At 46.4% G+C, this 50,508-nt stretch overlaps 8 non-coding genes across 8 annotated transcripts; 4 read left to right on the top strand and 4 right to left on the bottom strand.

Annotated features, from left to right (window-relative positions):
- Positions 1-26,283: 26,283 nt before the first annotated feature.
- On the top strand, positions 26,284-26,474 carry LOC142703544 (U2 spliceosomal RNA). Its single transcript, XR_012867580.1, has one exon. It is a non-coding gene; the product is annotated as a U2 spliceosomal RNA (small nuclear RNA).
- Positions 26,475-27,708: 1,234 nt separating this feature from the next.
- LOC142703549 (U2 spliceosomal RNA) lies at positions 27,709-27,899 on the top strand. Its single transcript, XR_012867585.1, has one exon. It is a non-coding gene; the product is annotated as a U2 spliceosomal RNA (small nuclear RNA).
- Positions 27,900-34,295: 6,396 nt separating this feature from the next.
- Positions 34,296-34,487, top strand: LOC142703545 (U2 spliceosomal RNA). The gene has a single exon (XR_012867581.1). It is a non-coding gene; the product is annotated as a U2 spliceosomal RNA (small nuclear RNA).
- A 6,556-nt stretch (positions 34,488-41,043) lies between these two features.
- LOC142703546 (U2 spliceosomal RNA) lies at positions 41,044-41,238 on the top strand. The gene has a single exon (XR_012867582.1). It is a non-coding gene; the product is annotated as a U2 spliceosomal RNA (small nuclear RNA).
- Positions 41,239-42,635: 1,397 nt separating this feature from the next.
- Positions 42,636-42,826, bottom strand: LOC142703547 (U2 spliceosomal RNA). Its single transcript, XR_012867583.1, has one exon. It is a non-coding gene; the product is annotated as a U2 spliceosomal RNA (small nuclear RNA).
- Positions 42,827-44,060: 1,234 nt separating this feature from the next.
- LOC142703542 (U2 spliceosomal RNA) lies at positions 44,061-44,251 on the bottom strand. Its single transcript, XR_012867579.1, has one exon. It is a non-coding gene; the product is annotated as a U2 spliceosomal RNA (small nuclear RNA).
- A 1,224-nt stretch (positions 44,252-45,475) lies between these two features.
- Positions 45,476-45,666, bottom strand: LOC142703550 (U2 spliceosomal RNA). Its single transcript, XR_012867586.1, has one exon. It is a non-coding gene; the product is annotated as a U2 spliceosomal RNA (small nuclear RNA).
- Positions 45,667-46,904: 1,238 nt separating this feature from the next.
- Positions 46,905-47,095, bottom strand: LOC142703548 (U2 spliceosomal RNA). The gene has a single exon (XR_012867584.1). It is a non-coding gene; the product is annotated as a U2 spliceosomal RNA (small nuclear RNA).
- Between the last annotated feature and the right edge of the window lie 3,413 nt (positions 47,096-50,508).

Here is a 50,508-nt window from a genome sequence, read left to right as displayed (position 1 = left end):
GACGCTCGATCTTGGTTACTTTCGCGGCTGGCAGCAAAGTTCAGAACCATGTTTCTGTGAATAACTCTTGAACCGTAAGTCACAGACGCTCGCTCTTGGCTGCATTCGTTTCAGCTCGTGGCAGCCAGTCTAAAAAACACTATCTTGGACTTCTCTGGATGTTTCCCAGGCGAGCTATTGGCAGCATGTTCAGAACCACTGTTTCTGAGGCTAATTCTTGAACCGTAAGTCATAGACGCTCGATCTTGGCGGCATTCGTCTCAGCGCCTGGCAATTAGTATAAAAGCACTGTTTCCCACTGTTTCTGAGGCTAATTCTTGAACCGTAAGTCATAGACGCTTGATCTTGGCGGCATTCGTCTCAGCGCCTGGCAATTAGTATAGAAACACTGTTTCCCACTGTTTCTGAGGCTAATTCTTGAACCGTAAGTCTTAGACGCTCGATCTTGGCGGCATTCGTCTCAGCGCCTGGCAATTAGTATAGAAGCACTGTCTTTGACTTCACTGGATGTTTCCCAGGCGAGCTATTGACAAGTAAATCCTAGACGCTCGATCTTGGTTATTTTCGCTTTCGCGGCTGGCAGCAAAGTTCAGAACCATGTTTCTGTGAATAACTCTTGAACCGTAAGTCACAGACGCTCGCTCTTGGCTGCATTCGTTTCAGCTCGTGGCAGCCAGTCTAAAAAACACTATCTTGGACTTCTCTGGATGTTTCGCAAGCGAGCTATTGGCAGCATGTTTAGAACCACTGTTTCTGAGGCTAATTCTTGAACCGTAAGTCATAGACGCTCGATCTTGGCGGCATTCGTCTCAGCGCCTGGCAATTAGTATAGAAGCACTGTTTCCCACTGTTTCTGAGGCTAATTCTTGAACCGTAAGTCTTAGACGCTTGATCTTGGCGGCATTCGTCTCAGCGCCTGGCAATTAGTATAGAAGCACTGTCTTTGACTTCTCTGGATGTTTCCCAGGCGAGCTATTGACAAGTAAATCCTAGACGCTCGATCTTGGTTACTTTCGCGGCTGGCAGCAAAGTTCAGAACCATGTTTCTGTGAATAACTCTTGAACCGTAAGTCACAGACGCTCGCTCTTGGCTGCATTCGTTTCAGCTCGTGGCAGCCAGTCTAAAAAACACTATCTTGGACTTCTCTGGATGTTTCCCAGGCGAGCTATTGGCAGCATGTTCAGAACCACTGTTTCTGAGGCTAATTCTTGAACCGTAAGTCATAGACGCTCGATCTTGGCGGCATTCGTCTCAGCGCCTGGCAATTAGTATAAAAGCACTGTTTCCCACTGTTTCTGAGGCTAATTCTTGAACCGTAAGTCATAGACGCTTGATCTTGGCGGCATTCGTCTCAGCGCCTGGCAATTAGTATAGAAACACTGTTTCCCACTGTTTCTGAGGCTAATTCTTGAACCGTAAGTCTTAGACGCTCGATCTTGGCGGCATTCGTCTCAGCGCCTGGCAATTAGTATAGAAGCACTGTCTTTGACTTCACTGGATGTTTCCCAGGCGAGCTATTGACAAGTAAATCCTAGACGCTCGATCTTGGTTATTTTCGCTTTCGCGGCTGGCAGCAAAGTTCAGAACCATGTTTCTGTGAATAACTCTTGAACCGTAAGTCACAGACGCTCGCTCTTGGCTGCATTCGTTTCAGCTCGTGGCAGCCAGTCTAAAAAACACTATCTTGGACTTCTCTGGATGTTTCGCAAGCGAGCTATTGGCAGCATGTTTAGAACCACTGTTTCTGAGGCTAATTCTTGAACCGTAAGTCATAGACGCTCGATCTTGGCGGCATTCGTCTCAGCGCCTGGCAATTAGTATAGAAGCACTGTTTCCCACTGTTTCTGAGGCTAATTCTTGAACCGTAAGTCTTAGACGCTTGATCTTGGCGGCATTCGTCTCAGCGCCTGGCAATTAGTATAGAAGCACTGTCTTTGACTTCTCTGGATGTTTCCCAGGCGAGCTATTCACAAGTAAATCCTAGACGCTCGATCTTGGTTACTTTCCCTTTCGCGGCTGGCAGCAAAGTTCAGAACCATGTTTCTGTGAATAACTCTTGAATCGTAAGTCACAGACGCTCGCTCTTGGTTGCATTCGTTTCAGCTCGTGGCAGCCAGTCTAAAAAACACTATATTGGACTTCTCTGGATGTTTCCCAGGCGAGCTATTAGCAGCATGTTCAGAACCACTGTTTCTGAGGCTAATTCTTGAACCGTAAGTCATAGACGCTCGATCTTGGCGGCATTCGTCTCAGCGCCTGGCAATTAGTATAGAAGCACTGTTTCCCAATGTTTCTGAGGCTAATTCTTGAACCGTAAGTCTTAGACGCTTGATCTTGGCGGCATTCGTCTCAGCGCCTGGCAATTAGTATAGCTGCACTGTCTTTGACTTCTCTGGATGTTTTCCAGGCGAGCTATTCACAAGTAAATCCTAGACGCTCGATCTTGGTTGCTTTCGCTTTCGCGGCTGGCAGCAAAGTTCAGAACCATGTTTCTGTGAATAACTCTTGAACCGTAAGTGACAGACGCTCGCTCTTGGCTGCATTCGTTTCAGCTCGTGGCAGCCAGTCTAAAAAACACTATCTTGGACTTCTCTGGATGTTTCCCAGGCGAGCTATTGGCAGCATGTTCAAAACCACTGTTTCTGAGGCTAATTCTTGAACCGTAAGTCATAAACGCTCGATCTTGGCGGCATTCGTCTCAGCGGCTGGCAATTAGTATAGAAGCACTGTTTCCCACTGTTTCTGAGGCTAATTCTTGAACCGTAAGTCTTAGACGCTTGATCTTGGCGGCATTCGTCTCAGCGCCTGGCAATTAGTATAGAAGCACTGTCTTTGACTTATCTGGATGTTTCCCAGGCGAGCTATTCACAAGTAAATCCTAGACGCTCGATCTTGGTTACTTTCGCTTTCGCGGCTGGCAGCAAAGTTCAGAACCATGTTTCTGTGAATAACTCTTGAACCGTAAGTCACAGACGCTCGCTCTTGGCTGCATTCGTTTCAGCTCGTGGCAGCCAGTCTAAAAAAACACTATCTTGGACTTCTCTGGATGTTTCCCAGGCGAGCTATTGGCAGCATGTTCAGAACCACTGTTTCTGAGGCTAAGAGGCTAATTCTTGAACCGTAAGTCTTAGACGCTTGATCTTGGCGGCATTCGTCTCAGCGCCTGGCAATTAGTATAGAAGCACTGTCTTTGACTTCTCTGGATGTTTCCCAGGCGAGCTATTGACAAGTAAATCCTAGACGCTCGATCTTGGTTACTTTCGCTTTCGCGGCTGGCAGCAAAGTTCAGAACCATGTTTCTGTGAATAACTCTTGAACCGTAAGTGACAGACGCTCGCTCTTGGCTGCATTCGTTTCAGCTCGTGGCAGCCAGTCTAAAAAACACTATCTTGGACTTCTCTGGATGTTTCCCAGGCGAGCTATTGGCAGCATGTTTAGAACCACTGTTTCTGAGGCTAATTCTTGAACCGTAAGTCATAGACGCTCGATCTTGGCGGCATTCGTCTCAGCGCCTGGCAATTAGTATAGAAGCACTGTTTCCCACTGTTTCTGAGGCTAATTCTTGAACCGTAAGTCATAGACGCTCGATCTTGGCGGCATTCGTCTCAGCGCCTGGCAATTAGTATAGAAGCACTGTCTTTGACTTCTCTGGATGTTTCCCAGGCGAGCTATTGACAAGTAAATCCTAGACGCTCGATCTTGGTTATTTTCGCTTTCGCGGCTGGCAGCAAAGTTCAGAACCATGTTTCTGTGAATAACTCTTGAACCGTAAGTGACAGACGCTCGCTCTTGGCTGCATTCGTTTCAGCTCGTGGCAGCCAGTCTAAAAAACACTATCTTGGACTTCTCTGGATGTTTCCCAGGCGAGCTATTGGCAGCATGTTTAGAACCACTGTTTCTGAGGCTAATTCTTGAACCGTAAGTCATAGACGCTCGATCTTGGCGGCATTCGTCTCAGCGCCTGGCAATTAGTATAGAAGCACTGTTTCCCACTGTTTCTGAGGCTAATTCTTGAACCGTAAGTCTTAGACGCTTGATCTTGGCGGCATTCGTCTCAGCGCCTGGCAATTAGTATAGAAGCACTGTCTTTGACTTCTCTGGATGTTTCCCAGGCGAGCTATTGACAAGTAAATCCTAGACGCTCGATCTTGGTTACTTTCCCTTTCGCGGCTGGCAGCAAAGTTCAGAACCATGTTTCTGTGAATAACTCTTGAACCGTAAGTGACAGACGCTCGCTCTTGGCTGCATTCGTTTCAGCTCGTGGCAGCCAGTCTAAAAAACACTATCTTGGACTTCTCTGGATGTTTCCCAGGCGAGCTATTGGCAGCATGTTCAGAACCACTGTTTCTGAGGCTAATTCTTGAACCGTAAGTCATAAACGCTCGATCTTGCGGCATTCGTCTCAGCGGCTGGCAATTAGTATAGAAGCACTGTTTTCCCACTGTTTCTGAGGCTAATTCTTGAACCGTAAGTCTTAGACGCTTGATCTTGGCGGCATTCGTCTCAGCGCCTGGCAATTAGTATAGAAGCACTGTCTTTGACTTATCTGGATGTTTCCCAGGCGAGCTATTCACAAGTAAATCCTAGACGCTCGATCTTGGTTACTTTCGCTTTCGCGGCTGGCAGCAAAGTTCAGAACCATGTTTCTGTGAATAACTCTTGAACCGTAAGTCACAGACGCTCGCTCTTGGCTGCATTCGTTTCAGCTCGTGGCAGCCAGTCTAAAAAAACACTATCTTGGACTTCTCTGGATGTTTCCCAGGCGAGCTATTGGCAGCATGTTCAGAACCACTGTTTCTGAGGCTAATTCTTGAACCGTAAGTCATAGACGCTCGATCTTGGCGGCATTCGTCTCAGCGCCTGGCAATTAGTATAGAAGCACTGTTTCCCACTGTTTCTGAGGCTAATTCTTGAACCGTAAGTCATAGACGCTCGATCTTGGCGGCATTCGTCTCAGCGCCTGGCAATTAGTATAGAAGCACTGTCTTTGACTTCTCTGGATGTTTCCCAGGCGAGCTATTGACAAGTAAATCCTAGACGCTCGATCTTGGTTATTTTCGCTTTCGCGGCTGGCAGCAAAGTTCAGAACCATGTTTTCTGTGAATAACTCTTGAACCGTAAGTGACAGACGCTCGCTCTTGGCTGCATTCGTTTCAGCTCGTGGCAGCCAGTCTAAAAAACACTATCTTGGACTTCTCTGGATGTTTCCCAGGCGAGCTATTGGCAGCATGTTTAGAACCACTGTTTCTGAGGCTAATTCTTGAACCGTAAGTCATAGACGCTCGATCTTGGCGGCATTCGTCTCAGCGCCTGGCAATTAGTATAGAAGCACTGTTTCCCACTGTTTCTGAGGCTAATTCTTGAACCGTAAGTCTTAGACGCTTGATCTTGGCGGCATTCGTCTCAGCGCCTGGCAATTAGTATAGAAGCACTGTCTTTGACTTCTCTGGATGTTTCCCAGGCGAGCTATTGACAAGTAAATCCTAGACGCTCGATCTTGGTTACTTTCCCTTTCGCGGCTGGCAGCAAAGTTCAGAACCATGTTTCTGTGAATAACTCTTGAACCGTAAGTGACAGACGCTCGCTCTTGGCTGCATTCGTTTCAGCTCGTGGCAGCCAGTCTAAAAAACACTATCTTGGACTTCTCTGGATGTTTCCCAGGCGAGCTATTGGCAGCATGTTCAAAACCACTGTTTCTGAGGCTAATTCTTGAACCGTAAGTCATAAACGCTCGATCTTGGCGGCATTCGTCTCAGCGGCTGGCAATTAGTATAGAAGCACTGTTTCCCACTGTTTCTGAGGCTAATTCTTGAACCGTAAGTCTTAGACGCTTGATCTTGGCGGCATTCGTCTCAGCGCCTGGCAATTAGTATAGAAGCACTGTCTTTGACTTATCTGGATGTTTCCCAGGCGAGCTATTCACAAGTAAATCCTAGACGCTCGATCTTGGTTACTTTCGCTTTCGCGGCTGGCAGCAAAGTTCAGAACCATGTTTCTGTGAATAACTCTTGAACCGTAAGTCACAGACGCTCGCTCTTGGCTGCATTCGTTTCAGCTCGTGGCAGCCAGTCTAAAAAAACACTATCTTGGACTTCTCTGGATGTTTCCCAGGCGAGCTATTGGCAGCATGTTCAGAACCACTGTTTCTGAGGCTAATTCTTGAACCGTAAGTCATAGACGCTCGATCTTGGCGGCATTCGTCTCAGCGCCTGGCAATTAGTATAGAAGCACTGTTTCCCACTGTTTCTGAGGCTAATTCTTGAACCGTAAGTCATAGACGCTCGATCTTGGCGGCATTCGTCTCAGCGCCTGGCAATTAGTATAGAAGCACTGTCTTTGACTTCTCTGGATGTTTCCCAGGCGAGCTATTGACAAGTAAATCCTAGACGCTCGATCTTGGTTACTTTCGCTTTCGCGGCTGGCAGCAAAGTTCAGAACCATGTTTCTGTGAATAACTCTTGAACCGTAAGTGACAGATGCTCGCTCTTGGCTGCATTCGTTTCAGCTCGTGGCAGCCAGTCTAAAAAACACTATCTTGGACTTCTCTGAATGTTTCCCAGACGAGCTATTGGCAGCATGTTTAGAACCACTGTTTCTGAGGCTAATTCTTGAACCGTAAGTCATAGACGCTCGATCTTGGCGGCATTCGTCTCAGCGCCTGGCAATTAGTATAGAAGCACTGTTTCTGAGGCTAATTCTTGAACCGTAAGTCATAGACGCTCGATCTTGGCGGCATTCGTCTCAGCGCCTGGCAATTAGTATAGAAGCACTGTTTCCCACTGTTTCTGAGGCTAATTCTTGAACCGTAAGTCTTAGACGCTTGATCTTGGCGGCATTCGTCTCAGCGCCTGGCAATTAGTATAGAAGCACTGTCTATGACTTATCTGGATGTTTCCCAGGCGAGCTATTCACAAGTAAATCCTAGACGCTCGATCTTGGTTACTTTCGCTTTCGCGGCTGGCAGCAAAGTTCAGAACCATGTTTCTGTAAATAACTCTAGAACCGTAAGTCACAGACGCTCGCTCTTGGCTGCATTCGTTTCAGCTCGTGGCAGCCAGTCTAAAAAACACTATCTTGGACTTCTCTGGATGTTTCCCAGGCGAGCTATTGGCAGCATGTTCAAAACCACTGTTTCTGAGGCTAATTCTTGAACCGTAAATCATAAACGCTCGATCTTGGCGGCATTCGTCTCAGCGCCTGGCAATTAGTATAGAAGCACTGTTTCCCACTGTTTCTGAGGTTAATTCTTGAACCGTAAGTCTTAGACGCTTGATCTTGGCGGCATTCGTCTCAGCGCCTGGCAATTAGTATAGAAGCACTGTCTTTGACTTATCTGGATGTTTCCCAGGCGAGCTATTCACAAGTAAATCCTAGACGCTCGATATTGGTTACTTTCGCTTTCGCGGCTGGCAGCAAAGTTCAGAACCATGTTTCTGTGAATAACTCTTGAACCGTAAGTCACAGACGCTCGCTCTTGGCTGCATTCGTTTCAGCTCGTGGCAGCCAGTCTAAAAAAACACTATCTTGGACTTCTCTGGATGTTTCCCAGGCGAGCTATTGGCAGCATGTTCAGAACCACTGTTTCTGAGGCTAATTCTTGAACCGTAAGTCATAGACGCTCGATCTTGGCGGCATTCGTCTCAGCGCCTGGCAATTAGTATAGAAGCACTGTTTCCCACTGTTTCTGAGGCTAATTCTTGAACCGTAAGTCATAAACGCTCGATCTTGGCGGCATTCGTCTCAGCGGCTGGCAATTAGTATAGAAGCATTGTTTCCCACTGTTTCTGAGGCTAATTCTTGAACCGTAAGTCTTAGACGCTTGATCTTGGCGGCATTCGTCTCAGCGCCTGGCAATTAGTATAGAAGCACTGTCTTTGACTTATCTGGATGTTTCCCAGGCGAGCTATTCACAAGTAAATCCTAGACGCTCGATCTTGGTTACTTTCGCTTTCGCGGCTGGCAGCAAAGTTCAGAACCATGTTTCTGTGAATAACTCTTGAACCGTAAGTGACAGACGCTCGCTCTTGGCTGCATTCGTTTCAGCTCGTGGCAGCCAGTCTAAAAAACACTATCTTGGACTTCTCTGGATGTTTCCCAGGCGAGCTATTGGCAGCATGTTTAGAACCACTGTTTCTGAGGCTAATTCTTGAACCGTAAGTCATAGACGCTCGATCTTGGCGGCATTCGTCTCAGCGCCTGGCAATTAGTATAGAAGCACTGTTTCCCACTGTTTCTGAGGCTAATTCTTGAACCGTAAGTCTTAGACGCTTGATCTTGGCGGCATTCGTCTCAGCGCCTGGCAATTAGTATAGAAGCACTGTCTTTGACTTATCTGGATGTTTCCCAGGCGAGCTATTCACAAGTAAATCCTAGACGCTCGATCTTGGTTACTTTCGCTTTCGCGGCTGGCAGCAAAGTTCAGAACCATGTTTCTGTAAATAACTCTAGAACCGTAAGTCACAGACGCTCGCTCTTGGCTGCATTCGTTTCAGCTCGTGGCAGCCAGTCTAAAAAACACTATATTGGACTTCTCTGGATGTTTCCCAGGCGAGCTATTGGCAGCATGTTCAGATCCACTGTTTCTGAGGCTAATTCTTGAACCGTAAGTCATAGACGCTCGATCTTGGCGGCATTCGTCTCAGCGCCTGGCAATTAGTATAGAAGCACTGTTTCCCACTGTTTCTGAGGCTAATTCTTGAACCGTAAGTCTTTGACGCTTGATCTTGGCGGCATTCGTCTCAGCGCCTGGCAATTAGTATAGAAGCACTGTTTCCCACTGTTTCTGAGGCTAATTCTTGAACCGTAAGTCATAGACGCTCGATCTTGGCGGCATTCGTCTCAGCGCCTGGCAATTAGTATAGAAGCACTGTCTTTGACTTCTCTGGATGTTTCCCAGGCGAGCTATTGACAAGTAAATCCTAGACGCTCGATCTTGGTTATTTTCGCTTTCGCGGCTGGCAGCAAAGTTCAGAACCATGTTTCTGTGAATAACTCTTGAACCGTAAGTGACAGACGCTCGCTCTTGGCTGCATTCGTTTCAGCTCGTGGCAGCCAGTCTAAAAAACACTATCTTGGACTTCTCTGGATGTTTCCCAGGCGAGCTATTGGCAGCATGTTCAAAACCACTGTTTCTGAGGCTAATTCTTGAACCGTAAGTCATAAACGCTCGATCTTGGCGGCATTCGTCTCAGCGGCTGGCAATTAGTATAGAAGCACTGTTTCCCACTGTTTCTGAGGCTAATTCTTGAACCGTAAGTCTTAGACGCTTGATCTTGGCGGCATTCGTCTCAGCGCCTGGCAATTAGTATAGGAGCACTGTCTTTGACTTATCTGGATGTTTCCCAGGCGAGCTATTCACAAGTAAATCCTAGACGCTCGATCTTGGTTACTTTCGCTTTCGCGGCTGGCAGCAAAGTTCAGAACCATGTTTCTGTGAATAACTCTTGAACCGTAAGTCACAGACGCTCGCTCTTGGCTGCATTCGTTTCAGCTCGTGGCAGCCAGTCTAAAAAAACACTATCTTGGACTTCTCTGGATGTTTCCCAGGCGAGCTATTGGCAGCATGTTCAGAACCACTGTTTCTGAGGCTAATTCTTGAACCGTAAGTCATAGACGCTCGATCTTGGCGGCATTCGTCTCAGCGCCTGGCAATTAGTATAGAAGCACTGTTTCCCACTGTTTCTGAGGCTAATTCTTGAACCGTAAGTCATAAACGCTCGATCTTGGCGGCATTCGTCTCAGCGGCTGGCAATTAGTATAGAAGCATTGTTTCCCACTGTTTCTGAGGCTAATTCTTGAACCGTAAGTCTTAGACGCTTGATCTTGGCGGCATTCGTCTCAGCGCCTGGCAATTAGTATAGAAGCACTGTCTTTGACTTATCTGGATGTTTCCCAGGCGAGCTATTCACAAGTAAATCCTAGACGCTCGATCTTGGTTACTTTCGCTTTCGCGGCTGGCAGTAAAGTTCAGAACCATGTTTCTGTGAATAACTCTTGAACCGTAAGTCACAGACGCTCGCTCTTGGCTGCATTCGTTTCAGCTCGTGGCAGCCAGTCTAAAAAAACACTATCTTGGACTTCTCTGGATGTTTCCCAGGCGAGCTATTGGCAGCATGTTCAGAACCACTGTTTCTGAGGCTAATTCTTGAACCGTAAGTCATAGACGCTCGATCTTGGCGGCATTCGTCTCAGCGCCTGGCAATTAGTATAGAAGCACTGTTTCCCACTGTTTCTGAGGCTAATTCTTGAACCGTAAGTCATAGACGCTCGATCTTGGCGGCATTCGTCTCAGCGCCTGGCAATTAGTATAGAAGCACTGTCTTTGACTTCTCTGGATGTTTCCCAGGCGAGCTATTGACAAGTAAATCCTAGACGCTCGATCTTGGTTATTTTCGCTTTCGCGGCTGGCAGCAAAGTTCAGAACCATGTTTCTGTGAATAACTCTTGAACCGTAAGTGACAGACGCTCGCTCTTGGCTGCATTCGTTTCAGCTCGTGGCAGCCAGTCTAAAAAACACTATCTTGGACTTCTCTGGATGTTTCCCAGGCGAGCTATTGGCAGCATGTTCAAAACCACTGTTTCTGAGGCTAATTCTTGAACCGTAAGTCATAAACGCTCGATCTTGGCGGCATTCGTCTCAGCTGCTGGCAATTAGTATAGAAGCACTGTTTCCCACTGTTTCTGAGGCTAATTCTTGAACCGTAAGTCTTAGACGCTTGATCTTGGCGGCATTCGTCTCAGCGCCTGGCAATTAGTATAGAAGCACTGTCTTTGACTTATCTGGATGTTTCCCAGGCGAGCTATTCACAAGTAAATCCTAGACGCTCGATCTTGGCTACTTTCGCTTTCGCGGCTGGCAGCAAAGTTCAGAACCATGTTTCTGTGAATAACTCTTGAACCGTAAGTCACAGACGCTCGCTCTTGGCTGCATTCGTTTCAGCTCGTGGCAGCCAGTCTAAAAAAACACTATCTTGGACTTCTCTGGATGTTTCCCAGGCGAGCTATTGGCAGCATGTTCAGAACCACTGTTTCTGAGGCTAATTCTTGAACCGTAAGTCATAGACGCTCGATCTTGGCGGCATTCGTCTCAGCGCCTGGCAATTAGTATAGAAGCACTGTTTCCCACTGTTTCTGAGGCTAATTCTTGAACCGTAAGTCATAGACGCTCGATCTTGGCGGCATTCGTCTCAGCGCCTGGCAATTAGTATAGAAGCACTGTCTTTGACTTCTCTGGATGTTTCCCAGGCGAGCTATTGACAAGTAAATCCTAGACGCTCGATCTTGGTTATTTTCGCTTTCGCGGCTGGCAGCAAAGTTCAGAACCATGTTTCTGTGAATAACTCTTGAACCGTAAGTGACAGACGCTCGCTCTTGGCTGCATTCGTTTCAGCTCGTGGCAGCCAGTCTAAAAAACACTATCTTGGACTTCTCTGGATGTTTCCCAGGCGAGCTATTGGCAGCATGTTTAGAACCACTGTTTCTGAGGCTAATTCTTGAACCGTAAGTCATAGACGCTCGATCTTGGCGGCATTCGTCTCAGCGCCTGGCAATTAGTATAGAAGCACTGTTTCCCACTGTTTCTGAGGCTAATTCTTGAACCGTAAGTCTTAGACGCTTGATCTTGGCGGCATTCGTCTCAGCGCCTGGCAATTAGTATAGAAGCACTGCCTTTGACTTCTCTGGATGTTTCCCAGGCGAGCTATTGACAAGTAAATCCTAGACGCTCGATCTTGGTTACTTTCGCTGTCGCGGCTGGCAGCAAAGTTCAGAACCATGTTTCTGTGAATAACTCTTGAACCGTAAGTGACAGACGCTCGCTCTTGGCTGCATTCGTTTCAGCTCGTGGCAGCCAGTCTAAAAAACACTATCTTGGACTTCTCTGAATGTTTCCCAGGCGAGCTATTGGCAGCATGTTTAGAACCACTGTTTCTGAGGCTAATTCTTGAACCGTAAGTCATAGACGCTCGATCTTGGCGGCATTCGTCTCAGCGCCTGGCAATTAGTATAGAAGCACTGTTTCCCACTGTTTCTGAGGCTAATTCTTGAACCGTAAGTCTTAGACGCTTGATCTTGGCGGCATTCGTCTCAGCGCCTGGCAATTAGTATTGAAGCACTGTCTTTGACTTCTCTGGATGTTTCCCAGGCGAGCTATTCACAAGTAAATCCTAGACGCTCGATCTTGGTTACTTTCGCTTTCGCGGCTGGCAGCAAAGTTCAGAACCATGTTTCTGTGAATAACTCTTGAATCGTAAGTCACAGACGCTCGCTCTTGGTTGCATTCGTTTCAGCTCGTGGCAGCCAGTCTAAAAAACACTATATTGGACTTCTCTGGATGTTTCCCAGGCGAGCTATTAGCAGCATGTTCAGAACCACTGTTTCTGAGGCTAATTCTTGAACCGTAAGTCATAGACGCTCGATCTTGGCGGCATTCGTCTCAGCGCCTGGCAATTAGTATAGAAGCACTGTTTCCCACTGTTTCTGAGGCAAATTCTTGAACCGTAAGTCTTAGACGCTTGATCTTGGCGGCATTCGTCTCAGCGCCTGGCAATTAGTATAGAAGCACTGTCTTTGACTTCTCTGGATTTTTCCCAGGCGAGCTATTCACAAGTAAATCCTAGACGCTCGATCTTGGTTACTTTCGCTTTCGCGGCTGGCAGCAAAGTTCAGAACCATGTTTCTGTGAATAACTCTTGAACCGTAAGTCACAGACGCTCGCTCTTGGCTGCATTCGTTTCAGCTCGTGGCAGCCAGTCTAAAAAAACACTATCTTGGACTTCTCTGGATGTTTCCCAGGCGAGCTATTGGCAGCATGTTCAAAACCACTGTTTCTGAGGCTAATTCTTGAACCGTAAGTCATAGACGCTCGATCTTGGCGGCATTCGTCTCAGCGCCTGGCAATTAGTATAGAAGCACTGTTTCCCACTGTTTCTGAGGCTAATTCTTGAACCGTAAGTCTTAGACGCTTGATCTTGGCGGCATTCGTCTCAGCGCCTGGCAATTAGTATAGGAGCACTGTCTTTGACTTATCTGAAAGTTTCCCAGGCGAGCTATTCACAAGTAAATCCTAGACGCTGGATCTTGGTTACTTTCGCTTTCGCGGCTGGCAGCAAAGTTCAGAACCATGTTTCTGTGAATAACTCTTGAACCGTAAGTCACAGACGCTCGCTCTTGGCTGCATTCGTTTCAGCTCGTGGCAGCCAGTCTAAAAAAACACTATCTTGGACTTCTCTGGATGTTTCCCAGGCGAGCTATTGGCAGCATGTTCAGAACCACTGTTTCTGAGGCTAATTCTTGAACTGTAAGTCATAGACGCTCGATCTTGGCGGCATTCGTCTCAGCGCCTGGCAATTAGTATAGAAGCACTGTTTCCCACTGTTTCTGAGGCTAATTCTTGAACCGTAAGTCATAGACGCTCGATCTTGGCGGCATTCGTCTCAGCGCCTGGCAATTAGTATAGAAGCACTGTTTCCCACTGTTTCTGAGGCTAATTCTTGAACCGTAAGTCATAGACGCTCGATCTTGGCGGCATTCGTCTCAGCGCCTGGCAATTAGTATAGAAGCACTGTCTTTGACTTCTCTGGATGTTTCCCAGGCGAGCTATTGACAAGTAAATCCTAGACGCTCGATCTTGGTTACTTTCGCGGCTAGCAGCAAAGTTCAGAACCATGTTTCTGTGAATAACTCTTGAACCGTAAGTCACAGACGCTCGCTCTTGGCTGCATTCGTTTCAGCTCGTGGCAGCCAGTCTAAAAAACACTATCTTGGACTTCTCTGGATGTTTCCCAGACGAGCTATTGGCAGCATGTTCAAAACCACTGTTTCTGAGGCTAATTCTTGAACCGTAAGTCATAAACGCTCGATCTTGGCGGCATTCGTCTCAGCTGCTGGCAATTAGTATAGAAGCACTGTTTCCCACTGTTTCTGAGGCTAATTCTTGAACCGTAAGTCTTAGACGCTTGATCTTGGCGGCATTCGTCTCAGCGCCTGGCAATTAGTATAGAAGCACTGTCTTTGACTTATCTGGATGTTTCCCAGGCGAGCTATTCACAAGTAAATCCTAGACGCTCGATCTTGGCTACTTTCGCTTTCGCGGCTGGCAGCAAAGTTCAGAACCATGTTTCTGTGAATAACTCTTGAACCGTAAGTCACAGACGCTCGCTCTTGGCTGCATTCGTTTCAGCTCGTGGCAGCCAGTCTAAAAAAACACTATCTTGGACTTCTCTGGATGTTTCCCAGGCGAGCTATTGGCAGCATGTTCAGAACCACTGTTTCTGAGGCTAATTCTTGAACCGTAAGTCATAGACGCTCGATCTTGGCGGCATTCGTCTCAGCGCCTGGCAATTAGTATAGAAGCACTGTTTCCCACTGTTTCTGAGGCTAATTCTTGAACCGTAAGTCATAGACGCTCGATCTTGGCGGCATTCGTCTCAGCGCCTGGCAATTAGTATAGAAGCACTGTCTTTGACTTCTCTGGATGTTTCCCAGGCGAGCTATTGACAAGTAAATCCTAGACGCTCGATCTTGGTTATTTTCGCTTTCGCGGCTGGCAGCAAAGTTCAGAACCATGTTTCTGTGAATAACTCTTGAACCGTAAGTGACAGACGCTCGCTCTTGGCTGCATTCGTTTCAGCTCGTGGCAGCCAGTCTAAAAAACACTATCTTGGACTTCTCTGGATGTTTCCCAGGCGAGCTATTGGCAGCATGTTTAGAACCACTGTTTCTGAGGCTAATTCTTGAACCGTAAGTCATAGACGCTCGATCTTGGCGGCATTCGTCTCAGCGCCTGGCAATTAGTATAGAAGCACTGTTTCCCACTGTTTCTGAGGCTAATTCTTGAACCGTAAGTCTTAGACGCTTGATCTTGGCGGCATTCGTCTCAGCGCCTGGCAATTAGTATAGAAGCACTGCCTTTGACTTCTCTGGATGTTTCCCAGGCGAGCTATTGACAAGTAAATCCTAGACGCTCGATCTTGGTTACTTTCGCTGTCGCGGCTGGCAGCAAAGTTCAGAACCATGTTTCTGTGAATAACTCTTGAACCGTAAGTGACAGACGCTCGCTCTTGGCTGCATTCGTTTCAGCTCGTGGCAGCCAGTCTAAAAAACACTATCTTGGACTTCTCTGAATGTTTCCCAGGCGAGCTATTGGCAGCATGTTTAGAACCACTGTTTCTGAGGCTAATTCTTGAACCGTAAGTCATAGACGCTCGATCTTGGCGGCATTCGTCTCAGCGCCTGGCAATTAGTATAGAAGCACTGTTTCCCACTGTTTCTGAGGCTAATTCTTGAACCGTAAGTCTTAGACGCTTGATCTTGGCGGCATTCGTCTCAGCGCCTGGCAATTAGTATTGAAGCACTGTCTTTGACTTCTCTGGATGTTTCCCAGGCGAGCTATTCACAAGTAAATCCTAGACGCTCGATCTTGGTTACTTTCGCTTTCGCGGCTGGCAGCAAAGTTCAGAACCATGTTTCTGTGAATAACTCTTGAATCGTAAGTCACAGACGCTCGCTCTTGGTTGCATTCGTTTCAGCTCGTGGCAGCCAGTCTAAAAAACACTATATTGGACTTCTCTGGATGTTTCCCAGGCGAGCTATTAGCAGCATGTTCAGAACCACTGTTTCTGAGGCTAATTCTTGAACCGTAAGTCATAGACGCTCGATCTTGGCGGCATTCGTCTCAGCGCCTGGCAATTAGTATAGAAGCACTGTTTCCCACTGTTTCTGAGGCAAATTCTTGAACCGTAAGTCTTAGACGCTTGATCTTGGCGGCATTCGTCTCAGCGCCTGGCAATTAGTATAGAAGCACTGTCTTTGACTTCTCTGGATTTTTCCCAGGCGAGCTATTCACAAGTAAATCCTAGACGCTCGATCTTGGTTACTTTCGCTTTCGCGGCTGGCAGCAAAGTTCAGAACCATGTTTCTGTGAATAACTCTTGAACCGTAAGTCACAGACGCTCGCTCTTGGCTGCATTCGTTTCAGCTCGTGGCAGCCAGTCTAAAAAAACACTATCTTGGACTTCTCTGGATGTTTCCCAGGCGAGCTATTGGCAGCATGTTCAAAACCACTGTTTCTGAGGCTAATTCTTGAACCGTAAGTCATAGACGCTCGATCTTGGCGGCATTCGTCTCAGCGCCTGGCAATTAGTATAGAAGCACTGTTTCCCACTGTTTCTGAGGCTAATTCTTGAACCGTAAGTCTTAGACGCTTGATCTTGGCGGCATTCGTCTCAGCGCCTGGCAATTAGTATAGGAGCACTGTCTTTGACTTATCTGAAAGTTTCCCAGGCGAGCTATTCACAAGTAAATCCTAGACGCTGGATCTTGGTTACTTTCGCTTTCGCGGCTGGCAGCAAAGTTCAGAACCATGTTTCTGTGAATAACTCTTGAACCGTAAGTCACAGACGCTCGCTCTTGGCTGCATTCGTTTCAGCTCGTGGCAGCCAGTCTAAAAAAACACTATCTTGGACTTCTCTGGATGTTTCCCAGGCGAGCTATTGGCAGCATGTTCAGAACCACTGTTTCTGAGGCTAATTCTTGAACTGTAAGTCATAGACGCTCGATCTTGGCGGCATTCGTCTCAGCGCCTGGCAATTAGTATAGAAGCACTGTTTCCCACTGTTTCTGAGGCTAATTCTTGAACCGTAAGTCATAGACGCTCGATCTTGGCGGCATTCGTCTCAGCGCCTGGCAATTAGTATAGAAGCACTGTCTTTGACTTCTCTGGATGTTTCCCAGGCGAGCTATTGACAAGTAAATCCTAGACGCTCGATCTTGGTTACTTTCGCGGCTAGCAGCAAAGTTCAGAACCATGTTTCTGTGAATAACTCTTGAACCGTAAGTCACAGACGCTCGCTCTTGGCTGCATTCGTTTCAGCTCGTGGCAGCCAGTCTAAAAAACACTATCTTGGACTTCTCTGGATGTTTCCCAGGCGAGCTATTGGCAGCATGTTTAGAACCACTGTTTCTGAGGCTAATTCTTGAACCGTAAGTCATAGACGCTCGATCTTGGCGGCATTCGTCTCAGCGCCTGGCAATTAGTATAGAAGCACTGTTTCCCACTGTTTCTGAGGCTAATTCTTGAACCGTAAGTCTTAGACGCTTGATCTTGGCGGCATTCGTCTCAGCGCCTGGCAATTAGTATAGAAGCACTGTCTTTGACTTCTCTGGATGTTTCCCAGGCGAGCTATTGACAAGTAAATCCTAGACGCTCGATCTTGGTTACTTTCGCTTTCGCGGCTGGCAGCAAAGTTCAGAACCATGTTCTGTGAATAACTCTTGAACCGTAAGTGACAGACGCTCGCTCTTGGCTGCATTCGTTTCAGCTCGTGGCAGCCAGTCTAAAAAACACTATCTTGGACTTCTCTGAATGTTTCCCAGGCGAGCTATTGGCAGCATGTTTAGAACCACTGTTTCTGAGGCTAATTCTTGAACCGTAAGTCATAGACGCTCGATCTTGGCGGCATTCGTCTCAGCGCCTGGCAATTAGTATAGAAGCACTGTTTCCCACTGTTTCTGAGGCTAATTCTTGAACCGTAAGTCTTAGACGCTTGATCTTGGCGGCATTCGTCTCAGCGCCTGGCAATTAGTATAGAAGCACTGTCTTTGACTTCTCTGGATGTTTCCCAGGCGAGCTATTCACAAGTAAATCCTAGACGCTCGATCTTGGTTACTTTCGCTTTCGCGGCTGGCAGCAAAGTTCAGAACCATGTTTCTGTGAATAACTCTTGAATCGTAAGTCACAGACGCTCGCTCTTGGTTGCATTCGTTTCAGCTCGTGGCAGCCAGTCTAAAAAACACTATATTGGACTTCTCTGGATGTTTCCCAGGCGAGCTATTAGCAGCATGTTCAGAACCACTGTTTCTGAGGCTAATTCTTGAACCGTAAGTCATAGACGCTCGATCTTGGCGGCATTCGTCTCAGCGCCTGGCAATTAGTATAGAAGCACTGTTTCCCACTGTTTCTGAGGCTAATTCTTGAACCGTAAGTCTTAGACGCTTGATCTTGGCGGCATTCGTCTCAGCGCCTGGCAATTAGTATAGAAGCACTGTCTTTGACTTCTCTGGATTTTTCCCAGGCGAGCTATTCACATGTAAATCCTAGACGCTCGATCTTGGTTACTTTCGCTTTCGCGGCTGGCAGCAAAGTTCAGAACCATGTTTCTGTGAATAACTCTTGAACCGTAAGTCACAGACGCTCGCTCTTGGCTGCATTCGTTTCAGCTCGTGGCAGCCAGTCTAAAAAACACTATCTTGGACTTCTCTGGATGTTTCCCAGGCGAGCTATTGGCAGCATGTTTTGAACCACTGTTTCTGAGGCTAATTCTTGAACCGTAAGTCATAGACGCTCGATCTTGGCGGCATTCGTCTCAGCGCCTGGCAATTAGTATAGAAGCACTGTTTCCCACTGTTTCTGAGGCTAATTCTTGAACCGTAAGTCTTAGACGCTTGATCTTGGCGGCATTCGTCTCAGCGCCTGGCAATTAGTATAGAAGCACTGTCTTTGACTTCTCTGGATGTTTCCCAGGCGAGCTATTCACAAGTAAATCCTAGACGCTCGATCTTGGTTACTTTCCCTTTCGCGGCTGGCAGCAAAGTTCAGAACCATGTTTCTGTGAATAACTCTTGAATCGTAAGTCACAGACGCTCGCTCTTGGTTGCATTCGTTTCAGCTCGTGGCAGCCAGTCTAAAAAACACTATATTGGACTTCTCTGGATGTTTCCCAGGCGAGCTATTGGCAGCATGTTCAAAACCACTGTTTCTGAGGCTAATTCTTGAACCGTAAGTCATAAACGCTCGATCTTGGCGGCATTCGTCTCAGCGGCTGGCAATTAGTATAGAAGCACTGTTTCCCACTGTTTCTGAGGCTAATTCTTGAACCGTAAGTCTTAGACGCTTGATCTTGGCGGCATTCGTCTCAGCGCCTGGCAATTAGTATAGAAGCACTGTCTTTGACTTATCTGGATGTTTCCCAGGCGAGCTATTCACAAGTAAATCCTAGACGCTCGATCTTGGTTACTTTCGCTTTCGCGGCTGGCAGCAAAGTTCAGAACCATGTTTCTGTGAATAACTCTTGAACCGTAAGTCACAGACGCTCGCTCTTGGCTGCATTCGTTTCAGCTCGTGGCAGCCAGTCTAAAAAAACACTATCTTGGACTTCTCTGGATGTTTCCCAGGCGAGCTATTGGCAGCATGTTCAGAACCACTGTTTCTGAGGCTAATTCTTGAACCGTAAGTCATAGACGCTCGATCTTGGCGGCATTCGTCTCAGCGCCTGGCAATTAGTATAGAAGCACTGTTTCCCACTGTTTCTGAGGCTAATTCTTGAACCGTAAGTCATAAACGCTCGATCTTGGCGGCATTCGTCTCAGCGGGCTGGCAATTAGTATAGAAGCATTGTTTCCCACTGTTTCTGAGGCTAATTTTTGAACCGTAAGTCTTAGACGCTTGATCTTGGCGGCATTCGTCTCAGCGCCTGGCAATTAGTATAGAAGCACTGTCTTTGACTTATCTGGATGTTTCCCAGGCGAGCTATTCACAAGTAAATCCTAGACGCTCGATCTTGGTTACTTTCGCTTTCGCGGCTGGCAGCAAAGTTCAGAACCATGTTTCTGTGAATAACTCTTGAACCGTAAGTCACAGACGCTCGCTCTTGGCTGCATTCGTTTCAGCTCGTGGCAGCCAGTATAAAAAACACTATCTTGGACTTCTCTGGATGTTTCCCAGGCGAGCTATTGGCAGCATGTTCAAAACCACTGTTTCTGAGGCTAATTCTTGAACCGTAAGTCATAAACGCTCGATCTTGGCGGCATTCGTCTCAGCGGCTGGCAATTAGTATAGAAGCACTGTTTCCCACTGTTTCTGAGGCTAATTCTTGAACCGTAAGTCTTAGACGCTTGATCTTGGCGGCATTCGTCTCAGCGCCTGGCAATTAGTATAGAAGCACTGTCTTTGACTTATCTGGATGTTTCCCAGGCGAGCTATTCACAAGTAATTCCTAGACGCTCGATCTTGGTTACTTTCGCTTTCGCGGCTGGCAGCAAAGTTCAGAACCATGTTTCTGTGAATAACTCTTGAACCGTAAGTCACAGACGCTCGCTCTTGGCTGCATTCGTTTCAGCTCGTGGCAGCCAGTCTAAAAAAACACTATCTTGGACTTCTCTGGATGTTTCCCAGGCGAGCTATTGGCAGCATGTTCAGAACCACTGTTTCTGAGGCTAATTCTTGAACCGTAAGTCATAGACGCTCGATCTTGGCGGCATTCGTCTCAGCGCCTGGCAATTAGTATAGAAGCACTGTTTCCCACTGTTTCTGAGGCTAATTCTTGAACCGTAAGTCATAGACGCTCGATCTTGGCGGCATTCGTCTCAGCGCCTGGCAATTAGTATAAAAGCACTGTTTCCCACTGTTTCTGAGGCTAATTCTTGAACCGTAAGTCTTTGACGCTTGATCTTGGCGGCATTCGTCTCAGCGCCTGGCAATTAGTATAGAAGCACTGTTTCCCACTGTTTCTGAGGCTAATTCTTGAACCGTAAGTCTTAGACGCTTGATCTTGGCGGCATTCGTCTCAGAGTCTGGCAATTAGTATAGAAGCACTGTCTTTGACTTATCTGGATGTTTCCCAGGCGAGCTATTCACAAGTAAATCCTAGACGCTCGATCTTGGTTATTTCGCTTTCGCGGCTGGCAGCAAAGTTCAGAACCATGTTTCTGTGAATAACTCTTGAACCGTAAGTCACAGACGCTCGCTCTTGGTTGCATTCGTTTCAGCTCGTGGCAGCCAGTCTAAAAAACACTATCTTGGACTTCTCTGGATGTTTCCCAGGCGAGCTATTGGCAGCATGTTCAGAACCACTGTTTCTGAGGCTAATTCTTGAACCGTAAGTCATAGACGCTCGATCTTGGCGGCATTCGTCTCAGCGCCTGGCAATTAGTATAGAAGCACTGTTTCCCACTGTTTCTGAGGCTAATTCTTGAACCGTAAGTCATAGACGCTCGATCTTGGCGGCATTCGTCTCAGCGCCTGGCAATTAGTATAGAAGCACTGTCTTTGACTTCTCTGGATGTTTCCCAGGCGAGCTATTGACAAGTAAATCCTAGACGCTCGATCTTGGTTATTTTCGCTTTCGCGGCTGGCAGCAAAGTTCAGAACCATGTTTCTGTGAATAACTCTTGAACCGTAAGTGACAGACGCTCGCTCTTGGCTGCATTCGTTTCAGCTCGTGGCAGCCAGTCTAAAAAACACTATCTTGGACTTCTCTGGATGTTTCCCAGGCGAGCTATTGGCAGCATGTTCAAAACCACTGTTTCTGAGGCTAATTCTTGAACCGTAAGTCATAAACGCTCGATCTTGGCGGCATTCGTCTCAGCGGCTGGCAATTAGTATAGAAGCACTGTTTCCCACTGTTTCTGAGGCTAATTCTTGAACCGTAAGTCTTAGACGCTTGATCTTGGCGGCATTCGTCTCAGCGCCTGGCAATTAGTATAGAAGCACTGTCTTTGACTTATCTGGATGTTTCCCAGGCGAGCTATTCACAAGTAAATCCTAGACGCTCGATCTTGGTTACTTTCGCTTTCGCGGCTGGCAGCAAAGTTCAGAACCATGTTTCTGTAAATAACTCTAGAACCGTAAGTCACAGACGCTCGCTCTTGGCTGCATTCGTTTCAGCTCGTGGCAGCCAGTCTAAAAAACACTATCTTGGACTTCTCTGGATGTTTCCCAGCCGAGCTATTGGCAGCATGTTCAAAACCACTGTTTCTGAGGCTAATTCTTGAACCGTAAATCATAAACGCTCGATCTTGGCGGCATTCGTCTCAGCGCCTGGCAACTAGTATAGAAGCACTGTTTCCCACTGTTTCTGAGGCTAATTCTTGAACCGTAAGTCTTAGACGCTTGATCTTGGCGGCATTCGTCTCAGCGCCTGGCAATTAGTATAGAAGCACTGTCTTTGACTTATCTGGATGTTTCCCAGGCGAGCTATTCACAAGTAAATCCTAGACGCTCGATCTTGGTTACTTTCGCTTTCGCGGCTGGCAGCAAAGTTCAGAACCATGTTTCTGTGAATAACTCTTGAACCGTAAGTCACAGACGCTCGCTCTTGGCTGCATTCGTTTCAGCTCGTGGCAGCCAGTCTAAAAAAACACTATCTTGGACTTCTCTGGATGTTTCCCAGGCGAGCTATTGGCAGCATGTTCAGAACCACTGTTTCTGAGGCTAATTCTTGAACCGTAAGTCATAGACGCTCGATCTTGGCGGCATTCGTCTCAGCGCCTGGCAATTAGTATAGAAGCACTGTTTCCCACTGTTTCTGAGGCTAATTCTTGAACCGTAAGTCATAGACGCTCGATCTTGGCGGCATTCGTCTCAGCGCCTGGCAATTAGTATAAAAGCACTGTTTCCCACTGTTTCTGAGGCTAATTCTTGAACCGTAAGTCTTTGACGCTTGATCTTGGCGGCATTCGTCTCAGCGCCTGGCAATTAGTACAGAAGCACTGTTTCCCACTGTTTCTGAGGCTAATTCTTGAACCGTAAGTCTTAGACGCTTGATCTTGGCGGCATTCGTCTCAGAGTCTGGCAATTAGTATAGAAGCACTGTCTTTGACTTATCTGGATGTTTCCCAGGCGAGCTATTCACAAGTAAATCCTAGACGCTCGATCTTGGTTACTTTCGCTTTCGCGGCTGGCAGCAAAGTTCAGAACCATGTTTCTGTGAATAACTCTTGAACCGTAAGTCACAGACGCTCGCTCTTGGTTGCATTCGTTTCAGCTCGTGGCAGCCAGTCTAAAAAACACTATCTTGGACTTCTCTGGATGTTTCCCAGGCGAGCTATTGGCAGCATGTTCAGAACCACTGTTTCTGAGGCTAATTCTTGAACCGTAAGTCATAGACGCTCGATCTTGGCGGCATTCGTCTCAGCGCCTGGCAATTAGTATAGAAGCACTGTTTCCCACTGTTTCTGAGGCTAATTCTTGAACCGTAAGTCATAGACGCTCGATCTTGGCGGCATTCGTCTCAGCGCCTGGCAATTAGTATAGAAGCACTGTCTTTGACTTCTCTGGATGTTTCCCAGGCGAGCTATTGACAAGTAAATCCTAGACGCTCGATCTTGGTTATTTTCGCTTTCGCGGCTGGCAGCAAAGTTCAGAACCATGTTTCTGTGAATAACTCTTGAACCGTAAGTGACAGACGCTCGCTCTTGGCTGCATTCGTTTCAGCTCGTGGCAGCCACTCTAAAAAACACTATCTTGGACTTCTCTGGATGTTTCCCAGGCGAGCTATTGGCAGCATGTTCAAAACCACTGTTTCTGAGGCTAATTCTTGAACCGTAAGTCATAAACGCTCGATCTTGGCGGCATTCGTCTCAGCGGCTGGCAATTAGTATAGAAGCACTGTTTCCCACTGTTTCTGAGGCTAATTCTTGAACCGTAAGTCTTAGACGCTTGATCTTGGCGGCATTCGTCTCAGCGCCTGGCAATTAGTATAGAAGCACTGTCTTTGACTTATCTGGATGTTTCCCAGGCGAGCTATTCACAAGTAAATCCTAGACGCTCGATCTTGGTTACTTTCGCTTTCGCGGCTGGCAGCAAAGTTCAGAACCATGTTTCTGTGAATAACTCTTGAACCGTAAGTGACAGACGCTCGCTCTTGGCTGCATTCGTTTCAGCTCGTGGCAGCCAGTCTAAAAAACACTATCTTGGACTTCTCTGGATGTTTCCCAGGCGAGCTATTGGCAGCATGTTTAGAACCACTGTTTCTGAGGCTAATTCTTGAACCGTAAGTCATAGACGCTCGATCTTGGCGGCATTCGTCTCAGCGCCTGGCAATTATTATAGAAGCACTGTTTCCCACTGTTTCTGAGGCTAATTCTTGAACCGTAAGTCTTAGACGCTTGATCTTGGCGGCATTCGTCTCAGCGCCTGGCAATTAGTATAGAAGCACTGTCTTTGACTTCTCTGGATGTTTCCCAGGCGAGCTATTGACAAGTAAATCCTAGACGCTCGATCTTGGTTACTTTCGCTTTCGCGGCTGGCAGCAAAGTTCAGAACCATGTTTCTGTGAATAACTCTTGAACCGTAAGTGACAGACGCTCGCTCTTGGCTGCATTCGTTTCAGCTCGTGGCAGCCAGTCTAAAAAACACTATCTTGGACTTCTCTGAATGTTTCCCAGGCGAGCTATTGGCAGCATGTTTAGAACCACTGTTTCTGAGGCTAATTCTTGAACCGTAAGTCATAGACGCTCGATCTTGGCGGCATTCGTCTCAGCGCCTGGCAATTAGTATAGAAGCACTGTTTCCCACTGTTTCTGAGGCTAATTCTTGAACCGTAAGTCTTAGACGCTTGATCTTGGCGGCATTCGTCTCAGCGCCTGGCAATTAGTATAGAAGCACTGTCTTTGACTTATCTGGATGTTTCCCAGGCGAGCTATTCACAAGTAAATCCTAGACGCTCGATCTTGGTTACTTTCGCTTTCGCGGCTGGCAGCAAAGTTCAGAACCATGTTTCTGTAAATAACTCTAGAACCGTAAGTCACAGACGCTCGCTCTTGGCTGCATTCGTTTCAGCTCGTGGCAGCCAGTCTAAAAAACACTATCTTGGACTTCTCTGGATGTTTCCCAGCCGAGCTATTGGCAGCATGTTCAAAACCACTGTTTCTGAGGCTAATTCTTGAACCGTAAATCATAAACGCTCGATCTTGGCGGCATTCGTCTCAGCGCCTGGCAACTAGTATAGAAGCACTGTTTCCCACTGTTTCTGAGGCTAATTCTTGAACCGTAAGTCTTAGACGCTTGATCTTGGCGGCATTCGTCTCAGCGCCTGGCAATTAGTATAGAAGCACTGTCTTTGACTTATCTGGATGTTTCCCAGGCGAGCTATTCACAAGTAAATCCTAGACGCTCGATCTTGGTTACTTTCGCTTTCGCGGCTGGCAGCAAAGTTCAGAACCATGTTTCTGTGAATAACTCTTGAACCGTAAGTCACAGACGCTCGCTCTTGGCTGCATTCGTTTCAGCTCGTGGCAGCCAGTCTAAAAAAAAACTATCTTGGACTTCTCTGGATGTTTCCCAGGCGAGCTATTGGCAGCATGTTCAGAACCACTGTTTCTGAGGCTAATTCTTGAACCGTAAGTCATAGACGCTCGATCTTGGCGGCATTCGTCTCAGCGCCTGGCAATTAGTATAGAAGCACTGTTTCCCACTGTTTCTGAGGCTAATTCTTGAACCGTAAGTCATAGACGCTCGATCTTGGCGGCATTCGTCTCAGCGCCTGGCAATTAGTATAGAAGCACTGTCTTTGACTTCTCTGGATGTTTCCCAGGCGAGCTATTGACAAGTAAATCCTAGACGCTCGATCTTGGTTATTTTCGCTTTCGCGGCTGGCAGCAAAGTTCAGAACCATGTTTCTCTGAATAACTCTTGAACCGTAAGTGACAGACGCTCGCTCTTGGCTGCATTCGTTTCAGCTCGTGGCAGCCAGTCTAAAAAACACTATCTTGGACTTCTCTGGATGTTTCCCAGGCGAGCTATTGGCAGCATGTTCAAAACCACTGTTTCTGAGGCTAATTCTTGAACCGTAAGTCATAAACGCTCGATCTTGGCGGCATTCGTCTCAGCGGCTGGCAATTAGTATAGAAGCACTGTTTTCCACTGTTTCTGAGGCTAATTCTTGAACCGTAAGTCTTAGACGCTTGATCTTGGCGGCATTCGTCTCAGCGCCTGGCAATTAGTATAGAAGCACTGTCTTTGACTTATCTGGATGTTTCCCAGGCGAGCTATTCACAAGTAATTCCTAGACGCCCGATCTTGGTTACTTTCGCTTTCGCGGCTGGCAGCATAGTGGAGCCCTGAGGAGCCAGAGCCAGCTATCTGACATCATAATGGGGCCTCAGAGATAAAAGCCTGGGCCCAGGTAGTGTTGGTCAGTGCTGCTCAGCAGGCAGCACTGGACTGGACTGGATTACAGCTGATACAAGGTGTGAAGGAACAAGGGGTGGCTGTGGGCATGCACTTGCTGCCGCTGCCAGTGTTTATCTGCATGGCAGCAGGGCATTTGGGCGTTGCCAGGAAGGCGTTTTTATGTAGATTCCTCCTCTTTCAGCACTGCATTGTGGTGCAAGCAAAAGAAGCAAATCCTGTCTGGCTTCCTCTCCGGCCTTTATTCACCTCCCGTGTAGCTGTGAGTGTGTGAGCCTGCAGGGCCCCATGGAATTGCCTAGAAGTAGGCTGAATCGCTGCAAGGGCTGAACAGCAGTATCGGGCAGGCTCGGGCAACGCGCGGCCCGTTCGGGTTATCGCTTCTCGGCCTTTTGGCTAAGATCAAGTGTAGTATCTGTTCTTATCAGTTTAATATCTGATACGTCCCCTATCTGGGGACCATATATTAAATGGATTTTTAGAACAGGGAGATGGAAATAGAGCTTGCTCTGTCCACTCCACGCATTGACGTGGTATTGCAGTATTTCCAGGACCGGTGCACCCTTTCCTTATGTGTTGACTAAAATCAGATTCCAAAAGTGTTTTTTGTGTTTGCCATTGTTTCTGTCTTTCTGAAGGGATCTCCCCTTTTAATCCCATTATTTCAACACCTGTTGGACAATGCATGAGTGATAATGAGCTAATTGATTAAATGCAATTAATGAATACATTGCCACCTCTTGTTTTGTGTCGTCTGTGTGTCTGTGTTTCCGGCATTTCACATTGGAACAGCTCATTCACCTTCCTTGTCTTCTCTCCGCCCTCCCTTTTAGGTAAGTTAAAGAGCTGCACCTGAGCCAGCCACTGATTGATGCAGCACCACAGTCAAATAGTGGAGTGGAGTAGGGGAACAGCAAACAGCCATTAAAGCCGCCCGCCCGCCCGCCACAATGGACCAACCTGTGTACACTAGATGGATGTGATGGAATGTACTGTCGTCCCTACATTTCAAGAAGGAGTAAGAATTGCAGTTGCAACAAAGCCTTGCTTGCCTACAAAGAGAGCAGCAATTTGGATTTGTTACTATGTTACCTAGAAGAATAACAAACTGTGCAAGGATGGAGGTTGTAGGAGCAAGGAGAAGTTGTCTGTAAAGTTGGTGGATGCTTATTTTCCATTTTGCAGTCCCTTGTCTCCCTCTTGTGGCCTCCTGGAGGCAACTAGCTGTGCAAAAAAAGACAGCCTGGCGGCCGGCTGTTGCAGTGTTGCCCTCTCAGGCAACACTGAGTGACTGACTGAGCCGCACCGTCTTATATAAAGTTCAGACGGAACTTTGCACGTGTCATAGTGGAGCCCTGAGGAGCCAGAGCCAGCTTTCTGACATCATAATGGGGCCTCAGAGATAAAAGCCTGGGCCCAGGCAGTGTTGGTCAGTGCTGCTCAGCAGGCAGCACTGGACTGGACTGGATTACAGCTGATACAAGGTGTGAAGGAACAAGGGGTGGCTGTGGGCATGCACTTGCTGCCGCTGCCAGTGTTTATCTGCATGGCAGCAGGGCATTTGGGCGTTGCCAGGAAGGCGTTTTTTTGTAGATTCCTCCTCTTTCAGCACTGCATTGTGGTGCAAGCAAAAGAAGCAAATCCTGTCTGGCTTCCTCTCCGGCCTTTATTCACCTCCCGTGTAGCTGTGAGTGTGTGAGCCTGCAGGGCCCCATGGAATTGCCTAGAAGTAGGCTGAATCCCTGCAAGGGCTGAACAGCAGTATCGGGCAGGCTCGGGCAACGCGCGGCCCGTTCGGGTTATCGCTTCTCGGCCTTTTGGCTAAGATCAAGTGTAGTATCTGTTCTTATCAGTTTAATATCTGATACGTCCCCTATCTGGGGACCATATATTAAATGGATTTTTAGAACAGGGAGATGGAAATAGAGCTTGCCCTGTCCACTCCACGCATTGACCTGGTATTGCAGTATTTCCAGGACCGGTGCACCCTTTCCTTATGTGTTGACTAAAATCAGATTCCAAAAGTGTTTTTTGTGTTTGCCATTGTTTCTGTCTTTCTGAAGGGATCTCCCCTTTTAATCCCATTATTTCAACACCTGTTGGACAATGCATGAGTGATAATGAGCTAATTGATTAAATGCAATTAATGAATACATTGCCACCTCTTGTTTTGTGTCGTCTGTGTGTCTGTGTTTCCGGCATTTCACATTGGAACAGCTCATTCACCTTCCTTGTCTTCTCTCCGCCCTCCCTTTTAGGTAAGTTAAAGAGCTGCACCTGAGACAGCCACTGATTGATGCAGCACCACAGTCAAATAGTGGAGTGGAGTAGGGGAACAGCAAACAGCCATTAAAGCCGCCCGCCCGCCACAATGGACCTACCTGTGTACACTAGATGGATGTGATGGAATGTACTGTCGTCCCTACATTTCAAGAAGGAGTAAGAATTGCAGTTGCAACAAAGCCTTGCTTGCCTACAAAGAGAGCAGCAATTTGGATTTGTTACTATGTTACCTAGAAGAATAACAAACTGTGCAAGGATGGAGGTTGTAGGAGCAAGGAGAAGTTGTCTGTAAAGTTGGTGGATGCTTATTTTCCATTTTGCAGTCCCTTGTCTCCCTCTTGTGGCCTCCTGGAGGCAACTAGCTCTGCAAAAAAAGACAGCCTGGCGGCCGGCTGTTGCAGTGTTGCCCTCTCAGGCAACACTGAGTGACTGACTGAGCCGCACCGTCTTATATAAAGTTCAGACGGAACTTTGCACGTGTCATAGTGGAGCCCTGAGGAGCCAGAGCCAGCTTTCTGACATCATAATGGGGCCTCAGAGATAAAAGCCTGGGCCAAGGCAGTGTTGGTCAGTGCTGCTCAGCAGGCAGCACTGGACTGGACTGGATTACAGCTGATACAAGGTGTGAAGGAACAAGGGGTGGCTGTGGGCATGCACTTGCTGCCGCTGCCAGTGTTTATCTGCATGGCAGCAGGGCATTTGGGCGTTGCCAGGAAGGCGTTTTTATGTAGATTCCTCCTCTTTCAGCACTGCATTGTGGTGCAAGCAAAAGAAGCAAATCCTGTCTGGCTTCCTCTCCGGCCTTTATTCACCTCCCGTGTAGCTGTGAGTGTGTGAGCCTGCAGGGCCCCATGGAATTGCCTAGAAGTAGGCTGAATCGCTGCAAGGGCTGAACAGCAGTATCGGGCAGGCTCGGGCAACGCGCGGCCCGTTCGGGTTATCGCTTCTCGGCCTTCTGGCTGAGATCAAGTGTAGTGCTGTTTATTCGTATCAGTACTGCCTTGGTCTTGGTTGGGAGGTGCTCTCTCTCGGCCTCGGGGGATTGTCCAGGTTCGCCTGGACTTCACCCCCGTGCTGCTATTTGGGAGAGAGGCTTAGTCCGGAGCAACGAGCGGCGATCCCCCTGGCCACAGTGACCCGTGTGTCTCTGTGGTGCGATACCCATTCAGTGAGTTATCATGGCGGCAGATGATACTCTCACGTTCGAGCCGAACTTCACTCGGCTAAAAAACTCGGTACGTTTTACGTATACGGAGGAGGCTCCAGCCAATCGTGGATTGAAACACCTGATCGAAGAGGTGCTTTTGGGAGTATTTGCGATCCGGCCATTGGAGATTTTGGCAATCCAGGACTATCCTAGGCGTGGGATCTATGATGTGACCTTGCGATATGACGGTATATACTTGGATTTTGCAAATCGCTTGAAAAAGGTAGGCAGAGATCCCAGGCTTAAAGGGGTCCAGATTGTGGAGCATTTTTCTTCGGATCGGAAACTCATGGTGATTAAAATGTATTCTCCTTATATAACTGAAGATGAGATAATATTCTTTTTAAAAAATTTTTGTACTTTGGTTATTCCTAAGGGGAAGGTTATGAATGAGTTTGATGTATGGACCTCTAAATGGAAATTTTTTGTTGAACTTAAAGACGACCCAAAAGCACCTGAGGAAAAATTGGTACCCCCAGCTCGTTTTAAATTGGGCAATATTAACGGTGATATTTTTTTTAATGGTATGGAGGAATTTTGTCGAATTTGCAAAAAATATGGGCATACAAAAAATGATTGCGAGAGTACTTGCACAAATTGTGGCAGCCAAAACCATACTGTTAAAAGTTGTAACAAACCAAAAAAGTGTAGTCTGTGTCAAGACACCAGTCACTTTTACGTAGCTTGTCCCCACAGACAGAAACCGCAGAAGAGACCACAAAATTCTACATACCGACCCCAACGAGAGAAACAACTGGAAAACCAGCCGGCCCCCGAAGAGGAAGCAAGAATGGAGACCCAAGAAGCAAGTCACACTCCGGATATTAATACTGGTAAGTCTGTTGCCTCTCTTGATAACAAAGGATTTCAGTCTCAAATTAGGATGAAGGACCGACAAAAGGAGAGGAAGCGAATAGAGAAGCAGGGGACGGGGATGCCTTTTTCTCGAAAGGAAGGTAGAAACCCGGAGGAAGCTGTTTCTCAAGAAAAACAAGAAGATCTAGGTGCGAAAAAACGGAAGACAGGTGAGCCTCAAAATCAGGACGTACTAAGGATGACAAACCGGTACTTAGCAATACAACCTGTAGGTGAACCTGGAGCAACCAGCACTGTCCCGGAAACCCCAGAAGAGATGGCCCAGATGTCTGTTGGACAGCCTGGCGCTTCCCATTCAGGAGGCCCTATGGAAGAGACGGACTACGGGTCAAAAATACCAGAGAGGGGAAAGACGGGTTTAACGATCATTCCAAATACTCTCCTTAGTCCTCTGTGTGAGGATTTTTCGGAGGAGGCAACAGACAGCGATTCCAGTTCTACAGGCTTTTTGCACGGCGTGACTTCTAGAGGGGACCTGGATAACTCTGACAGCTCTCAGGGGTTGGCTAGGCTGGAAGAAGAAATAAAGATTTTAAGGGGTTGAAAATTGTGTTTTATCCCACCTTTTATATCTCATCAATGGCAGTTTTAAAAGGACTCTCCCTAAATGTAAGGGGACTCAAGTCAAAAATACGCAGAACAGTCCTTTTTAATTATTTATCCCTGCTTTCTGCTTCAGTGTTCTTTTTGCAGGAGTGTGGCATCCCTCATCGGGCAGAATACAAAAAGTACGAAACAGATTGGAAATATGGAACTTCGGTATGGTCTGGTTCTAACCTATCAAAATCTGCAGGAGTGGCAATCCTTTTTAAGGGTAATATTAATATTGCTTTTAAACAAGAAATTTTACCAGGCAGGATTTTATTAGTAAAGGCTTTTATAAATGGTATTAAGTGGCAGTTTTTAAATTTTTATGGATCACCAGATAAAAAAGAAAGAGAAGAAATGCTGGGAATTTTACCTCTTTTTATAACCGATTCCTGTCCCTTGGTTTTAGCTGGGGATTTTAATTGTGTTTTAAGAGGTGAAAAAAGAATTACGCAGTCCTCCAGTAGAAACTACGATAGAACTTCTGGTCTTTTAAGTAACATTGTGAGTGATTTTAAACTTACAGATGTCTTCAAAAATTGTAATAAAAAAATGTCAGATCTAGATAGCACTACTTGGAGTAACATACGATGTAGCTCAAGAATTGATTTTATTTTTTCTTCTCAGCAAATTTTACCTGTCCACTGTGAGCTTTTAACAAACATGTTCTCTGACCATAAAGGCCTTTTATTTGTTCTAAATTTTGACTCTGGTTTTAGAAGAGGCTCCAGTTCATGGAAGATGAATGTAGCACTTTTAAAGGATGGAAAAATAATCGCAGATTTTATCAGGTTTTATAATAGGTGTAAGCAAAAGAGAGACCCTACAGAATCCATGACGTTATGGTGGGATAAGATGAAGAAGAAGATCAAAAACTTTTTCATAAGGTATGGAATTCAAAGAGCAAAAGAAAAAAGAGCGGTCTATGAAAAATTAAATATTCAATTGCAAACTCTTTACAAAATAAGGTCTGTGGGGGTAGAAGTGACTGAGGAGATAATACAGGTAAAAAAAGAAGCCCAAATGTTTCTGGAAGATAAAGGAAAAGAGATAATTTTTAAAGCAAAAATACAACACATGGAAGAAAACGAGAAATGCTCCAGATAATTTTTTAAAAAAAGTATACAAAAGAAGATTCATATAGATAAAATGGAAGGAGAAACCGATATTGATAACATTTTAAAAAAAAATCATATTTATTATAAAGATCTTTTTAGCGAAAAAAATGTGGATACTAATTTTATGGAGAACGTTTTAAAAGAAGTTTCATGTGTTTTAGATTTTAATGCCCAATCTGCTTTATTACAGCCCATCACCGAGAAAGAGATGCTGGATACTATAAATAGTTTTAAGTTGGGCAAGGTTCCAGGAGCTGATGGGGTACCAATCGAATTTTACAGAACTTTTTATGAGGTTTTAAAGGATGATTTTTTATCTCTCCTTTTAGAAGTTTTTAGCTCAAAGATTTTACCAGAATCCTGGAAAATGGGTGATGTATCATTACTGCACAAAAAAGGTAATAAAGAAGAGATCAAGAACTGGAGGCCGATAACTTTATTAAATTGCGACTACAAGGTAATGGCCAAGATCTGTGCAAACAGACTCAAAACTGTGATCGAGAAACTTATTCACCCCAATCAAGTTTGTGGAATTCCAGGAAGAAGTATATGGGAAAATCTTAACCTCATAAAAGATCTGATAGATGATGCAAACAGCAGGAAAAGCAACTTGGCAATTTTAATGGTAGATTTTGAAAAAGCATTTGATAGGGTCTCACACCAGTTTTTATTCAATGTTTTAGGAAAGATGGGCGTACCAGAAAATTTTATAAATTCTTTAAAAACATTTTATAGGGACTGTCAAAGTAGAATTTTAATTAATGGTTTTAAGTCCCAGGCTGTTCCCCTCAGGTCCGGTGTGAAACAAGGTTGTCCCCTATCACCTCTACTTTTTATCTGTGCCCTTGAACCCCTTTTATGCATGATTAGGAGAGACAATGACATTTGTGGGGTAGCTCTCCCGGGTAGCAAGGGTACTGAAGCCAAGGTTGTAAGTTACATGGATGATGTTGCAATAACCTGTAAGGATAATATATCATTAAAAAAGACCTTAAAGCAAATCCATTATTTCTGCTGTGCATCAGGTTTTAAAGTAAATTTTAATAAATGTGAGATTTTAAAGATTGGTGCAATAGATATGCAAGACATTGAGATTCCAATTGTAGAGAAAGTGAAGATTTTAGGTATTTATTTTAATGAATACAATAATGTAACGGAGAACTGGGAGGGGATCATGCAAAAAGTAAACCAGAAGTTATGTATATGGAGAATGAGAGATCTGACTATGGAGGGCAAAGTGCTTATTATTAAAATGGTGATCCTGCCTTTGATTTTATACTTGAGCTTAGTCTTCCCCCCTCCCACCCGTATTTTATGCAAATTGCAAAAAGCATGTTTTACTTTCTTTTGGAATTCAAAAATGGAAAAATTAAAAAGAGAAATCGTTTTTAAACCCAAAGATAAAGGAGGAAAAGATTTTACTGATTTTAGAGTTTTCTTATACACTAAGTTCTTTTCATTATGTTTTAGGAATTTTTTTAAAGAAAACTATTGGTCATTCTTCTTGAGATACAATTTGGGAAATTTCATGAGGCGTTTTGGGTGGTTTCAAACTGATCTTAAACATCCCTACAGTTTTAACATGCCAGATATTTATGAGATTTTAGAGAAAATTGTTATCCTTTTTAATCTCACTAAGGTAAAAACAGATGTCTTAATGAATGGCAAAGTTTTAACAAAATTTATTTAAAAATCCACTGAGGTTTGTTTTATTGGGAATTTTAATGAGATACAATGTAAGAATATATGGAAAATGCTGAATTCTTTTTATCTTTTTAATTCCCAGAAAGACCTAGCCTGGAGCTGCGTCCACAGTTGCCTGCCATGCCGTTCCTTCCAACACAGAAGGCGTTTGTCATCTACAGCCAATTGCCCAAGAGAGGGATGCCACAATGAGGAAACCATTTTTCATTTATTATGGACTTGCGAGTTTGCGAAGGACGTTTGGAAGAAGATTTTACCGCTATTAAAAACAATCACGGCAATAAAGACTTTTAACTACTACGTCATATTATATGGACAAATAGACTGTGTTTCCTTTCCGGACAGATGGACGGCATGGAGGATCATTAACTGTGTGAAAGCAGCTCTTTGGAAGGCACGGAACATTTTACTTTTTAAAAAGGATATTTTATCGGTGGATAATGTAATTGGGATGATTTTAAGTGAAATGTTTTTATATCTTTTACTTGATAAACAAAAGGACGCTTCTGCATATGTAAAATGGCATTTTAATGATTGGAATTCTATATTGTAATGTAAATGTCTTGCACCTGTATGTAAAATCTTTTTTGAAATTTGAATAAACGGTTTTGTATCCTTGTGGTACAGCCAAAACAAAAAACAAAAAAAAAATCTGTTCTTATCAGTTTAATATCTGATACGTCCCCTATCTGGGGACCATATATTAAATGGATTTTTAGAACAGGGAGATGGAAATAGAGCTTGCTCTGTCCACTCCACGCATTGACCTGGTATTGCAGTATTTCCAGGACCGGTGCACCCTTTCCTTATGTGTTGACTAAAATCAGATTCCAAAAGTGTTTTTTGTGTTTGCCATTGTTTCTGTCTTTCTGAAGGGATCTCCCCTTTTAATCCCATTATTTCAACACCTGTTGGACAATGCATGAGTGATAATGAGCTAATTGATTAAATGCAATTAATGAATACATTGCCACCTCTTGTTTTGTGTCGTCTGTGTGTCTGTGTTTCCGGCATTTCACATTGGAACAGCTCATTCACCTTCCTTGTCTTCTCTCCGCCCTCCCTTTTAGGTAAGTTAAAGAGCTGCACCTGAGCCAGCCACTGATTGATGCAGCACCACAGTCAAATAGTGGAGTGCAGTAGGGGAACAGCAAACAGCCATTAAAGCCGCCCGCCCGCCCGCCACAATGGACCTACCTGTGTACACTAGATGGATGTGATGGAATGTACTGTCGTCCCTACATTTCAAGAAGTAGTAAGAATTGCAGTTGCAACAAAGCCTTGCTTGCCTACAAAGAGAGCAGCAATTTGGATTTGTTACTATGTTACCTAGAAGAATAACAAACTGTGCAAGGATGGAGGTTGTAGGAGCAAGGAGAAGTTGTCTGTAAAGTTGGTGGATGCTTATTTTCCATTTTGCAGTCCCTTGTCTCCCTCTTGTGGCCTCCTGGAGGCAACTAGCTGTGCAAAAAAAGACAGCCTGGCGGCCGGCTGTTGCAGTGTTGCCCTCTCAGGCAACACTGAGTGACTGACTGAGCCGCACCGTCTTATATAAAGTTCAGACGGAACTTTGCACGTGTCATAGTGGAGCCCTGAGGAGCCAGAGCCAGCTTTCTGACATCATAATGGGGCCTCAGAGATAAAAGCCTGGGCCCAGGCAGTGTTGGTCAGTGCTGCTCAGCAGGCAGCACTGGACTGGACTGGATTACAGCTGATACAAGGTGTGAAGGAACAAGGGGTGGCTGTGGGCATGCACTTGCTGCCGCTGCCAGTGTTTATCTGCATGGCAGCAGGGCATTTGGGCGTTGCCAGGAAGGCGTTTTTATGTAGATTCCTCCTCTTTCAGCACTGCATTGTGGTGCAAGCAAAAGAAGCAAATCCTGTCTGGCTTCCTCTCCGGCCTTTATTCACCTCCCGTGTAGCTGTGAGTGTGTGAGCCTGCAGGGCCCCATGGAATTGCCTAGAAGTAGGCTGAATCGCTGCAAGGGCTGAACAGCAGTATCGGGCAGGCTCGGGCAACGCGCGGCCCGTTCGGGTTATCGCTTCTCGGCCTTTTGGCTAAGACCAAGTGTACTTGTACAGGAGGTTTTTAGTCAGAAGGTGCTCAGGTACCCTCTCTCTCGGCCTCGGGGGATCGTCCAGGTTCGCCTGGACTTCACCCCCGTGCTGCTATTTGGGAGAGAGGCTTAGTCCTGAGCAACGAGTTGCGATCCCCCCCCAGCCCTTTGGTAAGTCTCAGGACCCCATAGGGCGCAGCAATTGCTGTGCGGTTCGGCCTGGCCACGGAAATGGCAGGCGAGCCTGATGCGGTGCCGGTGTATGCCCGGCTAAGGAACTCTGCCCGATTTATCGTGGCAGAGGGTGGAGGCGGTCCACGTGGCGTAAAGTTCTTGGTCCACAAGATCTTGGAAGAACTACTGGCGGTCCACAAGAATGAGATTCTGGCTATCCAGGACTACCCGAAACGAGGAATTTTCGACGTCACCTTTATGGGAGAAGGAATCCTCCATGATGCCATGGACCGAGCTGAGAGGAGAAAAGGTGAACTCGTGGTAGCGGGAGTCCAGGTAGTAGAACATGCCTTCGAAATTACCAAACTCGTTGTGATTAAAATGTACTCCCCATATGTGAAGGATATGGAAGTGGCAGCATTCTTAGCTGCCTACTTCAAGAATGTCAAACTGTTGGGGAGAGTTATGAACGAGTGTGGAGTGTGGACCGTCAAGTGGAAGTTTTTAGTAACATTGATAAAGGACCCCTCCACCCAAGAAACGAGATTACCACCGGCTCGTTTTAAAATTGGAAATGTGAATGGCGACCTCTATTTTTCAGGGATGCCAAACTTCTGCAGGGCCTGCGGTACCTATGGACATACCAGTTTTAACTGCGATGTCACCTGTAGAAACTGTGGAAGCAAAGAGCACAATATGAGAGAATGCTCACAAGAGAAAAAATGTAATTTTTGCCAAAAAACTGGTCATCTGTACTATTCTTGTCCCCATAGGTACCGAGGCGAAGAAAATGAGCAACCCGAGGCGCCCCCACGTGCTCCACCAGCGGACCAGTCCCACCCCCGGGGAGAGGAGCATGCCGGGGCCGCGAAGGAGCAGCGAGGCACCTGGGCTTCAGTGGTGCGGAATAATGGAGCCAAAGCGGGTGCCTCGCAGCCAGCAACCTCTGAGGAAAGGATGGAGCCCAGCGCCAAAGATAAAAGGCAAGCTAAGAGGAAGGCGGAAAAGGAGCAGGCCACCAATGATACTGTGGCATCCCAGAGGGCTGGTTGTCCAGTGGGTGCCGGGCCTGCTCCTGCACCTGGGTCTCAGGAGTCTGACTCCGAGCAGGAGAACTGGGTAGCGGTGGGTCCCCGAAAAAAGGGAAAACAGGAGCGTGCTGGTAGGAGGGAATCAGGGGAGGAGCAGATGGACACGTCCGTGAAGAAAAGTGAGGCTCCTCCTAGGACCACCTCCTCGCCTGACCTGGTGAGGAGGGTGGGCACTGTTCCCTCCCAGATACCGGACACCCCGCCGTGTGCGCAACCTCCCCCTCTAAGACGGCGTCAACAGAGCCTGGGGGGAGAGGCGGGGCCCTTGGGGGACCCACCCGAAATGGACCTACGTGGTCACCCAGTTGAGACCCAGGTGACGCTAAGCGAGAGTGGGCTCCCCTTGTACGAGATAAGAGTTGCTGGCACGGCTCTCAGTGAAGGTAGTTCCTCTCCCTTTTCGTCCCTCTTTGCAGGCGATTCGGACGAGGGTGAGGATATGAGCGCAAACGAGAATTCTGGTAATGCTGGTGGAGGAAATGTCTGATTTTAAGTTCCACGAATATTTATTATTTTAAAATCAAGACGTTATTTTAATCTCCACAATGTCTGAAGTAAAGGGAATCTCCCTCAACGTGAGGGGCGCCAAGTCCAAAGTTAGAAGGGTTGCTCTCTTCAGCTTTTTAGCTGGCCTGGCAGCCTCTGTTTTTTTCCTGCAGGAGTGCGGCATTCCCCATACGATGAAGTACCATAAATACCAAGAGGATTGGAAGTATGGTCCATCAGTCTGGTCTGGATGTAACGAGTCCAGATCAGCAGGGGTCGCCATTCTTTTTAAGGGAAACGTTTTAATCGATTTTATCCAAGAGATTCTTCCAGGACGTATTTTATTGGTTAAGGCTTTTATTGACGGTGTGAAATGGCAGTTTTTAAATTTTTACGGCTCACCAGACAAAAATGAAAGAGCAGAAATGTTAGCGATTTTACCTCTTTTTATTAACACGACTGAGCCTTTTATCCTCGCAGGTGATTTTAATTGTATCCTGAGAGGGGAACACCGGCTTACCAGCGCTACAAGCAGAAACTATGACAAGACCTCTGGACTGCTCAAAGATATGGTGGGTGATTTTAAATTAAAAGACGTTTATAAAGAATGTAACAGGAGCAGTCCAGAGGAAGCCGGCGTTACCTGGAGCAACGCCACCTGTAGCTCCAGGATAGATTTAATATTTTGTAACGAGAATCTACTGCCTTTTAAATGTGAAGTTTTAACCAATGTTTTTTCCGATCACAAGCTTTTATCATTTTATGTAAAGCGTGATTTTAATAACATTATTAGTAAAAAGTCCTGGAAGTTAAATGTTTCCCTTTTAGATGATCCACAGGTTTTTACAGATTTTATTGAATTTTACAAAGAGAGTAGGCGGGTGAGAGACACACGGGCTCCCATCACTGAATGGTGGGAGAAAATGAAAAGAAAAATAAAAGAATTTTTATTAAAAAAAGTGTGGCAAAAGCCAGAGAGAAGAAAGCTTTTTTTAAAATCCTCAACACCCGCCTACAGACCCTGTACAAGATGAGAGAGCATGAGATAGATGTAAAAGACGACATCACCAACTTAAAAAAAGAGATAGCTCAGTGCCTGGAGCAGAAAGGCAAAGAAATTATTTTTCGTTCCAGGATACAACACGTGGAAGAGAACGAGACCTGCTCCAGGTACTTTTTTAAGAAGATGAACAATAAAAAAGCTATTCTTAAAAACATTGATGGGGTGTCGGATGTACAGGGTCTTTTAAGTAAAGTTCATGAGTTTTATACTGACCTTTTTAATGTGAAAACTGTGGATCGTGATTTTATGCGTGACTCGCTGAAGGAGATTACCACTGTTTTAGACCCTGTCTCCCAGAATTTTTTATTGCAGGAACTGTCGGAGCAGGAGATTTTAGAAACAGTGAAGAGTTTTAAAGCAGGTAAAGTTCCTGGCCCGGACAGTATACCCAGCGAGTTTTATGTCAAATTTTATGACATTTTAAAAGATGATCTCTTAAACCTTTTTACCGAAGTCTTTCATTCCAAGATGCTGCCTAAGTCCTGGCGGAAGGGTGAGGTCTCCTTGCTATACAAGAAAGGTGACATCGCAGTTTTAGAGAATTGGAGACCAATAACCCTTCTGAATAGTGACTACAAAATAATGGCAAAACTATGCGCAAACCGTTTAAAAGCCATAGTACCCCACATCATACACTCTAACCAGGTGTGTGGGGTGCCAGGCCGCAGCATCTGGGATAATATTAATTTAATAAAAGATGCGATTGAAGACACAAAATCTAGAAACGGAAAATTAGCAATTTTATCCATAGATTTTCAAAAAGCTTTCGACCGAGTATCGCACTTTTATCTTTTTAAGGTTTTAGAGCGGATGGGTATACCAGAAGGTTTTTTATTATCTATTAAAGCCTTTTATAAAGATTGCACAAGCAAAATTTTAGTAAATGGTTTTAAGACACAGGACGTTCTTTTAAACTCTGGGGTGAAGCAGGGGTGTCCCTTGTCCCCACTGCTTTTCATATGTGCACTAGAGCCTCTGCTATGCGCAATACGCCGTGATAAACAAATACGTGGAGTCCCCCTGCCAGGGGGAGGCGGCATAGAGGCTAAAGCAGTGGGGTACATGGATGATGTGGCGATACTTTGTAGGGACACCCTGTCGCTTCAGAAAGCCCTAAAACAAATTGAGTTTTATTGCTGTGCTTCCGGTTTTAGAATAAATTTCAGCAAAAGTAATATTTTAAGAATAGGAAGCATGGTTTTTAGAGACGTACCCGTTCCTGTGTCAGATACTATTAAAGTTTTAGGTATCTCCTTCAGTGAGCACGACAATGGTTTTATAAGTTGGGACATGGTGGCGCAGAAGGTAAACAATAAAATTTGTATGTGGAATATGAGGAAACTCACTATGGAGGGAAAAATTTTAATCATAAAAATGGTCATTTTACCCCTTCTTTTATACACAAGCATGGTGTTCCCTCCCCCAACAGTTTTATTACGAAAAATAACAAAAGCATGTTTTACCTTCTTTTGGAGTTCCAGGATGGAGAAATTGAAACGAGAAACGGTAATAAAGTCCAAACCAAAGGGTGGCAAAGATTTTCCTGATTTTAATAGGTTTCTTTTAATTAAGTTCTTTAGTTTCTGTTTTAATTCCCTTTTTAAAGAGCACTATTGGTCTTACTTTTTACGTTTTAATACTGGGTTTTTTATGCGGAGGTTTGGTTGGTTCAACATAATTTTATCCTCACCATACGCTTTTAAATTACCAGCGAATTACGTAATTTTAGAAAAAATAGTGGCTCTCTTCAATTTAAAAGGGAAGACCGTGAACGAACTTAAAAACAGCAAGAAAATAATTAAAGACCTGAGAGAGAGCGAGACGGTCAGCAATGTGCTTTTATTTTCAAAATGATTAATGTGTTTTATCTTTTTAATGCACAGATGGACCTGGCCTGGAGCTGCGTTCATCAATGTCTTCCATGCCGGGCATTCCAGTACAGAAGAGGATTCACGAGGTCTGCCGTCTGCCCGAGGGAAGGCTGCCAGGCCGAGGAAACTATAAGACATATTTTTTGGACATGTGACTTTGCAAAACAATTTTGGAAAAAAATATTCCCTCTTTTGGTGAAGATGGCAGACCTAAAGGACTTAAACTATGAAGATATTTTATATGGACTTTTTGGATGCCCAACCGCGAGTCAGAAGATAATTGCATGGAAGACGATGAATTGCGCCAAAGAAGCTCTATGGAAGGCCAGGAACATCCTCCTTTTTAAGCACGACGTTTTATCGGTTGATGATGTTTTGGGTCTTTGTTTTAGTGAGATGTATATTTATTTTTTACTAGACAAAAAAAGGAATGCCACCCTTCTAAATAAATGGTTTGTGACTGACTGGAACTCCAAATAAATAAAGATTTGCCCCATGTCCCTCTACATAAATTTTATGAAAATTTGATTTTACTATTGTTACAATGTAAAAATTCTTTGTATATTATCTATGTAACTAAAATGTGTTTTATTGTAAAATTGAAATTTTTATAAATAAATCATTGACACCCCCGCGAGGGGGTAGCCAACTGAAAAAAAATCTGTTCTTATCAGTTTAATATCTGATACGTCCCCTATCTGGGGACCATATATTAAATGGATTTTTAGAACAGGGAGATGGAAATAGAGCTTGCTCTGTCCACTCCACGCATTGACCTGGTATTGCAGTATTTCCAGGACCGGTGCACCCTTTCCTTATGTGTTGACTAAAATCAGATTCCAAAAGTGTTTTTTGTGTTTGCCATTGTTTCTGTCTTTCTGAAGGGATCTCCCCTTTTAATCCCATTATTTCAACACCTGTTGGACAATGCATGAGTGATAATGAGCTAATTGATTAAATGCAATTAATGAATACATTGCCACCTCTTGTTTTGTGTCGTCTGTGTGTCTGTGTTTCCGGCATTTCACATTGGAACAGCTCATTCACCTTCCTTGTCTTCTCTCTGCCCTCCCTTTTAGGTAAGTTAAAGAGCTGCACCTGAGCCAGCCACTGATTGATGCAGCACCACAGTCAAATAGTGGAGTGGAGTAGGGGAACAGCAAACAGCCATTAAAGCCGCCCGCCCGCCCGCCCGCCCGCCCGCCACAATGGACCTACCTGTGTACACTAGATGGATGTGATGGAATGTACTGTCGTCCCTACATTTCAAGAAGGAGTAAGAATTGCAGTTGCAACAAAGCCTTGCTTGCCTACAAAGAGAGCAGCAATTTGGATTTGTTACTATTTTACCTAGAAGAATAACAAACTGTGCAAGGATGGAGGTTGTAGGAGCAAGGAGAAGTTGTCTGTAAAGTTGGTGGATGCTTATTTTCCATTTTGCAGTCCCTTGTTCCGTCTGAACTTTATATAAGACGGTGCGGCTCAGTCAGTCACTCAGTGTTGCCTGAGAGGGCAACACTGCAACAGCCGGCCGCCAGGCTGTCTTTTTTTGCACAGCTAGTTGCCTCCAGGAGGCCACAAGAGGGAGACAAGGGACTGCAAAATGGAAAATAAGCATCCACCAACTTTACAGACAACTTCTCCTTGCTCCTACAACCTCCATCCTTGCACAGTTTGTTATTCTTCTAGGTAACATAGTAACAAATCCAAATTGCTGCTCTCTTTGTAGGCAAGCAAGGCTTTGTTGCAACTGCAATTCTTACTCCTTCTTGAAATGTAGGGACAACAGTACATTCCATCACATCCATCTAGTGTACACAGGTAGGTCCATTGTGGCGGGCGGGCGGCTTTAATGGCTGTTTGCTGTTCCCCTACTCCACTCCACTATTTGACTGTGGTGCTGCATCAATCAGTGGCTGGCTCAGGTGCAGCTCTTTAACTTACCTAAAAGGGAGGGCGGAGAGAAGACAAGGAAGGTGAATGAGCTGTTCCAATGTGAAATGCCGGAAACACAGACACACAGACGACACAAAACAAGAGGTGGCAATGTATTCATTAATTGCATTTAATCAATTAGCTCATTATCACTCATGCATTGTCCAACAGGTGTTGAAATAATGGGATTAAAAGGGGAGATCCCTTCAGAAAGACAGAAACAATGGCAAACACAAAAAACACTTTTGGAATCTGATTTTAGTCAACACATAAGGAAAGGGTGCACCGGTCCTGGAAATACTGCAATACCAGGTCAATGCGTGGAGTGGACAGAGCAAGCTCTATTTCCATCTCCCTGTTCTAAAAATCCATTTAATATATGGTCCCCAGATAGGGGACGTATCAGATATTAAACTGATAAGAACAGATACTACACTTGATCTTAGCCAAAAGGCCGAGAAGCGATAACCCGAACGGGCCGCGCGTTGCCCGAGCCTGCCCGATACTGCTGTTCAGCCCTTGCAGCGATTCAGCCTACTTCTAGGCAATTCCATGGGGCCCTGCAGGCTCACACACTCACAGCTACACGGGAGGTGAATAAAGGCCGGAGAGGAAGCCAGACAGGATTTTCTTCTTTTGCTTGCACCACAATGCAGTGCTGAAAGAGGAGGAATCTACATAAAAACGCCTTCCTGGCAACGCCCAAATGCCCTGCTGCCATGCAGATAAACACTGGCTGCGGCAGCCAGTGCATGCCCACAGCCACCCCTTGTTCCTTCACACCTTGTATCAGCTGTAATCCAGTCCAGTCCAGTGCTGCCTGCTGAGCAGCACTGACCAACACTGCCTGGGCCCAGGCTTTTATCTCTGAGGCCCCATTATGATGTCAGAAAGCTGGCTCTGGCTCCACAGGGCTCCACTATGACACGTGCAAAGTTCCGTCTGAACTTTATATAAGACGGTGCGGCTCAGTCAGTCACTCAGTGTTGCCTGAGAGGGCAACACTGCAACAGCCGGCCGCCAGGCTGTCTTTTTTTGCACAGCTAGTTGCCTCCAGGAGGCCACAAGAGGGAGACAAGGGACTGCAAAATGGAAAATAAGCATCCACCAACTTTACAGACAACTTCTCCTTGCTCCTACAACCTCTATCCTTGCACAGTTTGTTATTCTTCTAGGTAACATAGTAACAAATCCAAATTGCTGCTCTCTTTGTAGGCAAGCAAGGCTTTGTTGCAACTGCAATTCTTACTCCTTCTTGAAATGTAGGGACGACAGTACATTCCATCACATCCATCTAGTGTACACAGGTAGGTCCATTGTGGCGGGCGGGCGGGAGGCTTTAATGGCTGTTTGCTGTTCCCCTACTCCACTCCACTATTTGACTGTGGTGCTGCATCAATCAGTGGCTGGCTCAGGTGCAGCTCTTTAACTTACCTAAAAGGGAGGGCGGAGAGAAGACAAGGAAGGTGAATGAGCTGTTCCAATGTGAAATGCCGGAAACACAGACACACAGACGACACAAAACAAGAGGTGGCAATGTATTCATTAATTGCATTTAATCAATTAGCTCATTATCACTCATGCATTGTCCAACAGGTGTTGAAATAATGGGATTAAAAGGAGAGATCCCTTCAGAAAGACAGAAACAATGGCAAACACAAAAAACACTTTTGGAATCTGATTTTAGTCAACACATAAGGAAAGGGTGCACCGGTCCTGGAAATACTGCAATACCAGGTCAATGCGTGGAGTGGACAGAGCAAGCTCTATTTCCATCTCCCTGTTCTAAAAATCCATTTAATATATGGTCCCCAGATAGGGGACGTATCAGATATTAAACTGATAAGAACAGATACTACACTTGATCTTAGCCAAAAGGCCGAGAAGCGATAACCCGAACGGGCCGCGTGTTGCCCGAGCCTGCCCGATACTGCTGTTCAGCCCTTGCAGCGATTCAGCCTACTTCTAGGCAATTCCATGGGGCCCTGCAGGCTCACACACTCACAGCTACACGGGAGGTGAATAAAGGCCGGAGAGGAAGCCAGACAGGATTTGCTTCTTTTGCTTGCACCACAATGCAGTGCTGAAAGAGGAGGAATCTACATAAAAACGCCTTCCTGGCAACGCCCAAATGCCCTGCTGCCATGCAGATAAACAATGGCAGCGGCAGCAAGTGCATGCCCACAGCCACCCCTTGTTCCTTCACACCTTGTATCAGCTGTAATCCAGTCCAGTCCAGTGCTGCCTGCTGAGCAGCACTGACCAACACTGCCTGGGCCCAGGCTTTTATCTCTGAGGCCCCATTATGATGTCAGAAAGCTGGCTCTGGCTCCACTATGACACGTGCAAAGTTCCGTCTGAACTTTATATAAGACGGTGCGGCTCAGTCAGTCACTCAGTGTTGCCTGAGAGGGCAACACTGCAACAGCCGGCCGCCAGGCTGTCTTTTTTTGCACAGCTAGTTGCCTCCAGGAGGCCACAAGAGGGAGACAAGGGACTGCAAAATGGAAAATAAGCATCCACCAACTTTACAGACAACTTCTCCTTGCTCCTACAACCTCCATCCTTGCACAGTTTGTTATTCTTCTAGGTAACATAGTAACAAATCCAAATTGCTGCTCTCTTTGTAGGCAAGCAAGGCTTTGTTGCAACTGCAATTCTTACTCCTTCTTGAAATGTAGGGACGACAGTACATTCCATCACATCCATCTAGTGTACACAGGTAGGTCCATTGTGGCGGGCGGGCGGGCGGCTTTAATGGCTGTTTGCTGTTCCCCTACTCCACTCCACTATTTGACTGTGGTGCTGCATCAATCAGTGGCTGGCTCAGGTGCAGCTCTTTAACTTACCTAAAAGGGAGGGCGGAGAGAAGACAAGGAAGGTGAATGAGCTGTTCCAATGTGAAATGCCGGAAACACAGACACACAGACGACACAAAACAAGAGGTGGCAATGTATTCATTAATTGCATTTAATCAATTAGCTCATTATCACTCATGCATTGTCCAACAGGTGTTGAAATAATGGGATTAAAAGGGGAGATCCCTTCAGAAAGACAGAAACAATGTCAAACACAAAAAACACTTTTGGGATCTGATTTTAGTCAACACATAAGGAAAGGGTGCACCGGTCCTGGAAATACTGCAATACCAGGTCAATGCGTGGAGTGGACAGAGCAAGCTCTATTTCCATCTCCCTGTTCTAAAAATCCATTTAATATATGGTCCCCAGATAGGGGACGTATCAGATATGAAACTGATAAGAACAGATACTACACTTGATCTTAGCCAAAAGGCCGAGAAGCGATAACCCGAACGGGCTGCGCGTTGCCCGAGCCTGCCCGATACTGCTGTTCAGCCCTTGCAGCGATTCAGCCTACTTCTAGGCAATTCCATGGGGCCCTGCAGGCTCACACACTCACAGCTACACGGGAGGTGAATAAAGGCCGGAGAGGAAGCCAGGCAGGATTTGCTTCTTTTGCTTGCACCACAATGCAGTGCTGAAAGAGGAGGAATCTACATAAAAACGCCTTCCTGGCAACGCCCAAATGCCCTGCTGCCATGCAGATAAACACTGGCAGCGGCAGCAAGTGCATGCCCACAGCCACCCCTTGTTCCTTCACACCTTGTATCAGCTGTAATCCAGTCCAGTCCAGTGCTGCCTGCTGAGCAGCACTGACCAACACTGCCTGGGCCCAGGCTTTTATCTCTGAGGCCCCATTATGATGTCAGAAAGCTGGCTCTGGCTCCTCAGGGCTCCACTATGACACGTGCAAAGTTCCGTCTGAACTTTATATAAGACGGTGCGGCTCAGTCAGTCACTCAGTGTTGCCTGAGAGGGCAACACTGCAACAGCCGGCCGCCAGGCTGTCTTTTTTTGCACAGCTAGTTGCCTCCAGGAGGCCACAAGAGGGAGACAAGGGACTGCAAAATGGAAAATAAGCATCCACCAACTTTACAGACAACTTCTCCTTGCTCCTACAACCTCCATCCTTGCACAGTTTGTTATTCTTCTAGGTAACATAGTAACAAATCCAAATTGCTGCTCTCTTTGTAGGCAAGCAAGGCTTTGTTGCAACTGCAATTCTTACTCCTTCTTGAAATGTAGGGACGACAGTACATTCCATCACATCCATCTAGTGTACACAGGTAGGTCCATTGTGGCGGGCGGGCGGGCGGGCGGCTTTAATGGCTGTTTGCTGTTCCCCTACTCCACTCCACTATTTGACTGTGGTGCTGCATCAATCAGTGGCTGGCTCAGGTGCAGCTCTTTAACTTACCTAAAAGGGAGGGCGGAGAGAAGACAAGGAAGGTGAATGAGCTGTTCCAATGTGAAATGCCGGAAACACAGACACACAGACGACACAAAACAAGAGGTGGCAATGTATTCATTAATTGCATTTAATCAATTAGCTCATTATCACTCATGCATTGTCCAACAGGTGTTGAAATAATGGGATTAAAAGGGGAGATCCCTTCAGAAAGACAGAAACAATGGCAAACACATAAAACACTTTTGGAATCTGATTTTAGTCAACACATAAGGAAAGTGTGCACCGGTCCTGGAAATACTGCAATACCAGGTCAATGCGTGGAGTGGACAGAGCAAGCTCTATTTCCATCTCCCTGTTCTAAAAATCCATTTAATATATGGTCCCCAGATAGGGGACGTATCAGATATTAAACTGATAAGAACAGATACTACACTTGATCTTAGCCAAAAGGCCGAGAAGCGATAACCCGAACGGGCCGCGCGTTGCCCGAGCCTGCCCGATACTGCTGTTCAGCCCTTGCAGCGATTCAGCCTACTTCTAGGCAATTCCATGGGGCCCTGCAGGCTCACACACTCACAGCTACATGGGAGGTGAATAAAGGCCGGAGAGGAAGCCAGACAGGATTTGCTTCTTTTGCTTGCACCACAATGCAGTGCTGAAAGAGGAGGAATCTACATAAAAACGCCTTCCTGGCAATGCCCAAATGCCCTGCTGCCATGCAGATAAACAATGGCAGCGGCAGCAAGTGCATGCCCACAGCCACCCCTTGTTCCTTCACACCTTGTATCAGCTGTAATCCAGTCCAGTCCAGTGCTGCCTGCTGAGCAGCACTGACCAACACTGCCTGGGCCCAGGCTTTTATCTCTGAGGCCCCATTATGATGTCAGAAAGCTGGCTCTGGCTCCTCAGGGCTCCACTATGACACGTGCAAAGTTCCGTCTGAACTTTATATAAGACGGTGCGGCTCAGTCAGTCACTCAGTGTTGCCTGAGAGGGCAACACTGCAACAGCCGGCCGCCAGGCTGTCTTTTTTTGCACAGCTAGTTGCCTCCAGGAGGCCACAAGAGGGAGACAAGGGACTGCAAAATGGAAAATAAGCATCCACCAACTTTACAGACAACTTCTCCTTGCTCCTACAACCTCCATCCTTGCACAGTTTGTTATTCTTCTAGGTAAAATAGTAACAAATCCAAATTGCTGCTCTCTTTGTAGGCAAGCAAGGCTTTGTTGCAACTGCAATTCTTACTCCTTCTTGAAATGTAGGGACGACAGTACATTCCATCACATCCATCTAGTGTACACAGGTAGGTCCATTGTGGCGGGCGGGCGGGCCGGCGGGCGGGCGGGCGGCTTTAATGGCTGTTTGCTGTTCCCCTACTCCACTCCACTATTTGACTGTGGTGCTGCATCAATCAGTGGCTGGCTCAGGTGCAGCTCTTTAACTTACCTAAAAGGGAGGTGTAACGGCAGGGGGTAGGGAGACGGACAAGTGAGCCCTAATCTACCCGCCACTCTGTCCCTGCCTACTTGCAACGACCCGCCCTAGGCGACGGGGTACAACTGGGCGGCGGTCCCTGCGCTCAGTAAGTGCACGACAAACACGACAAACATACAAGGAACACAAGCAAGGAAAAGGGGCCGTTGCCCACGGCAACACCGTGAGCAACCAGAGTGGTGAACGAGCCGAGTCAAGCCAGGAGTGTGCGAGGTACAAAACGAAAAGCAGAAGAGTAGTCGGTAAGCCAGGGTCGGTATGGAGCAGGATCAAAAATAGCAGGAGCTGTAGCTGGGCCAGGAACCACAAGGAAGGAAACAAAAGCAATAACAAGCACCGAGGGACAGGAAGTGCAGGCTTAAATAGACCGAGGGCGGGAGCTAGCTGAGTCTGGCCAGGTTACGATAGGCTCTCCCACTCCTAAGCCTGCCAGCCTGAATGGTGGAAGCAGGAGTCAGTCTCAGGGATGTATTCTCAGGTGCTGACTGATTAGTTCTGGGAGTTAACCCCGCAGTGCCTGGCAGATCCTTTACAGTACCCCCCCTTTTATGAGGGGCCACCGGACCCTTTCTAAGTGGACCTGGCTTACTGGGGAAACGCAGGTGGAACTTCCTGACCAATACCCCAGCGTGAACATCCCGGGCGGGTACCCAAGTCCTCTCCTCGGGCCCGTATCCTCTCCAATGGACCAGGTACTGGAGGGAGCCTTGGACCATCTTGCTGTCCACAATCCTGGCCACCTCGAATTCCACCCCCTCCGGGGTGAGGATGGGAACAGGAGGTCTCCTCGAGGGAGCCAAGGACGGGGAGCAGCGTTTGAGGAGGGAGGCATGAAACACGTCGTGTATCCGAAAAGACGGGGGTAACTCCAGCCGGAAGGAGACAGGATTGAGGACCTCAATGACCTTATACGGCCCAATAAACCGGGGAGCAAACTTCTTGGACGGAACCTTGAGACGCAAGTTCCTAGACGACAACCACACCAGATCCCCGACCATAAACAGGGGGTTAGCAGAACGTTTTTTATCAGCCTGAGTTTTTTGTACGCTCTGGGACACCTCTAGGTTTTTCTGAACCTGGGCCCAGACTGTGCACAGTTCCCGATGAACGACCTCTACCTCAGGATTGTTGGAACTACCAGGTGAAACGGAGGAGAACCGTGGATTAAACCCAAAATTACAAAAAAAAGGAGAGACCCCAGACGAGTTACTGACCCGGTTATTAAGGGAAAATTCGGCGAGGGGAATGAAAGAGACCCAATCAAATTGACAGTCAGAGACAAAACACCTTAAGTATTGTTCTAGAGACTGATTAGTCCTCTCCGTTTGGCCATTGGTTTCAGGATGGAAGGCAGAGGAGAAGGACAGATCAATCCCCAACTTCATACAGAAGGCTCTCCAAAACAATGAAACAAATTGTACCCCTCTGTCCGAAACAATATTGACAGGGACCCCATGGAGACGCAGGATGTGTTTGACAAACAAGGTAGCCAACGTTTTGGCGTTGGGTAGTTTCTTGAGGGGCACAAAGTGGCACATCTTACTGAAGCGGTCCACCACCACCCACACCACCGACTTGCCTTGGGATGGAGGCAAATCGGTGATAAAATCCATGGAGATATGTGTCCAAGGTCTCTGGGGAATGGGCAACGAACGCAGTAAGCCCGCTGGTCGGGACCTGGGAGTCTTGGACCTAGCACAAACCTCACAAGCGGCGACGTAGGCCTTAACGTCTTTAGGCAACCCAGGCCACCAATAATTTCTGGTAATGAGGTGTTTGGTACCCAGGATGCCTGGATGGCCAGATAGTGCGCAGTCATGATTTTCCCTAAGTACCCTTAGCCGGAATTGCAGGGGAACAAACAGCTTGTTCTCAGGAAGGTTCCCGGGAGCTGCACCTTGATCAGCAGCAATTTCAGAGACTAAATCAGAATCGATCGAGGAAATGATTATACCTGGAGGCAAAATACAAGCAGGATCTTCCTCCGAAGGAGGGCTGGCCATGAAGCTACGCGACAGTGCATCAGCCTTAATATTTTTAGACCCAGCCCTATAGGTAACCAAAAAATTGAATCTGGTAAAAAATAACGCCCATCGAGCTTGTCTCGGGTTTAGCCTCCGGGCAGATTCTAGGAACACCAGATTCTTGTGGTCGGTAAGGACCGTTACCTGGTGCCTAGCCCCCTCCAGGAAGTGGCGCCACTCTTCAAATGCCCATTTAATGGCTAAGAGTTCGCGGTTGCCAATATCATAGTTACTTTCAGTTGGCGAAAACTTCCTGGAGAAGTAGGCACAGGGGCGGAGATGGGTGAGGGACCTGGTACCCTGGGACAAGACAGCCCCCACTCCCACCTCAGATGCGTCAACTTCCACGATAAATGG

This window comes from Rhinoderma darwinii, unplaced genomic scaffold (assembly GCF_050947455.1).
Source record: "Rhinoderma darwinii isolate aRhiDar2 unplaced genomic scaffold, aRhiDar2.hap1 Scaffold_277, whole genome shotgun sequence".
Lineage (NCBI taxonomy): Eukaryota > Metazoa > Chordata > Amphibia > Anura > Rhinodermatidae > Rhinoderma > Rhinoderma darwinii.
This window is presented reverse-complemented; position numbering and strand designations above follow the sequence as displayed.